Genomic DNA, 72,089 nt, shown 5'->3' on the forward strand with positions numbered 1-72,089 from the left:
AACATAATATCTGGTTTCAGAGTAGCAGCCGTGTTAGTCTGTATTCGCAAAAAGAAAAGGAGTACTTGTGGCACCTTAGAGACTAACAAATTTATTAGAGCATAAGCTTTCCGATGAAGTGAGCTGTAGCTCACGAAAGCTTATGCTCTAATAAATTTGTTAGTCTCTAAGGTGCCACAAGTACTCCTTTTCTTTTTGCAAACATAATATCTGTCTTTGAAAATGCGAACCAAGAGGATCCAAAAAAAGAAAAGGAGTACTTGTGGCACCTAAGAGACTAACAAATTTATTTGAACATAAGCTTTTGTGAGCTACAGCTCACTTCATCGGATGCATGCAGTGGAAAATACGGTAGGGAGATTTTATATACACAGAGAACATGAAACAATGGGTGTTACCATACACACTGTAATGAGAGTGATCAGGTACGGTGAGCTATTTCAGCAGGAGAGGAAAAAAACCTTTTGTAGTGATAATCAAGGTAAGCCATTTCCAGCAGTTGACAAGAACGTGTGAGGAACAGGAGGGGGGGGAGGGGAAATAAACATGGGGAAATAGTTTTACTTTGTGTAATGACACATCCACTCCCTGCCTTTATTCAAGCCTAATTTAATGGTGTCTAGTTTGCAAACTAAATCCAATTCAGCAGTCTCTCGTTGGAGTCTCTAAAAAAGAAAAGGAGTACCCGTGGCACCTTAGAGACTAACAAATTTATTAGAGCATAAGCTTTCGTGAGCTACAGCTCACTTCATCGGATGCATTTGGTGGAAAAAACAGAGGAGAGATTTATATACACACACAAACACACACACACACAGAGAACATGAAACAATGGGTTTATCATACACACTGTAAGGAGAGTGATCACTTAAGATAAGCCATCACCAGCAGCAGGGGGGGGAAAGGAGGAAAAGCTTTCATGGTGACAAGCAAGGTAGGCTAATTCCAGCAGTTAACAAGAATATCAGAGGAATAGTGGGGGGTGGGGTGGGAGGGAGAAATATCATGGGGAAATAGTTTTACTTTGTGTAATGACTCATCCATTCCCAGTCTCTATTCAAGCCTAAGTTAATTGTATCCAGTTTGCAAATTAATTCCAATTCAGCAGTCTCTCGTTGGAGTCTGTTTTTGAAGCTTTTTTGTTGAAGTATAGCCACTCTTAGGTCTGTGATCGAGTGACCAGAGAGATTGAAGTGTTCTCCAACTGGTTTTTGAATGTTATAATTCTTGACGTCTGATTTGTGCCCATTCATTCTTTTACGTAGAGACTGTCCAGTTTGGCCAATGTACATGGCAGAGGGGCATTGCTGGCACATGATGGCATATATCACATTGGTAGATGCGCAGGTGAACGAGCCTCTGATAGTGTGGCTGATGTGATTAGGCCCTATGATGGTATCCCCTGAATAGATATGTGGACAGAGTTGGCAACGGGCTTTGTTGCAAGGATAGGTTCCTGGGTTAGTGGTTCTGTTGTGTGGTGTGTGGTTGCTGGTGAGTATTTGCTTCAGATTGGGGGGCTGTCTGTAAGCAAGGACTGGTCTGTCTCCCAAGATCTGTGAGAGTGATGGGTCGTCCTTCAGGATAGGTTGTAGATCCTTGATGATGCGTTGGAGAGGTTTTAGTTGGGGGCTGAAGGTGATGGCTAGTGGCGTTCTGTTGTTTTCTTTCTTGGGCCTGTCCTGTAGTAGGTGACTTCTGGGTACTCTTCTGGCTCTGTCAATCTGTTTCTTCACTTCAGCAGGTGGGTATTGTAGTTGTAGGAATGCATGATAGAGATCTTGTAGGTGTTTGTCTCTGTCTGAGGGGTTGGAGCAAATGCGGTTATGTCGTAGCGCTTGGCTGTAGACAATGGATCGAGTGGTATGATCTGGATGAAAGCTAGAGGCATGTAGGTAGGAATAGCGGTCAGTAGGTTTCCGATATAGGGTGGTGGTTATGTGACCATCGCTTATTAGCACCGTAGTGTCCAGGAAGTGGATCTCTTGTGTGGACTGGTCCAGGCTGAGGTTGATGGTGGGATGGAAATTGTTGAAATCATGGTGGAATTCCTCAAGAGCTTCTTTTCCATGGGTCCAGATGATGAAGATGTCATCAATGTAGCGCAAGTAGAGTAGGGGCATTAGGGGACGAGAGCTGAGGAAGCGTTGTTCTAAGTCAGCCATAAAAATGTTGGCATACTGTGGGCCATGCGGGTACCCATCGCAGTGCCGCTGATTTGAAGGTATACATTGTCACCAAATGTGAAATAGTTATGGGTCAGGACAAAGTCACAAAGTTCAGCCACCAGGTTAGCCGTGACAGTATCGGGGATACTGTTCCTGACGGCTTGTAGCCCATCTTTGTGTGGAATGTTGGTGTAGAGGGCTTCTACATCCATAGTGGCTAGGATGGTGTTTTTAGGAAGATCACCAATGGACTGTAGTTTCCTCAGGAAGTCAGTGGTGTCTCGAAGATAGCTGGGAGTGCTGGTAACGAAGGGCCTGAGGAGGGAGTCTACATAGCCAGACAATCCTGCTCTCAGGGTGCCAATGCCTGAGATGATGGGGCGTCCAGGATTTCCAGGTTTATGGATCTTGGGTAGCAGATAGAATACCCCAGGTCGGGGCTCCAGGGTTGTGTCTGTGCGGATTTGTTCTTGTGCTTTTTCAGGGAGTTTCTTGAGCAAATGCTGTAGTTTCTTTTGGTAACTCTCAGTGGGATCAGAGGTAATGGCTTGTAGAAAGTGGTGTTGGAGAGCTGCCTAGTAGCCTCTTGTTCATACTCCGACCTATTCATGATGACGACAGCACCTCCTTTGTCAGCCTTTTTGATTATGATGTCAGAGTTGTTTCTGAGGCTGTGGATGGCACTGTGTTCTGCATGGCTGAGGTTATGGGGTAAGCGATGCTGCTTTTCCACAATTTCAGCTCGTGCATGTCGGCGGAAGCACTCTATGTAGAAATCCAGGCTGCTGTTTCGACCTTCAGGAGGAGTCCACCCAGAATCCTTCTTTTTGTAGTGTTGGCAGGAAGGTCTCTGTGGGTTAATATGTTGGTCAGAGGTGTGTTGGAAATATTCCTTGAGTCTGAGACGTCGAAAATAGGATTCTAGGTCACCACAGAACTGTATCATGTTCGTGGGGGTGGAGGGGCAAAAGGAGAGGCCCCGAGATAGGACAGATTCTTCTGCTGGGCTAAGAGTATAGTTGGATAGATTAACAATATTGCTGGGTGGGTTACGGGAACCATTGTTGTGGCCCCTTGTGGCATATAGCATCATCAAGGATCTACAACCTATCCTGAAGGACGACCCATCACTTTTCCAGATCTTGGGAGACAGACCAGTCCTTGCTTACAGACAGCCCCCCAATCTGAAGCAAATACTCACCAGCAACCACACACCACACAACAGAACCACTAACCCAGGAACCTATCCTTGCAACAAAGCCCGTTGCCAACTCTGTCCACATATCTATTCAGGGGATACCATCATAGGGCCTAATCACATCAGCCACACTATCAGAGGCTCGTTCACCTGCGCATCTACCAATGTGATATATGCCATCATGTGCCAGCAATGCCCCTCTGCCATGTACATTGGCCAAACTGGACAGTCTCTACGTAAAAGAATGAATGGGCACAAATCAGACGTCAAGAATTATAACATTCAAAAACCAGTTGGAGAACACTTCAATCTCTCTGGTCACTCGATCACAGACCTAAGAGTGGCTATACTTCAACAAAAAAGCTTCAAAAACAGACTCCAACGAGAGACTGCTGAATTGGAATTAATTTGCAAACTGGATACAATTAATTTAGGCTTGAATAGAGACTGGGAATGGATGAGTCATTACACAAAGTAAAACTATTTCCCCATGGTATTTCTCCCTCCCACCCCACCCCCCACTATTCCTCTGATATTCTTGTTAACTGCTGGAATTAGCCTACCTTGCTTGTCACCATGAAAGGTTTTCTCCTTTCCCCCCCCCTGCTGCTGGTGTTGGCTTATCTTAAGTGATCACTCTCCTTACAGTGTGTATGATAAACCCATTGTTTCATGTTCTCTGTGTGTGTGTGTGTGTGTATAAATCTCTCCTCTGTTTTTTTCCACCAAATGCATCCGATGAAGTGAGCTGTAGCTCACGAAAGCTTATGCTCTAATAAATTTGTTAGTCTCTAAGGTGCCACAAGTACTCCTTTTCTTTTTGCAAATACAGACTAACACGGCTCCTACTCTGAAACCTGTCGTTGGAGTCTGTTTTTGAAGTTTTTTTGTTGTAATATTGCAACTTTTAGATCTGTAATCAAGTGGCCAGAGAGACTGAAGTGTTCTCTTGATGTCTGATTTGTGTCTATTTATTCTTTTCCGTAGAGACTGTCCAGTTTGGCCAATGTACATGGCAGAGGGGCATTGCCGGCACATGATGGCAATTATCACATTGATAGATGTGCAGGTGAATGAGCCTCTGATAGTGTGGCTGATGTGATTAGGCCCTATGATGGTCTCCCCTGAATAGATATGTGAACTAAGTTGGCAATGGGCTTTGTTGCAAAGACAGGTTCCTGGGTTAGTATTTTTGTTGTGTGATTGCTGGTGAGTATTTGCTTCAGGTTGGGGGGCTGTCTGTAAGCAAGGACTGGCCTGTCTCCCAAGATTCCCAAGGAATTCTCCATCAGGCATCTTAACTTTAGTATCAGGTAAGATACTGGGCCAAATTGTTAAACATTCAGTTTGTAAAATTGAGGATAATAGGGTAATAAGTAACATCCAACTAATTTTCTTCTTTAAAAGGGATACTGGCCTAATAGATCAGAGGAAGCAGTAGTCGTGAAACACCTTGATTTTCGGTAAGATATCTGACACAGTCCCATATGACATTTTCATAAGCAAACTAAGGATATGTGGTCTCGATGAAATTACTAAAAGGTGGGCGAATAACTAGCTGAAAGTCTATATTCCAAAGTGTATTTATCAATATTTCATTGTTAATTCATGAGGACGTATCTGAGAAAGGGTTAGTCCTGGGGCTGGCACTAGTCAATATTTGGTTAATGACTTGTATAATGGAGTGGAGAGTATGCTTATAAAATTTGCTGATGATGCTAAACTGGGAGAGGTTGCAAGCACTTTGGGGGACAGGGTTAGAATTCAAAATGATGTTCACAAATTGGAGAATTGATCTGAAATCAATAAGATGAAATTCAATAAAGACAAGTGCAAAATACTCTACTTAAGAAAGAAAAGGTCAAATGAAAACAACAAAATGGGGAATAATTGGTTGCAGAAAAGGATCAGGAAGTTTATAGTGGATCAAAAGTTGATTCTGAGCCAACAATCAAATGCGGTTGCAAAAAAAGGCTTATAGAATTCTGGAGTGTATTAATAATAGTGTCATGTCCTGCTCTACTTGGCACTGGTGACACCTTTGCTGGAGGATTGCATCTAGTCTGTGAGAGATGTGGACATATTGAAGAGAGTCCGGAGGACAGCAATAATAAAAAAGTTTAGAAAACCTGACCTATGCAGAAAGGTTTAAAAAAAATCCGGTTATGTATAATCTTGAGAAAAGAAGACTGAGGGGGGAACTTGATACCAATCTTCAAATGTGCTAAGGGCTGTTATAAGGAAGGTTGCAATCAATTGCTCTCCATGTCCACTGAAGGTAGGACAAGAAGTAATGGCTTAATCTGCAGCAACAGAGATTTAGGCTAGATATTAGGAAAAAATGTCTATCTGTAAGTAGGGGTGCTGGAACCTGGGGTGCTGAGGGTGTCCCCCCCCGCTGGGAGTGGTTTCCATCATATACAGCGTTTATAGTTTTGTTCAATAGCTTTCAGCACCACCACTGACTTTAAGGGTAGATAAGCTCTGGAACAGGCTTCCAAGAGAGGTGGTGGAGTATCCATCACTGCTGGTTTTTAAGAATGGGTTAGACCCAAACCTGTCTGAGATGGTCTAGACATATTCAGTCTTGCCTCAATGCAGGGGCGTGGATTAGGTGATTTATCAAGGCTCCTTCCAGACCTACATGTCTATGATTCGATGATAATACAGGTTTCTATGTTACACTCATGTTTGATGAAGGGCAGCGTCCTTTGTTACTTTCTAGTGTTTGAACATTCTTTTTGCTCAAGTTATAAAAATTTCTTACTTGCCATGAATATAGATATTTTGGTAACAACATTCTAAAACTTTCCACTCAAATGCTGAAATTCATTATTTTATGAAGCAGTTTTCTCTTAAATAAACTGAAACTATTGTATTTAGTATGACAATATAAACACTTCCAAAAATACTGGTTAATATGATTACATTTGCTTTTTCAATAATTTGTATTTATGTGCGGACAAAAGTCTTCCAGAATGTCCAGAATTATTTTGCTATTGGATGATAAATCATTTGAGTTTATAGTTTTAGGTTTATACTCTGCCATTGCCAGACTTTGACTTCAATTACGTATGACCAGATAAGCTAACTACTCAGTAGTAATATGTTTTTGAAGCATTAAGAAAAATCTAATTTAGCTTTGAAAACATTTGCATGTGATAACTTTAATTACAAAGTAAAATAATCATCTTTCAACTTCTTGGAAGTAACAAAGTATAAAATACCATTATGAAATTGTATAGACCTTGAAGAAAATATGTAATGTGACCTTCTTAATAATTTATTTTCATTGCTTTTCCATAAAAGTATTGCAAAAAACTGAATTACAGAAAGATTACATCGGCTTAGCCTTTTTCAGTTCTGAGGGTTTTTTTTTAAACTGATACCTCTTTACAGAGGGTTTTTATGCACTTGGAAAACAGAACACTTGAAACTGAATGTGGTTCGTAATTGACTAAATTCTAATGATTTTTCCATTCTACAGATAATGCCACAGCTGCAGTCAATTTCTTGGTCTCAGCAGCATAGAAACTGGAACACTTTCCTTAGGAGTTAGATCCCCAATGTTGTGACATATTAAACCCGCTCTTGTTCACATCAAATTTAATAGCAAAGTATGTTTTTCTTGCTTACTTTTATTATTTCATTACAATAGTGAATCAACCTAAGATCAAGGCCCCCTCATACTAGATGGAGAGCTGAGGTCCAGACTATCATTTGCCAAAGGCCAAACAAGAAGTCTGTGGCAGAACCAGGAGTTAAACCTGCATCTCCTGAGTCCTAGTCCCACATCCTAACCACAAGTCCATCCCTTTTCTAATATCTTCCAATGGGGGATTACTCTCATATGTTCTACCCAGGCTACATCAGAGATAATTAATGCAAAATATGGTGGCACTTAGCAATACTTCTATTGGGAGTATATTATACCTCTGGTCCCCAGTCTTCACTGGATTCCAGTTGATTCCGGGCAGAATTCACTGTGCTGGTTTTGACATATTAAGTCCTATGTTGCCCATGTTCACTAGAGCTGGTTGAAACATGGAAAAAATTGCAAACTTTTTTTCACATATTTGTATATAAATATATAAAAAATACTAGCACTGAAGCTGGAGGGGGGTGGGAAGTGAAGAGGAAATTTCACAACAAATATCAAATTTCATTTTTTCTTAAGCAGCTCTCGTATCTTGAAGAACACAAGTCAGATTCTCCCATGCAGCCAAGCTTTGCTCAGCAACAAGAGACAGTAGAGCATGTCAAGGAGCCAGTTACAACTTCCTGTTTGTGAGGGCCAGTGTGAGTGCCAGCCCCAGTTCCAACAACAGTTAAGTAGCTAAGGGGCTTCTCTAAGTTATGTCACTGGTGTAGGATGTCTAATACATCATATCTCCAATATACTCTATCCCTCCCCTCAACATGTGCCTTTTGTCAGAGAGGATTATGGGGAATGACTGGACCAGGATTTGGCTGTGACAGCATTACATCAACAGGGATTTGCTATACAGCCGGGGAATTCTCTGCTGGCCATTTTCAGACACATTCTGGTCCTTTTGTGCTGTCTGACATCTCAAAGAGGATAAATTTCAGTTGAGAAACTGCCCCCACCTCTCAATGGGATACTACAAGAGAAGAGACCAATTAACCTCCCAGAAGGGCCTGGTGGCATGAAATTTTTAGCAAAGGGGACATGTCTGTGATAAATTGTCATCCTAATGGAGCCAGTTGTGGAGGAGAGTTTTAGACCCAGATTTTCATCAAAACGTCACACTCAAGAGCTTCCCTTAAGGACAGCAGAGTTGCTGGGGGATGAGCCTTCTTGAAAATCTGGCCTGACTTGTGGGTACTGAGCACTTCTGAAAATAATTCGCCTTCCTATTTACTATATTCATCTGATTTTTGTTCAGTTAATAACTGTTCATGTGCCTTAAGACATGGATGGGGCAAAAGAAGGCTGTACCCCATCCAACTATAGCTGGTACTCTCCTAGTACTTCTGGGAGCTCTTCTAGTTACAGGAAATCCTCTCTCTAGAAGCAATCTAGAACACAGCTCCATACAATACCTTTTGTGAGGGAGGTGGCTAGAGAGGGGAAGACTGGAGTTCTGGAAAGTGTGAGGAAGTTATGATTCAGGTATCCAGCACATAAAGGGCACTACCACTGTTGCTGTGTTCTTCTGTCTTCGGCAGTCAGGGCTAGCACAGTAAACTTTCTGATCGTAAGAAAGTAAAGGTGTGTATTTTATAGATATTAAAGAGTTGCATCTATTTTTAGTACCGTTACTGCATCACATTAAGATCCCCTTATCCTGTGGTTACTAATGCAGTAATACACAAGATGAAAATTCCTTGCAATGCCTTTCTTCCAGTTGATTCCTTGTAATTCTTTGTTGGTTTCCTACCATCCCCCCCACATTAAAATTGAAAGTTTAACCTATGATCAACCTTGTAATGAAATATCATAGAAATATATATACCCCATTTGGCACTCTGCTGCTGGTCTTTCTATGAAGCCACCCCACAACATCTGTAGGAAACAGAAGGATTTAAATGCATTTGTGGCCACAATATTATTTAGGTGGAAGAGAGATGTTTGTGACTCTGTGTGAGAGGGAGATCAATACCGTAATCTGTAAGTTTCTAAGATTGTTTTACTGCTTATTGTCTGGAATGTTTTATAAAGGGCTGGGGGATAGAGTGAGCTACAAGTTAGTGATTACCTATCACTCTGTCTCCTGTGATATGTTAAAGCTTTGAGAACGCAGTTGAGGGACAGCAGGTTTTAAAACACAACACTGGGATTTTTTTCCTGTAGGTGGCTGAGCCACTCAAAAGCAATAATCCCGTGTCTTAAGTTTTGATGCATGGCCCCTTCAACCTCTGTTTTAATGGTAAATTAATCTTGCATAACACTATGAAAATCTTACATGTACATTACAATCAGTACACTAAATACAACTAGAAATTTGCTTTTGTTACCACCAGTATACATTCCCTTCATACTCTGCAGGCTACCAGCACAGTGGGAAAATGCAGGCAATCAGATCTATCTTGAAGTTCACCGAAAGTTTAAAATGTACTTTGTTCAGAGATCAGTCATTGGAACAACTGTGTTAATGAAAATCTATAGATTTTTATTATTTGCTTAATTTGAGCAATTCAGTTGTAATCGAATAGGGTTCGGTAGCACACACAGCCAGTTGTAGCATTGTGATTGTAACATTATAATTAACATAAATCATCCCATTGTGTTCACAATTAGGAAACTAGAGAATTTAATATAACTCAGCGTTTAGGCTTAGAAACCTGGAAATTCAAGCACCTGTAAGGTGTTTTTTGTTTGTTTAATGGAAATTTGGACCTGTCATGCAAAACAGTCCTAATATGTAGTAAAGCTTACATGGAATTTGTCAGATCTAATAATTTAAGGAAAGGGGAATATTGAATCCTTTGTAAGTAATTTACAGATCACTCAGCTCTTGCTTCTAAAATGCACTGTTCCATTAAGAATCAGTGCTTCTAGTATTATCCTCTGAGAAGCTGCTGTAGTACTTAAGTTCAATAATAACATTCTGCCTGAGAAAATGTGAACTGTGTGATACACAGAGCAGTTTGCCTTATGAAGAAAATGCTGGACATACAATTTATCAATTATCCAGATAGATCTTAACATTCAGGAATTCAGCCATCAAGCTATAGCTGTTTCCAGTAAACAAGTCCAGATAAGTCCTCAAAAATGCACCTACTTTGGGACAGATAACATAGACCTGCATATCCCACAGGCAAGAAAATGGAATAGAGAAAAAACTGGAGCTCTCTCTAGACAGATGAACTCCAAAACTTGAAGTAAATTCACTCTATGATTCAGAAAAAATGTACAACATATGTAGGGAAAACCTTAGAAGAATTATTTTCACCTCTCTGGAAACAGCAAAGGCACCAGTAGACTAAAGAAAATATCTAATGTAGCACTTTTAATAGTTAAGAGAGGTTCTAGAAGCACCTGGAAAAATTGTAGCTCATTTAGGGATGGTCAACATACATTTACAAATACTTGTTTTAGACATTTTTTATTTTTAAGTTGAAATGGGGCAATAAAGCACAATGAGAATAGAAGAGATTGTACACTGTTATAATAAAACTTACAAAATCAAAAGATAAGACATCAAAATAATATATGCAAGGCATGCAATCCTCTTATAATTCAGTCACATCCCTTCTATTCTATGAACAAATAGTACGATTTTGTAAGGCATGGCAAAGAAAAATAAGTATTTTAAACAAGCACAGGAGGGACCATGCTTTCCATATTGATGTGAGTAACCAGCCTATCAAATATTCATATGTTCCCACTATTTTCCCCTACTATTACCATCCTTTTGAGAAACACACAGTTCAACTCTCTTCTCTCCTCATCCATGTTGCTGTCATCTACTCACTTCTGACTCCTGTCCCTACCTTTCCTCTCTAATTTTAATATGCGGCTCCCTCTTTCAGTCCCTTCTTCTCATTTTCAGTGAATTCAACTACAACTCTGTTGATCTATTTGATCATTAATCTCACCCTCCTCGAGCTTGTATGAAATTCAATCCTGGATCAGTTTGTCAAAATGGTCACTCAGCTGACCTATTCACTAAGTACCTTACTGTTCCATCTTCTGCCTCTTCCATCTGTTCCCTCTTTGACTATCACTTAATCTCCCTCACCATGTTTGGACCGGTTATGCAAATAACAAATGACTACTGTCAAATGACTGTGTAAATCATGTAAGCTTTTTCCATATCCCAAGAGAGGTGACTGAAGAAATAGGTCCAACCATAAACAATATACAAAAGGCAACCTAGAGAAGATGAAGTCTGGGTCCTACTCTGGTCATTAACCAAAACTGAATAAGTGAAGAAGCCTGCCAGAGATTAAAGAATGAACCAGTTTCACCACATGCCATTCAGTATAAATAAATATGAGTGATTTAGTGGTTGATGTTGCTGTGTTTTTTCTTGCATTGAGTGCACCGCCTGCCAAAATTCTGTGTCCCTTTGTGTAGCAGCACCTTCCCCACAATTCTGCTGTCTAGAGAATTTCTGTGACTGTGTAAACTGGATAAGAACTGGACAAATCCTGGCATTCTTCCTTCAGGTAAAGCTCTCGTTAAAGTCTGCTTTTCCAGTGGCTGAATAATAACTGAGTAAGGATTTCTTAGTTTAGCTCAGGTCAGCACACTTGATAGAGATTCAAAGATTTCTAAAGCTAGAATAAACCATTGCTGTCAGCTAATCTGACCTCCTGCATACACTGGCCACACAATTTTACCTAGTACTTCCTGCATCAAGCCCAAATAACTACATGGGGGTGATTTGCTTTAGAATAGAAATAATTTATAAGAAAGAGAAATAAGCAGAAGTGTATTCCAAGGTAGAAAACAGTGGAATAAACTGGATTCCAACAGTAAACTCAGACTGTGTAGCAGAACTTCTCCCCCGCACTTTTTGATGTACTATAAAATTACCAGATGCTGTTTCAAAGGCTATTTTTGCTGAGAACATCTTCTGTTGTTTAACTACAACACTTCAAAGATACTGTATCACATTTTAGCTGGGTTACTGGATAGATTCTCCATACTCTATTTTCAAACTCATGGCCCTCACCAATGGAAACACTTATTTCACATGGGATTATAAAAGAGGAAATTAAGAAGGGTACTTAAAACATAGACTTTAAGATGAGATAGTAGTTGATAAGATTATTTGAGCTAGTGGTGAAATGCAAGAAGAAGAAGAAGATACTACATAGGAGAAGGCACAAGATCTAGAGGAATTTTAAGTGTCATTTCTTCACACACGTTGAAATTCCCTCAGAGGTGGAACTCCTCTCCAAACTAAAGGTTTGCACAGACCATTGTGCCACATAAATCTCATGTACACCCTCAAAATAGGGTTTAAGCAGGATAAACGTGGTGCACAGAATTTGTTTGTGCTCTCTCCACAGGGCTGAATTTCACTCAGAATGTAACACTGTAGCGGAAGAAAATTGTCATAGATATAATTGGAGAACATGAAAAGTATTTAAACATTTTTCAAAAGCCAATACAGTAGATACTCATTAGTAGCAACATATTGGTGCCTTTTTGCTATGTTGCTCCTATGGGGAGTGTTGACAATTCACAGTAGGGAAAGTGTTCCCAGGGGAAATGTTGCTCGTAAGCGGTGGTTGCTCTTACAAAGTGTTACTGCAAACATTATTACTGCAAACAAGCATCTACTGTATAAATGAAGTTTTAAAGTTTTTACATGTCAAATTGCTATCTCAGCTTCAGAGATAAAGACCTGAATGGAATTCTATGAACTTACATAATCAGTCTTTCATAAACCTCCCATGTTGCTCCCCCGAAGTATGTAAGACTGATTTTCTTTTCCTTTGGTATGACTATTTCTAATGTTGTGTTCTCGCTTTTTACACAAGATAGGAACTTTAACTTAAGGACAGATTTTAAATTTTGGAGTCATGTTAGTTTGCTTCTCCTCATTGCCAAGATTGATTACTACCAAGGTCTGTTGTTATAACTTTAAAAAAAATAAGTAACAAGTCACATATATGTGACTTTTAAGTAGAGGACAAGGAAAGTAATCAATACAAATATTACAGTCAAAGGAATGACATTCACCACATGTGACTTGATAAGGAATTAATAACCAAACAAAAATATATTGTGCTGGATCCCAAGATCTGTGGAATTAACTCATAATACTCCAATAAATTAGAAATACTGTATATAGTACTTGTTTTATTTCTAAATTCTTTTGTTTTGTGCTAACACCTGGATTAGCAACAGAGGGGTGCAATGCTCATGTAGAAGAATTCTTGCTTACACAAAAGTCCCAGAGGACCCAGTGGGTCTACTTGCATGAGTAACTGCTCAGGATGGTGAGTATAGTCTCCACTGTCTTGCCTATAGTGACTTAGGGAGGCAGTTTTAGCACACAAAACAAAAAAGATACGTTTAATACCTGATCTTCACTTCACTTATTGCAAATAAATCAGTCTTTAATCAATAACTTATTAAAATTATGCACAAGTGGCCATTTTGTTTTTGAAGGGAAAAAAAGCAAACTCTAACTCCTCCTCCCCCCACAAGTAATTATTTATGCATAACAGATGTTTATAGGGTGAGATATGCTTTGGATTTCATTGGAAGATCTGTTTTGCTTTAACATGTTATGCACAGTGACATAAAATATGCAGCTTTTGTCCCAGAATATCCAAACTTAATATTTCCCAAGTTCTTTATTAGAGGAGAAATTAATCCATAGAGAGGGCCAGGAAAATGCCTATGTTTTGCATTAGAGAGACAAGGTGAGTGAGATAATATCTTTTATTAGATCAATTTCTGGTTCTTAGGCCTTAGTACATTATGCTATCCCTTGCTTTGAGAGATCAGAACTGCCTGGGACAGACCTCACTTTTCCCTCTTGACATTATTACACATTTGTTGGCTTGATGACTCATTTTCGGATATACTGATTTTGTTTAAATAACCAAACCATATTATCAACAAGGGCATGTTTCCAGAACCCATTACCTTCCTTTGCTTTTAAAGTATTATTAGCAGGATTCTTAATCCTAAAAGCTTGACTACACAATGAAATAGAGATCTCTAGCCACTTATGCCTTTTTTTCTGGTAGCCTAATTAGCATTCAGTTATAATTCCATAGGAGTATGTTCTCTGATTGCTTTTATGGCTCTTTTTACAGCCTGTAGGAACAAGTTGAAATTCACATTGTCTTCATATTATACTTTAAGATTACTGATCATAACCCAGCCAAAAATCTGTACTTTATGCCCCAAACCCTGTAGCAGCATCCACATTGCTATCTTATCATAAATGGAAACATGAAAGAGTTTGAAAATTCGACTGTGTCGTTTTTAGTAGCAAGTATTCATTGCTGAAGGCAGCAAAACATCAGTTCTACTTTCAGGTCAACAGGTTCCCCTTCTATTTACTATAGAAAAATAATGACAAGTAGCTCATTACATCCATTCTTTGGAAGAAATCTGAAACTGTAGAAAGCTGATCTGTAGTTGATTTAAGTAGTATAGGAATGAGACTGTCCATTTCATTTGTTTTTTCTTAAAGGTGACAGTAATTATTTTAGTCCAGACATAGGTCTTGACAGCTATAAACTATTTAATTTTATTTAGAATGGTTAAGCATTTACAGCAGCCTCTGACTCCAGAGTTTAATTGTAATACGTTGGGGCTGCTTGCCTCTTTGTCTGAAGCTAGGGCACAAGAAAGAGATTTTGCAGAGGCAGTGTTTGTTTTAGTTTTTGCTTCATAGATGGGATTATTTTAAAACTTTGTAGATTGTGGCCTTACACTTACAAAGCAATGTCTGGAGCATCACTTCACTCTTTATGTAGCGGCTGACAATATTCTCTTTTGACATCTTCCTGTTCAAGTGGCATTTTGCCATCTGTTACTTAGATGGCATTACAATGTGAAGTGAACATTTTAGTATATTCATCTGTTGTGATAAAAAGAATGTCTTTCTGGCTTTGCCATTCTAATTCTGTACAATGCCTGTTGATGAATTCCTATTTATCTTGTCTGAGTAGCTATTTTATTTTTCTATTATGTTCTCTTATTCAGCTTGTGCAGTCCTCATTAATTTAAACACTTGTCTTCCCTTCATTAACAGCAATACCTCATCTGTTATTCAATCCTCAAATTTTTCCTACTATATTTTAATTTTATAATCTGGTGTAGACTTCTAAAACAAGAGAAGAACTCCCTGAAAACTCCCTGAAGAAACTCCCTGAAAAAGCACAAGAACAAATCCGCACAGACACACCCCTGGAGCCCCGACCTGGGGTATTCTATCTGCTACCCAAGATCCATAAACCTGGAAATCCTGGACGCCCCATCATCTCAGGCATTGGCACCCTGAGAGCAGGATTGTCTGGCTATGTAGACTCCCTCCTCAGGCCCTTCGTTACCAGCACTCCCAGCTATCTTCGAGACACCACTGACTTCCTGAGGAAACTACAGTCCATTGGTGATCTTCCTAAAAACACCATCCTAGCCACTATGGATGTAGAAGCCCTCTACACCAACATTCCACACAAAGATGGACTACAAGCCATCAGGAACAGTATCCCCGATACTGTCACGGCTAACCTGGTGGCTGAAATTTGTGACTTTGTCCTGACCCATAACTATTTCACATTTGGTGACAATGTATACCTTCAAATCAGCGGCACTGCGATGGGTACCCGCATGGCCCCACAGTATGCCAACATTTTTATGGCTGACTTAGAACAATGCTTCCTCAGCTCTCGTCCCCTAATGCCCCTACTCTACTTGCGCTACATTGATGACATCTTCATCATCTGGACCCATGGAAAAGAAGCTCTTGAGGAATTCCACCATGATTTCAACAATTTCCATCCCACCATCAACCTCAGCCTGGACCAGTCCACACAAGAGATCCACCTCCTGGACACTACGGTGCTAATAAGCGATGGTCACATAACCACCACCCTATATCGGAAACCTACTGACCGCTATTCCTACCTACATGCCTCTAGCTTTCATCCAGATCATACCACTCGATCCATTGTCTACAGCCAAGCGCTACGATATAACCGCATTTGCTCCAACCCCTCAGACAGAGACAAACACCTACAAGATCTCTATCATGCATTCCTACAACTACAATACCCACCTGCTGAAGTGAAGAAACAGATTGACAGAGCCAGAAGAGTACCCAGAAGTCACCTACTACAGGACAGACCCAAGAAAGAAAACAACAGAACGCCACTAGCCATCACCTTCAGCCCCCAACTAAAACCTCTCCAACGCATCATCAAGGATCTACAACCTATCCTGAAGGACGACCCATCACTCTCACAGATCTTGGGAGACAGACCAGTCCTTGCTTACAGACAGCCCCCCAATCTGAAGCAAATACTCACCAGCAACCACACACCACACAACAGAACCACTAACCCAGGAACCTATCCTTGCAACAAAGCCCGTTGCCAACTCTGTCCACATATCTATTCAGGGGATACCATCATAGGGCCTAATCACATCAGCCACACTATCAGAGGCTCATTCACCTGCGCATCTACCAATGTGATATATGCCATCATGTGCCAGCAATGCCCCTCTGCCATGTACATTGGCCAAACTGGACAGTCTCTACGTAAAAGAATGAATGGGCACAAATCAGACGTCAAGAATTATAACATTCAAAAACCAGTTGGAGAACACTTCAATCTCTCTGGTCACTCGATCACAGACCTAAGAGTGGCTATACTTCAACAAAAAAGCTTCAAAACCAGACTCCAACGAGAGAATGCTGAATTGGAATTAATTTGCAAACTGGATACAATTAACTTAGGCTTGAATAGAGACTGGGAATGGATGAGTCATTACACAAAGTAAAACTATTTCCCCCTGGTATTTCTCCCTCCCACCCCACCCCCCCACTGTTCCTCTGATATTCTTGTTAACTGCTGGAATTAGCCTACCTTGCTTGTCACCATGAAAGGTTTTCCTCCTTTCCCCCCCCCTGCTGCTGGTGATGGCTTATCTTAAGTGATCACTCTCCTTACAGTGTGTATGATAAACCCATTGTTTCATGTTCTCTGTGTGTGTGTATATAAATCTCTCCTCTGTTTTTTCCACCAAATGCATCCGATGAAGTGAGCTGTAGCTCACGAAAGCTTATGCTCTAATAAATTCGTTAGTCTCTAAGGTGCCACAAGTACTCCTTTTCTTTTTGCGAATACAGACTAACACGGCTGCTACTCTGAAAAAAGAGAAGAACTGTTATATAACTCAGTTTGTATAATTTTCACTAGGTTTGATGGCATACAATGACAGTAGAGAACATCTGCAAACTGTCTTCTATAAATCAGTTGTTTTTAGTGAGTCAAGATTCTTTTCTCAGGTTTCAGAGTAGCAGCCGTGTTAGTCTGTATTCGCAAAAAGAAAAGGAGTACCCGTGGCACCTTAGAGACTAACAAATTTATTAGAGCATAAGCTTTCGTGAGCTACAGCTCACTTCATCGAAATGCATCCGATGAAGTGAGCTGTAGCTCACGAAAGCTTATGCTCTAATAAATTTGTTAGTCTCTAAGGTGCCACGGGTACTCCTAAGATTCTTTTCTGGTGCACCAAAATAGCTATGCTGATATGCATTAGACACCAATCTTGACTTGAAACTTGACTGACATTTTGGCAAATAATGTTGAATTTGAGCTTGTCATTTATAATTTGAGCAAGTCGTGTTTTATTAAAGCACAACCTGATATTTACACAAAAGTTTTGCAGTTCTGACAAATAGCAAAGGATACAGTGAACGCTTATATTATATATGTATGGAATTTACAGCTAATCTTGGTGTGGAGTATTGTTTTGTGCAAAAACAAAACAAACGAAAAAAAACCCCATGGTTTGCTCTTGATTCACAAAAAGTGCACCCACCACAACATAAATATATTTGGGATGATTTTAAAAATATACATGGTATGTACTAATAAATATTTTACAGATATAGATTATATGTATTGTTTATTGCCATATCACACACATACTGAATGTTTATAATTTAATTAAATTTCTCTATAAAAGACTCCCCAAGAGATATGTTAGCTTCAATTCTGATTATATTCTTTTTAATCTGAAGTTCCATTTATCAAAATTTGCCAGAGCAGACAAGCATTTCCATAGTACAAGGATAACTATCATAGGGTGGTGAATGATACAGTACATGGAGTATCATGGCATTGAATTAATAGGCACTCAATTTCAGAGGAATCTCCTGACTTAAATTCCTTCTTATCAAACTTGAAGGGGACAAAGAGAGATGGGGAACATAGCCATTTGTGTACATTGTCATCACCATAAATGACATCTGATTTGGCATTTTGTGGTCTCCATACTATTAAATGCCTTGCTGTATTATTCATAGGATTCATTAGTACAAATTAGGTTCTGTTCGCATTACAGGCTGTAATCAATTATATTAGATACAAAATATCTTTTTCATAAATCTGAATTATAATTTCCTTGGAGCACAGACCAGGTCCTTAGTTGGTATAAATTGCTGAAGCTCCACTGAAGCAAATAGAACTTGCAGATTTATGTTACTTGATGATCTAGCCTCATGCTGTTTTCCGTGCCTTATGCAGTGCCGAGCACACTGTCAGCTTTCAAATTAGTTCAAATGGTACAGTGCTCATTTAGTCTGTGAGAGATAATAGGGTTGATGCCTGCCTTCTTTAACAACAGTAATTGTTTCAGAGGCAGTGTGGTCTAGTGGGTAGGGCATTGAACTGGGACCTGGGTTCTAATTCAGGCTCTGGCTAACCTATTTGACCTTTGGCAAGTCACTTCACCAGTCTCTGCTTATGTTCCCACCCTCTGTTTGTCTTGTCTATTTAGATTGCAAGCTCCCATAGGGCACTGTGTCACTGTATAGCCCAGAGTGCAATAGAGCCCTTAATCGTGGTTGGGATCTCTCAGTACTATTGCACAATGCTGACCAATAATAAAAAATAAATAAATAAAAATAAAATAACTGCCCTATATGTGAAAATATTAAGTATTTAAGATGAAAAATATGCCACCATTTTAGATTAATAATGGTAATTCTGAAGTAAGTCACTATGTCAGTATTTAGCCAGATGCAATTGAATGTAGATGTTTATTAGTGATGGCCGAGTCTGATAAGGCTTGTTGGTCCATTTTGTTCAGGTAGCTATTACTTGCCTAATCAAATATATCTCTCAATCTATTTAGCTGGGGAATAAGTCTGGAAGAATTTTGAGATCCTGTTTCCTTCTGTAATTTCCAGTATTTCCTCAGTAGGGCTGGGCCAGAAATAATGATGTATGCTACTGAAAAGAAGGTTACAATGGGATGGCTCTTTAGTGACCTCTGCAAATGACCGGGATAGTCCCAGTTCACAATCATACAAATCATCATCAAAATTTTCATGAATTAGCAATTTTGTTGAGAACTTGAGCATGGTCACCAAAAACTGAATTGTCATGGAGAATGAATTCCCTCTCATTCCTAAAGCTGGAGGATGAGAAAAAGCTTAAATTGTTACTCTCTGTGTCAAATGTCTTCTGAAGACAAAAAATGTTCAATGAAAGTTTTTACACTTTAAGAAAGGGGTGAAGTTTATTGTGAGGATTTGGTTCATTAATTTATTTTTCCTTCATCCTGTCATAACCCTCTGTTCCAGATATGGACTGGCTATTGAGCTTGCTTATACACACCAGATGTTTTCATCATAAGAGCTGTTAATACTCTGCCAAAGTGCCAGACATAGCTAAGATTAGATTTAAATAAGGTATTTTACACAAAGCCACTTAGTGGCTGAACAGTATAATAGTTTAGCATTCCATTATATCTCCTCCTTTAGGCTCTACATTTGTATCATTTACAAAATATACTCTATTACGCTATCTTTGAAGTCCAGTACAGCTCAGTCTGTTAAATGTCTCTTAATTGTATTGTTTCTATTTACATGACCCAAATGTGTAACAGCTTAGTCATCTGACTGTCCATTAGTTGCACTGACTGGCTGTTGTAGGTCTGGAATTCTTGAGTTCTTGTCTTGTGCTGCATCTGCCATCTGTAGAGTTTGCTCTGTTGATTGCTGTCTCTGAGGAACAAACTGTATATGTCAACGGTTTCTGTTGAACTCTCCACTGTCAGTTTCAATCACATATGATCTGGGTGTTGATTTCTTTTTCTTAATGACAGCTGGATTGTGTCTCTCTCTTCCATCCAACTTGTCATGAACATGGTCAACAGGTTCTAGACCCGGCAGTTGTCCAACTGAATGACTTCTGTTGTAAAAATGTTCATAAGCCCTTTTTAGATGTCTTATCCAATTTGGCTGCTCTCTTCGTGTCTGGCCACTTTGGAGATGGATTTTTTCCAAAGTTGGAACAGTAGTTCTGAGTTATCTTCCCATCAGGACATGTGCTGGACCATATCCAGTAGCTCTAAAGAAAGCAGAATGAATCTTTGTGCTGGAGGATTTTCTTGGCTGTGTGTACAGCTCTCTCAGCCTCTCCATTAGCTTGTGCATAATGTGGGCTTAGTAATATGATCAAAATTCGGTTTCATTCAGAATGACTTAAAATTCTGCTGCAGTGAATTGTGGTCTGTTGTCCATCACTAATTGTTCTGGAATACCAAAATGAGCAAAAGCATACTTCACTTTCTTGATAACACTGTGGCATGTTATGTCTTTCAAGTATGCTATTTCTATATAACTGGAAAAATAGTCCAGGACGACCAGGTAATGATGTCCTCAGAATTTGCATATATCTGCAACTGATCTCTTCCAAGGTCCCTCTGGCAGAGGCATTGTTATTAAAAATTCTTGGTGTTGTGTTAGTCTGTTAGTTCTGCAATGTTCACATGCAGATTCTTTATGTCCTTCCTGATGCCTGGTGAGCACTCTGATTTTTCCTTTCATTTTGTTTGGAATTATGATGCAATTGCCTTTAATTATGGGTCCACTTGATTTGCTTATTTGTGCATGTACCACAAAGTAGTCTCTTGTCACTTCCTTGGTGTCCTTTAGATTCTTGGGCAAGCTGTTCATAAAGCAACTTAGAACTTCCTGTTGTTGAATATCTGTCAGGGTTGGTTTTTGCAGCTGGAGGAGTCTCTTTTCTGACATAAAAGAAATGTCCGAACGTATCCATAGCATACATGTACACCTTTATGTCATCTTTGAGCTCATAAATAGAATAGTTGAGTATGATACAAGGCTCTGTGATGGAGTGTTTGCTACTGTTAGATTTTTCGCAGGAATATATTCAGCAATTGGGTTAAATCATATTAATTTTAGGAGCAGATACTTGCATCCCAGTGGTTCTTGATCCATGTCTTTTCCATTGATGAGCGTTACAAGCAGTTTATGGTCTATCAGTGTAAATGAATCCAGTCCACACAGCTATCTATAAAATTTCTCTCATGTCCATAAACTTGCCAGACACACCTTTTCAATTGATGCATATGATTTTTCTGCTTCTGTGAGTGTGTGAGAGAAAAATGTATCTGTCTTCCACTCAGAGCCATGTTGTTGCAACAGTGCACCACCTAGATCATACCTGCTTGTACCACACTGACCACTGTGGTTTTGTTCACTTTGTAATATTTGAGAACTGTTGAGATAATTTATTTTATCTTTTTTTGAAGGCAATTTCTTGATTTGGCCCCCATAGCCAAGATATGTTGGACTTTAACAGTACTGTGTAAATGCTTTGTAGGTATCAACCAAGGTACTTAGCATCCCCAGTATACATCTCTGTTCTGGTACAAATAACCTTAAGAGACCATGCTGAACCATATATTGTGCTTATACTTTGCAGGATTCCTATCCCTGTACTTCATAAGGTGGAAACTGAGTTCAAGAGAATGGAGCAGGTTGGCATAAATTTTTTTAAAAAATCACCGTGCCCCAATGAGAGAAAAATAAATCCCCCTCAACTCTGGATGACTTGTTCCCCAAAATCAAAGGAGCTAAGATATTCCCCAAGCTGGCTGCCTTATGCAAATTCTGGAAAATTCCCTTAGCCAAAGAAAGTTCTAAACTGACTACATATCATCACACCCTTTGGGAGATTTTGCTTTAGAAGATTACCTGCAACCTACTAGTTATGCTTCTCAGATTGTCATGAGAAACCTCAGAGACTTTAGATATGAGAATTTTGAAGGCTGACTCAAAAAAACTCTCAAGTTTGCTATTAGCTGCCTCAGTTGCTAACTGCTGGACATCAAAGTCCTGTGTTAGTGGGGTGGCTTTTTTGAGAAAGTACAGTACTGAGATCAAATTATCCTGGCCTTTGTCTCCCCAAAGCAGCACTGCAAATAATTACCCTGCATTCAGTTCTTTATTCTGGATGCAATGCAAGCACTAAGAATGTAATATAGAATGCACAGAAGCTCTAAAAGAATTTATAACAGTAGCATAATTCATACAGTACCATGATACTCAATGCTGAGTCGAATTTTTCATTAGAAATCAATTTTTGGAGACTTCTTATTTTAAGAGATGGGTGTGTGATGGAATGCTAAACTGTATTACATTGTTCAGCCACTAGGTGATGTTGAGTGTAAAATACCTAATTTAAATTATTCTGCAGAATATTAAAGGATCTTATGATGAACACATCTGCGTGTATAAGCAAGCTCTATAGCCAGGCCATATGTGGTATAGAGGAGCATGACATGGTGTCAGGAATAAACTAAGAACAGAAAAGAAGTAAAACAGCAACAAAGTTTGCATACAGAAGAAACAAAGTGACAAAGATTGCAGGATGTCATCAACATGCCATGTTCTTCAATGCCCCAGAAAGCTTCAGCTTTGACAAACCTTCACAGTGGACACAAAGGAAGCAGTATTTTACAAGATTTCAAATTGCAAAAAAACTCCACAAAGAAACTGAAGATATACAGGTATGTTAATCAATTTATACAATAGGTAAGCAGGCAAAGCATCTTTAAATCCTTTGGCTTGAAGATGATTATGATGGGGTTTGATTATGAAGGGGTTCTGGCTATGTTTGACGCATACTTTGTACCCATATAAAGTGGTTTATGAAAGAGGGAAGGAGAGAAGACTCCAAGGCTAAAAGGAACAAATTCCAGCCTCCTACACATGGTATGGAAAAAGTCATAACCCAAGAGATGATGCATGTCTTAGGGAGACAGTATAATAAATGCATTAAATATGGACATTTTTCAGCTCTTTATCACTTGTGATGACATAGAGTCTGGCTGGAGAGTGAAATATTCACAGCAAGACTATTCACTTTAAAATTGACTCAGGAGGTGACATCACAGTTATCTCAGATGGGACTTACAATCACCTTCAACCCCTCCCAGAGCTTGAAAGCTGTTGACACAGCTCTGAGTAACCGTGGACGTATTCTGAACTGCATGAACCTTTTCACCACAGAAACCATTTACAAAGACAACTGTATGTGATCAAAGAACCAACAGCCTTCCCAGCCACAGCATGGCAGCCATGATGGGTGAGAAAGGTAGAAGAACTTGATGGAATATTATGCTGCTGCTATAAATTCTTTTAGAACTTCTGTGCATTCTGTACTAAATTCTTTGTGCTTGCATTGCATCCGGAATAAAGAACTGAATGCAGGGTAATTATTTGCAGTGCTGCTTTGGGGAGACAAAGGCCAGGATAATTTGATCTCAGTACTGTACTTTCTCAAAAAAGCCACCCCACTAACACAGGACTTTGATGTCCAGCAGTTAGCAACTGAGGCAGCTAATAGCAAACTTGAGGGTTTTTTTGACTCGGCCTTCAAAATTCACATATCTACAGTCTCTGAGGTTTCTCATGACAATCTGAGAAGCATAACTAGTAGGTTGCAGCATTTTAAGTCTTTTTTCTTCTTTGGGATTGATGACTGCAATTCCCTGTTTCCTTGTTTGCCCACGACTGTTAGAAATTGACTTCAGATGGTGCAGAGATCTGCTTACCTGACTGAATATAGTCAGCACATTTCTCCTGTATTTGCTACTCCACAATGGCTTCAAGTTAAATGTTATATTGATTTTAAGGTATTGTTTCTCAGATACAAAGTTTCGAACAGCAAAGCACCTGAATGGATTGGCAACACTAGGAAAATGAGGATCATGGTGATTGCATCCCTGTCCTCAGTATGTTCTAAAGTATGGCTACTCATTTGTTGTAGGATTTGAGGGCAACCACTGCACCATTAAGCCAACTGTTATTAAGAAGGCGGAGTATGTACTCTTATGATACTTGTTCATATCTCATTCTTGAATTCACTTATACGTAGGACCCAAGGGGAAGAGCCTGTAATTATCAACAGTACCTATTGAGCTACAAAGGATTGTAAAATCTTGTCAAAAATTAAATTTATGTGCAAGGTATATTTATTTATTTTGGGGGAGAGAGGGCTGTCTACCTGATTTTCTGTTTCTTGCAATTATTCTCACAATCGTATTTTATCCAGAATCCCTTTAATGAAATTACAAAAGTGGAAAAAAGAATACATTTTCTGCCAGATTTCAGATAATAGCTCTAGGAAGAAGGATTCTTGACTTCCATAACAATAACCTTGTGTTATCATACTGAATCCTCTGAAGATGATTTCATGGGATCCACCCCAGCATCATGTACTTTCCCATAAGCATCAATTATTTTTGTCACAGATAGAAATGTACAAATATAATCAGTGCATGAATAATTAACTACTCTGTAAAAAGCCATGTGCCACAAATTTTGTGATACACTCATATTAGCATTTTGGCAGAACAATCATCCATTAGAGAACTTGGTGACCAGATCAGATATTTATAAAGAAACAGACATTTGAAATTCCATCTCCTTTTTTTTTTTTGCTCCAAAAATATTTTTATTGTTGTTACATGTCTTTCATTTTGGTTTCCTCAATCTGGACTTCATTGTCTAATGTTGTGGAGCCAAAGAAACTATCAGTGAGAACAGGCAAATGTGTTTGTTGGAACAATTATAGCTGGAAATCATTGCTAATGAGATATTGAGCATTTTATTTCTGGGTCACTGGTTTGAATCCAGCCTAGGTTGGGAGCAATCAAAGGTCCTTATCAAATAATAGAAGGAGTAATGAGCAGATGATGAGCAGATTAAATTAGATTAGTAAAAAATTTTTTTTCTGTATTTATAATCAATAAAATAGATACCAGTTCTACTGTAGTATGGGAACCAGTATGAATACTTCATCTCTTGCATTTAACATAAATATTTTTTAAAAAATGAACTCTATTCTACTAACCTTATTTCCAGTTGATTGAAATAAGGTAATTTGCACAGCTATTTTTGTAATGCACCTTCTTTTCTCCCATATTAAAGGAAAGTGACCTATAAATCACTAATACCTTGGATTGCTTTTTGGGATGGTATGTCTTTTTAACCTTGCTCTCTTAAACTATTTATTGATTTTAGAAACAAAAATAGTGTTCTATAGTAATATTTAACTACAGCCTGATTTTGCATCCTTGCATTTTATAGTACCACAGTTATTTGCAAGTAGTCTCATTGAAATTAAAGAGAAGACTTGTTTAGAGAGGAAGGGTGACCCAGTACTTAGGCCACCAACCTAGGACATGGGAAAGCCTGTATTAAGATCTCTGCTTTGTTACAGAATTTGTGTGTGACCACTCAGTGCCATCTGTAGACTGCGGTAAGAGTATTTCCCTTCTCTCACAGGGCTGGTTTATAGTTTCCCAAGCAGGGGACAGTTTAGCATTTTATCCATTCTTATACTGTGCATGTTTTGTCTGTCTTATTAGAACTGTTCTTTCAGTAAAGATGGCAACTTATATCTCTGTGTGTGTGTTTGAACAGAATATCTTGTGATATACTTTGTGGCTTTCGATAAGACACTCAAAACTCAGAAACAAAAGATGTATGAAAATCATATGTGGTAGATATTTTACCCCCATTTTAAAGTTGGGGAAACTGTGTTTAACACAGGCATCACTGCTGCTGACAGGGAAGTTCAGAGTTCAAAGCATGTGTAGTGATGATTGTATACTGAACATTGCTGAACAATGCGCCTTTAGCTGTTTGCAGGTAATACACATCTGGGGCCTGGTTTCAAACAGGTTTGACAACTAATAGGCTAAAATTCATTTTTGTTTTGAGATATTATCTGTTCTTGAAGAGATTGGGGTGGAAAAAAAGAAGAGAATATTATTTATATTAAGTATTTCCAGAGCAACATCATAGAGAAAGAATTGAAATAAAGAATTGGAGAACTTCTGGAAGCTCTATATACACTAGAGACTCCTATGACTTAATCATATCAAAATAAAGCTGTGTACTACATGACAAGTGTCATAAGCTGTGTTCTACCTTTCCATTATAATTTTGGATTGATTCCAAGACACTTTCAGGGTATTAGTTGTAAACATACAAAACATATCTTTTGCTCTCGCCATATGAAGACTTAGGGGAAAACTTTCAAAGGCTCAAGTGGAAGTTAGATGCTCAACTGCCATCGAGAGTCAATGAGTTAGGTGCTTATTTTGCCTGTGTTCCTTTGAAAATCTCCCCTCAGCCACATGGATACAGCAAAGGGATAGTACCACACTTTAGAAATGGCCTGAACCTTGCCTCTCAAATTTACACTTACAAGATTTGTACATAGAAATGTTATTTTTTATACTACCAACTGAGTAGTTAAATGGTTAGCAGATAATTCCAGAGGCACAGATACAGAGTTTCTACCTGTAAACAGTTGTGCACCCAAAACTTGTGGATGCTAAATTGGAAGGCTGCTCTTGAGAATCCATCCCATTGTGTTTCAGTATGTACAATACAGTACTTCCTTCTTAACATACATTTGGCTGGCAGTCTGGAAAATGACAATAATCTAAGAAGATTAATTTTTTCTTCCACTACTACTTTATTTGATGATTGTCATGCCTTAGAATCTCCAAGTGCTTTGTGCTGATTGTCACAGATTCATGATGAATGCTATGAAGCTGCTAGGTAAATACTGACAATTCTATATACCTTAATTATTGTACAGTCCCACCCAGGACTTTCTTAGAAAAAGCTCCCTTTAGCTGCTGTCAGAGTTTTCCTGAATAAGGACCAAAAATTAAAGCATCAGGCCCATAAAGTATATTGAGATATTTTTATACCTTTTAATTGTTAAGACTTTCACAAGGCAGTTTTGAGTATATCTGAGAGTATATTTAATGTTGAATTATGCCTGCTCTGCAGTGGCCTGCTAGGAGAATTAAGCACAGGAGATGTCGCTCCTCTCCCCCACAGATAAGCAAGGCATAAATTGGTTCCCAGTGCTAGAGGTGTGGAAAAAGCTAGCACTACTGGCAATGCTAAGTGCTCTAGAAAGGGCATTTTGTGGGTGGGGCGAGGGATGATCTATAACCTTAGAACTCCCACACATCATGTACTGGGATAGCTGAGTGTTGGCAGAACTCTGGTTACACCTCAAACAGTTGTTGCAAGGGGCATCTCTTCCCATCCTACCTCTCTTTAAAAGTCCAAGACCACTTGGGCAGTGCAAACCCACACCATCCCTGGAGCTACTAAGATTCTATGAGCCATAATTGATCTCTTGGTTTCTTCTCACAAGATGATACTTCTAAAGCCTTTGAAATACTTCTGAATCTAGTTAGTTAAGTAGGAATAGGACAAATATAATTGATGTTCAAATATATTGTCACCTTGAAGCACTCAACAGATGCAAATTGTGTAAAGAGCAATTTTGAATTCTTAGTAGTGTCACGAATCTTTAGCTGCTGTAATAAATTTTGTTGTCATGTTATATAGGTTAAATGACTAATGATGGAAGTGTGTTCTTATTCATGAAAGCAGCTGCTGAGAAGTGTGTTGTCCTAAGATATACCTTCCTGTCTGTTGAGCTGACAACCATGAAATGATGAAATCAAGTTCCTGTCCTTCAGTGTTGCTTACAGTTAAAACTGTCACACACTTTTTAAAAAAGGCTGTCAAAGAAAGAGCCATAGTTCTGACATAATTTGGAGAACAAGCACTTTGAAATCTTAAACTATAGACAGTGTTAAATGCTGCAGTTCGGAGCATTTTTCACTTCCTGTTTTATTTTTCATCCTTCTTGGCGCTTTTTTTTTAAGCCTTTCTTGGAAATTTCCTACCAACTTAATAAAAATAAAAATAATTAAGCCAAGGCATTATAGCAATGAATTTAATGTAACTTGCCTTCCTAAAATAAGCCTCAGGGATTGAAAGAAGCACCACTTTTAACTACTCAGTTTTTAAAACAAAAATTAAAAGTAGATTGGACTAATATTGGTTTGGGACATCTTTGGTCCTCGTTAGAGTTCTTTGGAGGTTGAAAGATAAGGTGCTTTGCTGACACTGGCAAACACCAAAGCTAAACTTGTTAATTTCATGTTGTTCTAATGCTGTCGTGCTACAGTGCAAGTACATGAACCTTTTCGTCACTAAAGCCCTGCTCCTGCAATCTTATCAATACATGTGAGCCTCTGTGTTCATGCAGAGCCTATCAACTTCAGTGATGCTCCAGGCAGATGTAAAGGTCCATCATTGTATATCGGATTGAAAGCTCAGGCTTCAATAAGCATATGAAAGATTAAAACATGTAGTACTGTAAAATCAAAGTCTGCACTAGAGTTTCATCTGTCATGGTATTACTTTGTCCATGTGCCACTACAATTTTCTATATACAGTAGTTATTTAAGAATAGATGCTGCAAACAGATCACCGTGGGCTCATCCATGCACTTGCAGAGTGCCCCATTACAATTAGTGAGGCTCTATATGGTGCAGGAGTGTGCTTGTGCCACACAGAACCACTTACAAAACCTAGCCCTTAATGGTCATTAACAGAGCAATAAGAACCACACAAACATATCAGAAGTGATGGTCCCTGCCCCAGTGAACTTACAGGTTAGAGCAGACCTGAACAAAACAAGGGGTGATGTAATAGGAGCAGCTACTTTAGCATTTTTATTTGATGAACTGGAGAGAGATCCATTTTTAAAAGAGGGATATGAAAGTGTGGTCACCTGAAACCACAGTGGATATAACCGGTTGTATGTTAAATGCAAAAACATGGGGAAAGTTATGCTGTGGTTATATTACAAACGCAAAAGTTTGGGGGAGAGGAAAGTTTTTTAGTTTGGAAATAAAGGAAAAAGCTGTAGCATGCAACGTCGCCAGGATTATGATTATTTCACATGTAAAATGGTAAAAACAGATGTCATGATTATAAAGTCTGTTAAAAACATGGGTCAGTAAGTCTTGTTAGCATAAAGCTTGTGTAACATTGTTAAATTGTCATCTCTAAACAGATCCTTATAGTCAGAGAAGAGATGACAATGGACTAGATTCTTTGCTATGTCTCAACATGAAACAGCACAGTTTGGAGTGGTAGGAGTTTCAAAGGTGGTTGCATTCCTCAATCCTCACCCCAGTTTATGCCAGACTGGTTCCCTAGTGCAATTTACAGCAGCTTGGTCACAAGTGATTGCAGGAGTGGGTTCTTAACAATTTATAATCTCTCCATAATACAATATAGCTCTATGGCCTGACCCTGAGAACCACCGATCACCTGGTATTCCATTGATTTCAGCAACTCTCAGGCTCTGTCTCCAAAACCTATGTTTTGAAACGTCATTTTCAATTCAAAATCTGTTTTTCATTCACCCTCTCTTTGTCTTTGAATATTTTCATTGGATGTGATGGGTATCTTTGCTTCTGTATATTCTCATTTTAAAAGCAATTCCTTCAGTGCTGTAGAAGTGTAGACATGCCTATTGAACAGTCACGTGAAAGGTGCGCTGATGAATCTGCACATCCTAGACACCCAAAGTAAATAAAAAGAAACCCTTTGGTTTCAATGACTTGGATATGTTCAGTGGTATCAGTGAGGTTACGTGTATATTTTTTTAATTTGTACAATATCTTAAAAAACAACAAGATGTAAGATCTGGTTGGTACACAGTTGACCTTATGTACATCACTAATAATAATGCAATGACTTTATTATGTAATTGATTGTTAGTTTATATTAAATGTTTATCTGGATATTTATAAAGCTTGAAAAGTATGTTTATAAAGCTATATTTGTATAGCTTCAGAGATATTGGAGATTAGAGTACTCAGTTAATTGGATTACTTAACAAATATTGATTAGCATTTTTAGCAATCAACATTAAAGACATTTAATATATCATTATCTTTTACATTTTAATTAACTGTTTAAATATTGCTTTGAAGTTTAAAGTTGCCAAGACTATAATTACACTATTGCCTGTGCAGTTCTGAACTAACTATGCAACATTCCTATAGACTTAATAAACCGCAAAATGTATACTCTTAACAATCAATTGCTATTAAATTACTTTCAATTAGTTTTTGTTAAAACCAAATTAGTTTCATTTGAGATACCATAAGCGAGGTACACAAATCTTTCCATACAACAGTGATTCTGTTCCTGCAGCACGTAGTGATTTCCAGTTGTCTATTTGGGCAGACCGTAGAAAAGACTTTAAAACTAACATAATGATGAGCCCAAAAAACCCCAAATCACTTGAGTTGCTGGCCTGCAGACATTGAGGTCTGATCTGAATTCCATTTGAAATTAATGTAAAAAGACTTATTGACTTGAATGGACTAGATCATCAGCTGGAGTAAAGTGTCATAGCTTCATTGATTTCAACTGCACTATAGGGGTTGCCAGCACTTTGGAGGACAGGATTAGAATTCAAAATGATCTTGAAAAATTGGAGAATTGGTCTGAAATCAACAAGAAGAAATTCAATAAAGACAAATACAAAATACTACACTTAGGAAGCAAAAATCAAATGCACAGCTACAAACTGGGAACTAACTGGCCTAGGCAATATTATTGCAGAAAAGGATCTGGATGAACAGTGGATCACAAATTGAACACGAGTCAACAATATAATGCAGTTGTGAAAAAGGTAATATTAACATTATATATAATATTATATAGAAGTCAAAGGAGGTAATTGTACCTCTAGACACAAGTGAGGCCTCAGTTGGAGAATTGTCCAGTTTTGAGCACCATTCTTTCAAGAAAGATGTAGACAGAGGAGAGAACAATAAAAATTACAGGTTTTTTTTTTTTTTTAACAAAATCTGATTTATAAGAAAAGTTTGGAAAATAATCGCTGTGTATACAGAGTCTTCAGAAATAGGGGCAGGGGGACCTGACACCATTTTCAAATATACTAAAGGCTGTTATGAAGCGGATGATCATCAATTGTTCTCCATGTCCACTGAAAGTAGGAAAAGAAATAATCAGCTTAATCTGATGGGAGATTTAGTTAGTTATTAGGAAACCCTTTCTAACTATAAGGATAATTAAGTACTGGAATAGGTTACTTAGGGAGGTTATGCAATTCCTGTCATTGGTGGTTTTTAAGAACAGGTTAAACAAACACCTGTCTGGGATGAGCTAGACTTTCCCTCAGTTTGTAGGGGGATGGACTATATGTGCTTTCTAAGTCCCTTTTACATTTCTATGATTTTATTTTACTCTGAATTTCATATACGTTGTTCTTCTGAAGCCTTTTATTTTCCTTTAAGTAAAAATGAATTATGTAATATGATTTAATCCATAGGAAACAAATGATCAGATTTCTAAATCAGAATCACCTTAAATTGTGGATACAGTATTTCTACAAAGCGTATAGGAAAAAGAATAGATTTTTTTCTTTACTGTCATAATAAGATGATTGATGATAATGTACACTTGCACTTGATGAAAGTTAAAACTAACCTTGCAGGCTCAGTGCTTTACAGAAGATTTCCTTTGGCTAGAGATTCCCAGATTACTTTAGGGTTAAATCATTAAAAACTCTAATATTTTATAATAAAATACATTTAATCTGGCATTGGAAAAAATATAATGCACTTCATCTTTATAGTGTTGTTACATAATTTATAAAGATTCCTAAATGAATGTGTGTTTGTTTATTTATTATTTTTTAATTACTGGCTTACAAAAGTTGATCTGTTGACTTCATTTGAGTTGCTATGAGTCAGATTTTCAAAAACATTTAAGCACCTCAGGTAGAGATTGGTGCCTAGTAGGATTTACAAAAGTTCCTACGCAAGTTAGGCACCTATTTGCATCTGAAACCAATGATGAAACCTAGGTATCTAACTCACGTGGGCACTTTTGAAAATGCCACTAGGCATTGATCTCCATCTTTAGGTGTCTACATACTTTTGAAAATCTGGCTACTTATCTGCATTCAGAGATCTGTCTTTAGATTCTTACTTTGAAGTATCTTGGCCTTGATATTTCATGGTGAAAGCCATTTTTCCTAAATCCCTAGAAATCATCTGCCAAAATTATTCACATGAATGCTTTGGTGCATTTTTCAGATGTACAGAATATAACACTGGCATTCTAGCTGAGAAGTACAAATTGTCAAATGCAAGATAGATAAGATTGGGGATTCCAACCTCCACGCATTGTCTTGAGAAGCTGTGTTTCTAGCAGCAAAAGCAGGAGAGTGGAAGCCAAGTTCTCTTTATTTTATTTTATTTTATTTAGTTAATTGCAGTAATGCCCAGTCAGGACCTCAGGACCTCATTTTACTAGGCGCTGTACAAACACAGAACAAAAAGATAGCTTTTTGAGGTAGGGACTAACAGTCTAAGTATTCTTTATTATTTTCCTTGCTCTGCGTCTGTTATACTGTTTAGCCTTGGGCAAGTCACTTAACCTCTCTCTCTCAGTTTTGTGATAATTATCTATTTTACAGGAGTATGTGAAGTTTAATTAATTACTTTTTATAGGTTCTTGGATGAAATGCATGATATGTGAAACATTGTTGTAGCACTACAAACAGGTTCAGTAGATCTGTGCCTGGTTAACTGTATTCAAATCTCTAGACACTTATTAGGCTACAAGAGCACTGTGTGCAGTATTAACAATGAAAATATTATAGTGTAAGAGAGAGTAAACTAAAAATGGTCCCCATAGATACATTTCACTTCAATCAGTAAGAAGAAAATGACTACATTCCTTACTTGGAATAATGAGTTATACTGACTGTCATTATAGTATGATACAGGAAAATGATAAGAGACAGCTTGAGAATACAATACTAATGCAATGTTTTCTTAATCAAATATTTTGTAATTGATTGCCTGTGGCAAAAGAAGCAAAATCTTTAATAAGATATGATGCATTTTATACCTGTCTCCGAGGACAGATGTTAGTTATGCCAGCTTCATAACCTTCCCTTTGGACAAAAAAATATGACAAATAGTCTATCATAGTCATTAGCAATTTTATTCTAAATAGACACCAACACATGCTGAGTTTATTAATATGCAGACTATGGTATTACCCATAAAATAACATTTCAGTTATTGTATTCTTACATTCTAGAATGTATGACTAGAGTATTCATAGTCAGTCACAATGTTGTAGCCCACACCAAATGAAAAATCATTTACAGTGGTCACTGTTAAGAAGTCAGCATTTACCTGGGGTCACACACTGGGGTATACCACATTATTTTCATCTACTTAGCCTATATATATTTATTTCTTTAGTCTATCTAAAAACACATAAATGGAGGAAAGTAATTTTGATATATACATATAAACTAGGCCCTTCCTCTCAGCTCCAGGTCTGAGGCTGTTGAATGGTTTATTACCATACATAGTATTTCTCCTGCGCTCAGTAGCAAGCTGCAAGGTTTTACCTGAGTGCAATGCTGGCTGCTAAGATACCTGTCATTAAAGATTTTTACTTGGGATGAGATATAGGGAAGAATTAGCTTGTCTCTTTCATCAGCAGGCGCACAAAACTGAGAGGAAAGGGAAATAAAACTAATTTCAATATGTACAGAGGGAGCATTTCTTATTTCTGCTGATGGCTGCCACATCTTTTCAGTGGGAACAGCTGGTATCTAAATGGCTTCTTCAGCTAAAACAATGTCTATCTCGCTTTAAAATTTCAGGAGGAAGCTGCTGTTTCATCATTTAGTCATGTCACATATTTATAGTGTTGTGTTTGTCGTAGTGTTTGAGAAACAAAAATGAAAGAAAATTGATGCACTGTATGCCCTGATGCCAGTGAATATACAGTTATGGTTAGTCATAAACTTGGAATCCATTGTAAATGATAGAAACAAAATCCCGAACATCATTTTAAAACTCTTGAAATTAGAACAATTAGAAAGCCTACAGCAAATGTGTCCCAGTGCAGCAGAGCATTTATACACATGCCTATCTTTAAGCTCATTAACAGTCCCATTGAAATCATTGGAACTGCTCATGTGCTTAAACTTATTCAGGAACTTGCTCAAAAACTTTGCTGGGTCAGGGTCTATATGGCTGCATGTATTTTTTAGTAACTTTAGATCTAGATGCTGGAATATTTCTGTTTGAAAATTTCAAATTAAAAATGAAATGTGAAAAACAGAAGCAATATCTTGTTCAGAGCCAGCAGGGAACTGAGTGATGAAAATTAAACACAGGACAAAGGTTAAATTAAAACAAGGGCATAATATTATCCCCTTCACTTAATGACCATGTGAGTACAACAGGATTTCTTAACCTAAGTGCCTGGTTTTTCTTGCCATAGTTTTTATACTTGGAAGTCAACATTAATATTTAATAAAGGCCAATGCTGTGCTTTTGAAATGGAAAATACCAAAATAAGTTTATTAATATAAGCTGAATAAAAGCTACACTCTAAGAAAAGGTGAAACATTCCTTCTCACTTGGAGTTCAGATTCCACTTCTGATGGGGATTTTAATTTATCAGAAAAAAGAAAAGGAGGACTTGTGACACTTTCGAGACTAACAAATTTATTTGAGCATAAGCTTTCGTGAACTACAGCTCACTTCTTCGGATGCATTCAGTGGAAAATTCAGTGGGGAGATTTATATACACAGAGAACATGAAACAATGGGTATTACCATATACACTGTAACCAGAGTGATCACTTAAAGTGAGCTATTAGGAGCAGGAGAGCGGGATGGGGAAACTTTTGTAGTGATAATCAAGGTGGGCCATTTCCAGCAGTTGAGAAGAACATCTGAGGAACTGTGGGGGGGGGGGGGGAATAAACATGGGGAAATAGTTTTACTTTGTTTAAGACCTATCCACTCTCAGTCTCTATTCAAGCCTAAGTTAATTGTATCCAGTTTGCAAATTAATTCCAATTCAGCAGTCTCTCTTTGGAGTCTGTTTTTGAAGCTTTTTTGAAGAAGTATTGCCACTTTTAGGTCTGTAATCGAGTGACCAGAGAGACTGAAGTGTTCTCCGACTGGTTTTTGAATGTTATAATTCTTGATGTCTGATTTGTGTCCATTTATTCTTTTTTGTAGAGACTGTCCAGTTTGACCAATGTACATGGCAGAGGGGCATTGCTGGCACATGATGGCATATATCACATTGGTAGATGTGCGGGTGAACAAGCCTCTGATTGTGTGGCTGATGTGATTATGCCCTATGATGGTGTCCCCTGAATAGTGTGGACACAGTTGGCAACGGGCTTTGTTGCAAGGATAGGTTCCTGGATTAGTGGTTCTGTTGTGTGGTGTGTGGTTGCTTGTGAGTATTTGCTTCAGGTTGGGGGGCTGTCTGTAAGCAAGGACTGGCCTGTCTCCCAAGATCTGTGAGAGTGATGGGTCGTCCTTCAAGATAGGTTGTAGATCCTTGATGATGCGTTGGAGAGGTTTTAGTTGGGGGCTGAAGGTGATCGCTACAGACGTTCTGTTATTTTCTTTATTGGGCCTGTCCTGTAGTAGGTGACTTCTGGGTACTCTTCTGGCTCTGTCAATCTGTATCCGATGAAGTGAGCTGTAGCTCACAAAAGCTTATGCTCAAATAAATTTGTTAGTCACTAAGGTGCCACATGTCCTCCTTTTTTTGTGTGTGAATACAGACTAACACGGCTTCTACTCTGAAACCTAATTTATCAGACTATGTTTGAACGTACCCGAGCCTTGCATTAGTCATGCAAGTGTCATGTGTTTGCTATAAACATTGTTTTCAAGGAGTCTCCTAAAGTAGACTGAGAGAGAGAGAATGAGGAGCACAGCTCTTAGCAGATCATATGGACAAAATGTAGCTTCCACAACTTCAGTTCTCTAAAGGGTGGTGTCACTCCCTTATTTTCTTTGACCCACATTGTAGAAAAGCCAGTGTCTGAGATGTTTATACCCCAGTGTGGATTTACTTAAAAATAATAACTAGGGCTGGGTGAAGAAATCTAGGGACCCCCGAAAAAGAGCGTCTTGTAACAAGAGTAAGTCCTGTTCCATGCTCATGACATCTCAGAGGAAATTTATGTCATCTTTATCCAATAGCAGGGATTTAGTAGAAAGGATTAGCTGAGTTGTTGAATAGGGCTGTAGATATTTTCAGTGAACCTGGGGTTGGGAAGAGTCAGGGTCAAGTAAGTCCATACTCCAAAAATCAATAGTAATGACAGTATATTAACTGGCCCTCCAGGTATTTGTGACTAGCAACTCCTCCCTTCTAAGAGACAACCAACTGGTGGAAGTGGTGGGTTGGTGGCTGGAAACAAATCACAACTTCCAAAGAGCCACAGCTACATATTTTTGAAGGCTGGAGATATACAATTGCCAGTGGAAGCTGGTCAATTATACTCTGATCTTCTCCCTTCCCTCCCAGTGCTTCCAGTGCTGCTGCTGGACTCTTCTCTCCCACTCTGTCCCTATCCAGAGTAAAGAGGGACTCCGGTCTATCTTGCTCTCGCTCTTCTCACCATGCCTTCTTGGACCTCCATGGGCTGGTGCTTATTGGTTTATGTACTGTATTATATGGCTGTCCAACATCTAGACAGATGAAAGTACATGCTACAAAGTCAGTCGGTCAGTGGTGCTTAGCAATGGGATGGGGAAAGAGCCTGACGCGTGAGCGGCAAACCTTCCCACAGTGGCTACAGGCCCACTCACCAGATGGAAGTTGAAGCATACTCTGCTTCTTGGCTCACCTGTGGGCCTCACCCTGGGATCTCTTGTGGCTTTCCATGGGGAATACACCAGTCTTATCTCAGCTTCTCCCAACTGAACAATTGTGGGCAGGATTTTTCCAGTTTTCGGGGAATATTGTCTTTCTTGACCTTGTCAGTGTATCGGAGCTTTGGCCTTCCTCTGAATCGCAGGCAGTTGTTAAGTTGGCTGTAGAGCATAGGCTTCAGAAGATGATCTTGAGGCATGCGAAGCCTGCAAATGTCCAGGATAGTCCGCATAGACTGTAGGCCTGTTCTCTCAAGGATCTCATTATTAGTGATCCATTGCTACCAAGAAACTTCAAGAATTTCTCTAAGACTGCAGAGGTGGAAACTGTTCAATCTCCCCCCCTGCTCAGAGTACGTAACCCAGGTTTCCCAACCATAAAGGAGAGTATTGTGTTCGTGTTTGTGTTCATGATTAGCAACTTTTTGTTCTGAACATGTGAGGTAAGTTTGCCAAAGGTAACAGAAGCTTTGCTAATTCTAGCATCAAGTTCCCTAACAAGGTTAATGAGCTGTTAAGAATAGATCTGTAATAGCAGAAGTGATCCATGGTGTATAGAACTTAATTACTGACATAGATTTTGGGTAGAAAGTTGATACCTTGTGACATGACAACTGTTTTCTTGATACTGATTACCATGCCAAACTTGGGGCATGCATCAGAAAACTTATTCATCATGACCTGCAGTTAATCAGCTGAATTAGAGACAAATGCAGAGTCATCTGTGAAAAGCAGATCCCAAATAGTAAGGCTTCTGCTCTGGAATCATCTGATCTTAAACAAGCTGCCATCCATCCTTAATTCAGTTAGTACGCCAGATTGATCATTTCCAAAGATGTACTTAGGAAGAATAGAGAAGAAGACGCTAAAGACAGTGGGTTCTAAGATGCAGCCTTGCTTCATACCAGTATCAATATTAAACTCGGATGATGTTTCATTTTCATGCTGGATGGTTGTCTTCATTTGCTCATGGAATTCCTCGAATAGGGAGAGAACCTTTTGTGGACAGCCAGTTTTCAACAGGCTCTTATAGATGCCATTCCTGCTAACTGTGTGAAAGGCCTTTTGTAGGTCAATGAATGCTACATAGAGAGGTGCCTGTTGTTCATGGCTGTTTTGTTGGAACAAGCACACTGCAAAGAACATGTCAGCTGTGGAGTGTCCAGCTCTGAACCCACACTGGCTCTCAGGGTAGACTTTCTCAGCAAGGACTTTGAGAATTTTCAACAGGACCCTTGCAAGCACCTTGCTGACCACTCTGAGCAAATATATCTCTCAATAGTTGTTGCAGTCTGCTCTGTCTCCTTTGTTTTTATATTGTCTAGAGTAATGATCTTTGCATCTTTCAGATCCTGGGGTATAAGTCTTTCTTCCCAACAGGTGCAGAGAAGTGCATAGATGTCAATTGCAAGCTTTCTCTCCCCTCCCCCCACCCACCTTTAGGAGCTCCAGAGGTCATTGCCTGCTGCTTTCCCAGGAGCAATCTCTTTGATAGCCTTCTCTACATTGTCAAGAGTTGGTATTTGGTCCAGCTCATGCATTGTTGGAAGCTGGGGAATGGCAGCTGAGGCAGTATCACAGATAATGGCATCCTTTGAATAGAGTACTTTGTAATGCTCAGTCCATCGGTCAAGTTCGTTTTGCCCATCAGTCAATATGGTAACATCTTTCACTTTCAGGTTTGTGGTCTTTTTACAAGGTGGACCAAGTGCCTCTATAATTCCATTATAGTACCACAAAGGTCCCATCTTTCAAAGCCAGAACTGAATCTTTCTGCATTTCTGGGCACATTCTCTAATGGCTTTCTCAAATGCAGCCATAGCCTCTTTAAACTTGAGAGTTTTGAGCTTGGATGGCTGTTGAAGTAGACTTAGGCAAGTTTGCTTTTTGTTTTCTATAAGTGGGAGCAGCAGATGTTCAGACCAGTCAGGATGTTTTTTCATTGTTGTTCCAAAGACATCCTTGGCAGTAGCCAGTGTCTTATTCTTAAAATTTTCCCACAAGGTGTTGGAATCAGGTTGATCATTTTCAAAAATAAGCTCACGTTGAAACTTTGCAGAAGTGTCAGAATCCTTCATGTTGGTGATGTTGAGGAGAGATTTAACTTTTGGCATCTAATAACAGGTCTTTTAAAGATGTAACTGGAGCTTGGCCCTAACAGGAGCATAATTAGTGTTGCAATGGATAATGGAATGGAGATTGTGTTTATAAAATTTGTGGATGACACCAAGGTGGGAGGGGTTGCAAGGACTCCGGAGGACAGGATTAGAATTCAAAAGGACCTTGACAAACTGGGGAATTAATCTGAAATCAGCAAGATGAAATTCAATAAAGACAAGTGCAAAGTACCACACTTACGGAGAAAAAAAATCAAATTCACAACTGCAAAATTGGTAATAACTGGCTAGATGGTAGTATTACTGAAGAGGATCTGGGGGTGTTATAGTGGGTCACAAATTGAATATTAGTCAACAACATGTTGCAGTTGTGAAAAGGGCTAATATTCTGGCATGTATTCACAGGAGTATCATATGTAAGCCATGGAAGGTAATTGTCCTAGTCTGCTCGACACTGATGAGGCCTAAGTTGGAGCACTGTATCCAGTTCTGGTCACCACATTTTAGGAAAGATGTGGACAAATTGGAGAGAACTCACAGGAGAGCAACAAAAATGGTATATTTAGAAAACCTGACCTATGAGGAAAGGTTAAAAATACAGGGCATATTTAGTCTTTAGAAAAGAGACTGAGGCGGGACTTGATACCAATCTTGACATATGTTAAGAGCTGTTGTAATCAATTGTTGAGTAATCAATTGAGTAATCAATTGTTCTCCATGTCCACAGAAGGTAGGACAAGAAGTAATGGGCTTAATCTGCAGCATGGGAGATTTAGATTACATATGAGGAAAAATTTCTAACTCTAAGGGTTTTAAACTTTGGAATATGCTTCCAAGGGAGGTTGTGGAATTTGAAAAGCATCATTTGGAGGTTTTTAAGAAGTTAGACCCCAGGAGAGTCTGTTTACTTGGTCCTGCCTCAGAGCAGGGGGTATGGACTAGATGATTTCTATCCCTACATTTCCAAGGTGCTGTGATTAGGTAGCAGTACACAAGATTATTCAGTTCACAATAATCTGAGCTCAGTGTTTGGTAGGTAACTCAACTGTTGTAGTTCATAAGGAAGTGGTGGATTGAGATACTTTTAACTATATTGTTTAATCGAAATAGCATGCCATGGAATTCTTTCGAGTGTTCTTTGCAGCTGTGTTAGTCCAATTCTAAATCATTGTCATATGTGTTCTGAATATGTGAGGCATGATTAGTAGGGTTGGTCAGTGTCTGGAGTTGGGGCCTACAGCAGGGCCAATCTCTGGGTAACCTAATGAGCGCAACTAGCTTGTAGCAGGATGCCTGATTGGCTACATGGCCTCATTGGTGTGAAGAATCAGCAGACCAGGTTTTAAGCCAGCAGCAGTTTAGTGGCTGCTCAAAGCATTTGCCCAGGGCTGCAATAGCTCCTGCCTCTGCCTTGTTCCCAGCCCTGCTCCTGCCCTGGACTCAGCCTACCCCTGCTTTGCCTTACTCCAGGGAACCTTGTTCTGATCCTCCACTCTGATTCTTAACTTCTGATTTCAGCTCTGACCTGGCTCTGGCATCTGGCCTCTAACTCCAGTTCTGACCCTCAACTCCAATCCTTGACTTCTGACTTAAACTGTGGCCCTTGGCTCTGGTGCCTGGCCTCTCATACCTGGGATCTGATTCCTGGCTCCTGACTCCTGCTCTAACCACTGGGCATGACTGCCCACATCCCAGTCTCTGACAGTCAGCAATTTTCCAATGAAATGTTTTTCCATTGGAAGATACCATTTTATAAAAAATGACATATTTCCTGGAAATGTAAATTTTGATCACTTTTCATTTAAAAATTTTTGAAAAAACATTTTCGTAAGGTCTAAAGGGTTTTGGTTTTCCATTGTGAAATGCTGTTTCATTTCCATTTTTATTTGATATCAAATAAAAGTAGAATTTGAAAAACAATTTTTACCAGAATTTTATTTTTCGGGAAATGTAGAAATGTTTTATTTTCATTCAGATTCGGAATGGAAACACATTTTGTAATGTCGTAATTTCACAAGGAACAAAAATTATGAGTTTTGACTAGCTCTAATAATCATTCATCATCTAACTTTCCAAACAACCTCATTTCTGAATTGGCATGTTGGACTCTGGCAAGCAGAAAAGTATGAAGTTTGTTTCATTATTCACATGTCATTACTATAAATACATGATTTTTGCCCCAGTCAAACAGTTACAAACATTTTAATTTTGAGCATGTGAGCAGTCACAGTTACTTCACTGGGACTACTGATTCTTAAGGCTAGATGTGTATATGTGCTTTTGTGTATTGGGATCATAATGAACCATGCCTTGAAACGTGGGGTTAAGAACATAAAAACGATCATACTGGGTCAGACCAATGTCCATCTAGCCCAGTATCCTATCTTCTGACAGTGGCTGATGCCAGATGCTCCAGAAGGAATTAACAGAACAGGCAATTACTGAGTGATCCATCCCCTCTTGTCCAGTCCCAGCTTCTGGCAGTCAAAGGTTTAGGGACACCCAGAACATGGGGTTGCATCACTGACCATTTTGGCTAGTAGCCATGGCCTATCCTCCATGAATTTATGTAATTCTTTTTTTTAACCCTGTTATACTTTTGGCTTTCACAACATTCATTGGCAATGAGTTCCACAGCTTGACTTTGGGTTGTGTGAAGAAATACTTCCTTTTGTTTGCTTTAAATCTGCTTCCTATTAATTTCACTGGGTGACCTCTGGTTCTTGTGTTATAAGAAGGGATAAATAACACTTCCTTGTTCACTTTCTCCACACCATTCATGATTTTATAGACCTCTCTAATATATCCCCTTAGTTGAAGGACATATTGAAGGACATGAGCTGATTGCATGAGCAGAGGTGACATGCTGATACCATCCATGTAATAAAATGGCACAATCTCTGATAACACAGGAGCTGTCACATCGAAATATCATTGTTTTCGATGGAAGCAATAGAATCCCATTAGCAAGGATAAGCGCAACACTGTGCAAAAAAATTACACTCCACACGGTGCTAGATGTGAGGTTAGTTTCTTCTGCCATGGTAATAACCCAGAAATCAGTTTCGGATCCTTTCCAGAGAGAGAGTCTGTACTGCTGTTAGTACTGTAGCACTCAACTCAGGTAGCAACGTGATCAGCAGAAAGAACGTGCCAAGCAGAACTAGGTTATTAAAGTAAATTGCCGCCAAAGGAATGCTTTCCTGGTGGATATTATTTTTTGAGAGCAACTCAGAGTAGATGACAGACCAAAAGACATCCATGTAAAATAAACAAAATCTTTGGATCGTAATGAAAGCTGTAAGGTTCTGAGAAGCTGGAGCTCAGGGAATCACAAGACATCTATATTTCAGATCCAAATTATTGGATAGTACAGAGCCATATATACCCACTATTAACTCAGTAGTAGGCTGGGGATAACAGCTTTATTTGAAATCAAAGCGGTACCCAACATTGTCTTCCTAACACCTTTGGTGGTTCAGGGAGGGTAGTAATTGCAACGTTTGAAATCCATGGTGATACATAAATGGACTCCATTCTTTTATTAACTAAGAAGTGTACCACTTTGGTATTGACTATCTCATCAAGAAGCTGAATTTACAGCAGGTGCAATGGGTCAGTCCTAGAACCAAGACAATTTCTAACATCCCAAGAAGGCCAAGAAACTTCTTGGAAGGAAAACAAACAACAAAACAAAGAAGAAAAAAACATTCTGCACTATAACGTTAATATATGTTTCATTTCAACCTAGGAAAGAAGGTGACCCCATGACATTCATCCATCTATGTGTTGTAAGGCATGAGGGAGAACCATCCAATATTAGACAGCAATATCGTTATTCATGATGGATCCAGATGTGAACTTCCCCATAGTTCAAGGGGATTTCAGATCCCATGTGCAGGTCTAAACATATTTTTAGGTACCCCTCAAAGATTGAAGGAGTTTGGATGTGATGTTACAGTTGAGACCACCTCTGAAATGGATATACTGTATGGTACAATTAATGTTGGCATGGTAATCTATAGGAACTGCAAATGACTACTGCTGGAAAAGGTCTGCAGCTATTCTGGGCAAAGGGTGACAATGGAGTCCCTGGATTTTGTAATTGATATCTGTGCTGTGCAAAATATGTCATAGGTATATACCTATCTAGATTGCTATCAGGTTATGACTGATTTTTTACTAAAATTATTGTGCACAATAAGTTGCTGGAAATGGGACTTAAGCTGACCTGTACTCCGTTGTTCAAAGATTAGGAGAGGTGTTTTAATTCCTGTAATTTTTATTTATGGGCAAACTGCATCATTCTGTGCTGGCACTCCATGGAAGTACTATCTTCTGTGTGGTGTAACAGGGATAAAAGATCATGAATTTACTGCATCGTTTCAAGAAGTTCAAGAAATAATGGTACAGACCTGTGTATGTGGTAACATTTGTACTTCTCAGGCATTTATTTACTTACTTACATAGTGGATGCATGCTGGCAAATAGTTGTCAGGCAATAGGGTAATGTTCTTTTTCCTGTCTGTAATAACCCTGTTGTCTGATACTATCTGATTAATCATATGGCCAGATTTTCAAAATGGCTGAAACCGAAAGTAGGTGTAAGGTATCTACTCAGTCACATGGCTGTTGGCATGTGTAGTTAATGCAATTTCATGTTCAAATTAGGGAAACAAGGTGGGTAAGGTAATATCTTTTAGCTAATTTAGTCTAATATCTTGGACTTTGGACCAAGTTCTACTGGTGAGAGAGACAAGCTTTCAAGCTACACAATGTTCTTCCTCGGGTCTGGGAAAGGTACTCAAAGTGTCACAGATAAATATACAAGGTCAAACAGATAGTTTAGCATAAGTAGTTAGCACATATTCTAAAAAAAAACAGGCACCTTAGAGACTAACAAATTTTATTTGAACATAAGTTTTTGTGGGCAACAGCCCACTTCATCAGATGCTGTAGCCCACGAAAGCTTATGTTCAAATAAATTTGTTAGTCCTGTTCTCTTTGCGGATACATAGTAACATGGTTGCTACTCTGAAACCACATATTCTAAGGGACAGTTGAAGGTGAAGTGGCCTGTTAACACCCCAGTAATCACAGGACAAAAAGGAGATTAGTGGGTTACAGATTTCTTGTAAGAAGCCATAAATCAGTGTCTTTATTAAGATCATGATTTTTAGTTTCTAGCAAAGTTATGAATTTCAGCCCCCCCCCCCCCCCCCCCCCGCCGGCTCATCTTTTGAAAGTGGTGTGCAAGTTTCCCTTTTTTATGCATTCCCAAATTAGGGAATGCATATACTAGCCTACTTAGGCACTTTACATGCCATTGTGTTGTGGTAAAATGGGTGTGATAGATGAGGAGGCTCTTTCAGGTAGGAAGCTATTGCTGTAGCTGTGAGGAAGATGGAGAAAATGACCATTTTGCAGAGGAACACGAGGTTATGTGGTATTTAAATGAGAATAATTTAAGAGAGGTTCAGAAACACTAAAGGATGATTGCAGGTAGGTGATGAGTTAGACTATTCTACTACAGAGAGCAGATAAATTTAAAGCACCCGAGGGAAGAGTCAGCTGGCAAATAAAAATTTTTAGGCAGCTTTAATTTTTATATGGTAAAAAACATTGACAGGCTTTCACTGTTTCTACTTAAGTTAATGACTACAGAGGGGAGGGTGAATTAATAAAAAAGAATGTCCTAACTAGGAAATACCATCAAATTCACATATGCAATGACTTCTTTCCTACCGTACACCAGAATTTTCTCTGTTTTAATTTTGTTGCAAGTTGATTGATTAGAATACTGATGGAAGAGAGATTATCTTGAGTCTCGAAAATCACATACGAGATTATTTGACCTTGATTTTTATCCCGACATTCCAGCTGGCCTGCAATATTTAGGGAGTGTTTTTTACCTCTGTGATTAAATGAAAGCAATTAGTTGCATCATAATTGCTTCTGCATAAATTGCACCTGCAATCAGACAGTTACTTCTAACCTTAATTTAATTGTGGGAGCAAAACCGCATCCAAAATATGTGACAGTTTTTCAGAGTCTATGAGTTGCATGTCCGAGGGTATGTCTACACTGGCAGAGTTAAGGCGCCGCTCCGAGAGCACTGCAGGGAAATCGCAGTTGTGCGTTCACACAGTCAGCTGCCTGCGCAATAGCGTGTTCACACTTGCAGCACTTGCAGCGGTGTTTGCACCGGTGAATTCTGGGCAGCTACCCCACAGAGCATCTTTTCCTCTTCTGCTGCTAAAAGTTCTGAGAAGTCAGAGGGAGTCATGGGGCACCCTGGTTCCTGTCCCAATGCTCTGTGTTGCATTGCTTCACACCCCTCCTGTGCTTCCATCATCTTTCAATGGTTTGTGTACTGTGTGCTCTGTTCTGCCTCTTCAATCTGTGGGAATGGATCCCGAACTGTTGATCAACATGCTGCTCGCTATCGCTAACACGTCACGAGTGGCAGTGGAGTTATTCCTTAAACTACAAAGGCAAGAGGAATGCGATATTGATCTCACCACACATAGTAGCTATGATATGAGATTGCTTGTGGCATTCACAGAGATGCTGATCACAGTGGAACGCTGCTTTTGGGCCCGGGAAACAAGCACTGAGTGGTGGGATCACATCGTGATGCACATCTGGAATGACGAGCAGTGGCTGCAGAACTTGCAGATGAGGAAAGCCACATTCATGGGACTGTGTGAAGAGCTTGCCCCAGCCTGCGGCACAAATACATGAGAATGAGAGCTGCCCTAGCATCGGAGAAGGAGATTGCACTGTGGAAGCTACTCCAGACTGCTACCAATCGGTTGCTAACCAATTCAGAGTGGAAAAGTCGACCGTTGGACTCGTGTTAATGGAATTGTGCAGGGCCATTAATCACTTTCTGCTTCGAAAGACCATGATTCTGGGCAACGTGCATGACATTGGGGATGGCTTTGCACAAATGGGCTTCCCTAACTGCGGAGGTGCGATAGATGACACGCACATTCCAATTCTGGTACCAGACCACCTAGCCGCCGAGTACATTAATTGCAAGGGGTATTTCTCAATGGTACTCCAGGTGCTTGTGGATCACTGTGGGTGTTTTACAGACATTAACGCAGGCTGATCCAGAAAGGTGCATGATGCATGCATCTTTCAGAACACTGGCCTGTTCAGGAATCATAGAGTCACTGTGGCCTCTGAGTCATCCTCTGCCTGTGGGTCCCCCTCCAGATCCTCATTCAAGATTTCCTCCTCCTGGCTCAGTCCACTCTTGAATGGCACTTGAGCCACCAAATATCCACAGAGGCCTTCACAGTGGAGGTGGGGTCGCCACCGAGTATCATGTCCAGCTCTTTGTAGAGCCAGCAGCTTGTGGGCGCAGCACCGGAGTGGCGGTTTGTTTCCCACGCCTTGTGGTAGGCGTTCTGAAGCTTCTTCCCTTTGACCCTTCACTGCAGTATGTCCTGGTCATGGTTCCTTTCTGTCATGCATCATGATCTCTGTCCATAGGTATCATAATTCCTATGACTGGAGTGCAGCTGGGACTGGACTGCCTCCTCTCCCCAAATGCTGATGAGGTCCAGCAGCTTGGCATTGCTCCAAGTGGGGAATCACCTGGTGCGTGGAGCAGGCATGGTCACCTGGAAAGATGCATTGAGATCACTGCATGCATCACCGAGCAGCAGAAAGCTCTACGCCTCTCGTCAGGATGGTTTTTTTACAGCACTGCAACTGTGCAGTTTCTGCACACAAGTGACTTGTCAGTGTGTACACCTCGGGAGTTACAATGTAGAAAGCTGATTTACTGCGCAGAAACTTGCCAGTGTAGACAAGGCCTCAGTGCTATATAGGAGGAGAAGTGCTGTAATGTGTTCATTTGAAGCCAGTCAAAAAGCAGAATGAGCATGTGAATTATTTGCCCTGGGGTGTGGTTATACTATCTTCTTTCTAGACTGACATTTATGAAAGGTTAACAGGTATAAGACCTGATAAAAAGCTAGCAGCATCGGGGCCCTACCTGATAGAATCACTTCACTACTATTAATTTTCCAGTGAGATATCTTCAAACATGAAACATCAGATGCTGCAGTACCTGTCAGGTTTAGGTCAAAAGTTTGGAAACTTTCAACTTTCTTGACTTCTGAGAACAGACGGAGAGAGTTTTTTTCACTTGGTAACTTTCAATATTGCAAATGCTATTTCCTACCATGCTGCTATTCTCTAATATGAAGTGCAAGTTCTGTGATGACCCTTTTATGGATTCTTTCTCCACTTTTACACCTCAGTACTGAAAAAGTTCACATTCAAAGGTGAATAACCCCCCCCCACACACACACACACAAAGCTACCAGAGTTAAATACAGTAATTCAGAATCAATATTTCAACATTGTCTTCAAATAACAGAAGCTCCTCATACCTATGTATCTGTATGATAAGGTTAGTGCAGTTTACACTGAACAAGTTTTATCAAACTTTTAGAGTCATATAAATAGAAAGAGAAACCATTTTAAAGACAGACTAGAATGGACAACTAAAACTCTATGGATTCAGAAGATACAACTATATCATTCTTACAATCTGCCTGACAATAATTAATTGTTCCATATTCACTAGCAATGTATGGATGTCACTGATGCTAAATGTCTTATGACAAGTATATTAATTTCAGGTACATAACATACTGAAATGTTGCCAGAGTGGTTTAATAAAAATGACCTATAGTGTGTATCCTAAATCATTCTTTCTTCAAGGCTGAAAAAATAGTCTGGTAAATATTTTATTTTTATTCAGTGAGCGCCTGGTCCAAAGAGCCCATTGAAGTCAATGGGAGTCTTTTCTAGCTGGCTGTGAATTGTGGTATTGATTGTCACCTCTGTCACTGGAAATATGAAGCATTTACTTTGTGACACTAGCTATCTTTATGACCCCTTTCTTCAGTATCCTTTCCAGACACAACACATATACAGTAGATATTACCTAAGCTGCATGCGACTGATGGCACCTGACAACACAAACAATTTTGGAGTACTCAGGGAAAATGGTCCATTTCAAAGTGCATTTCCTAGGAAACCCAAATTTCAAGTACGTGCGCCTACGTGTGCACCCAGCCAGTGTATGAGTGGGTGGCAGCTAGAATCCAGATTTAGAAATTCCCTAATTGCTAAGTTATTCAGTGGCCAACGCACCTTGCAGCACTTCTTCACTCAGTGATGGTCTAGGGGCATGGCCATGTCCTCCTGCTTTCCAGCAGCCGTCATTGCATGCTGCTAGAGCTAGGTAACTCACATTACACCTTCTGAAAGGAACAATAGGCAGTGGCAGGGATCATACAGTCCCCAAGATGCTGTCTCTACATCTACCCTGCATGGGCAGAATAGCTCAATCGCCAGCACTCAGGCACAACGGATATGTTCCCTCCCCCCTGACCTGTGTGCTTCTGCCTGAAATTTTTTTTCCCTACAGTGTATTAAACATTGCTGATGCATTCAGTGGAATAAAGTGTTGATTGATTACACTGGGCTCTGTTGCTTTATGTCAGGTCATGTGATTTCTCTTGGCATTAATTGTGATGAATGAGAGGCTACACTGTAAATGAACATGGCCCAGCTAATGCAATTAGCAAACAACCTGGCAGAATTCTTGAAAGAGGTGGAAGGTGGTGTGATGAGTGCAATAAAGGAACTTAGACAGACATGTAGAATTTGAAATGAATATAAAACATCTTTGCCAGGCATCTTCAAATCAAGTAGTTGCACACTGAGCTCTGAGTCCAAGAACAGGCTTGTAGGCAGTTGTCCCAAAATTTAAGAAAATTGCAAAATGACTACAGTTCCGGGTGCTTTAAAAGTAATTAGAAAACATTACAGTTCTATGAATTCAGCTTCCATATGCTGACTACAGTCTAGAAATAATGTCACATTATGTGGCATTTCATATAAATTAACTCTTTGGCATTCTTAACATGCAGACTTGTTTATATACATTGCTATCGTAATGTCCTTCAAGAGCCTCAGGCCTCTTCACGAATGTTCAGCATGTATCAAACCACTGATAAATATGTCTATTGCTGCTAGATTCACTGTAACATTAATACATTCATGCAAGTGGTTTAAAGAAATCCCTTCATTCTGGCACAGAGTAAGAACATTTGTGTGGGGGGGATATTTTTTTTCAAAAGTCTTCATACCGACAGAACAGGAAGTAATAAGCAAAAATAATAATCAAAAGCCGCCTGTGTTAAATACAGAAGAACTTTGAGATTGTTCAGTCTTTATATCTATACTTATTAACATTAATCAGCATATGTGTTTCTAAAATAGTTTTCCATGGCCAGTTTCACAATATCTGGATGTTAAAAGTATGAGATTTTATTTCCTGGCGAACATGTTGAACTGCAGTATATGGCACACCGAATACAAAGGACCAATGTTTCAAAGTCAGAAAACATATCAAAGCAGTGTACAGATCTACCTTGAAATCCCTCAACATTCATAAGGAAACTAAGTTTCATTTACCTTTCAAAAGGTGAGAGATGTTTTGGTGTACATTGAGAGTTGTTTTGTTTTACCATGTCTTAGTATAAAACAATACATGAATGGGGGAGGAAGCTTTGAGGAAGAATTTGTTGTTCCAGAATAACCTTATTTAATGCAAAGACAAAGCTTTTCATTAAGGGTAAAATTCACTATTTTGCAGAGGGTCAGCACATATCTGGGTGACAGGTCCCAAATAACCCTGAATTGTGTGTACTCCTCTTACTGGCTCTCTGTGAAGGGGTGTCACAGAAACACATTAGGCACATCTCCAGGGACAGTCAAACTATGCAGAGGATGTCGAGTCTTATGAGTAGAGCTGTTACATGTAGAGATGACTGCACTGGCCCCAGGCCCCAACCATGGATCAGCCTGGTTTGGGTGCAGCTGCCATTACAGCCCATGTGCTATTCCAGCCCATGCTATAAAATGGTAAGCATTATCCTTTTGGAGATGCATTCAGAAGACTGAACTGTGTTGCTGCAGATGTTTCTCTAGTTCCCAGCAACTTTGGCTGGGGGTGGAAAGTTCTAACTCTCAGAGACTCCCCCACTCTACAAACCCCACTAACTTAGACTTTGTGAAGGATGTAAAGACTTAGTATGAAATCCTGGCGTAACTAAAGTCAATGGGAATTTTGCCATTGACTTTCAGGGGACTTGGATTTCACCATTGGTCCTTACTGAGTATACAATAGTTCTAATTTATCTTCTCCAACTGTCCAATAAAAAGTATTTGTGTAGCTACCTTCTCTTACCAGAAGCAGAGCTAATAGGGGGCCTTTAGGTGTATATGTGGTGCCTTTCCAAACTTGTTATGCATTGAAGTCACTCTAGACATAGGCGAACTTGGCAGCTGCCTAGTGTGGCATAGCTGAATTGGATGGCAGATTTATGGCAAACTGGGCTGTGATCTACCCTGCACTAGTTTGCTGTGCTACAAAGTAACTGTCCGTGTGCAACCTGATGTGCACTAACGGTTCTTTAATGTGCTTTGATCTAGTCCTCTTTGAAATGGGATTAGACCAAAGTGCACTAATGTAAATAAAGTTAGTGGGTACCCCTTCTGGGATTCCACCTGATGTACTGGGGTTTCAGTGCTCCACCAGCCTGGATTCCCTATCCCTGTTTTGCTGAATTAGGCTCTCTGGCTTCTTGCAGCATGCACACACACACATAGGTAGAGCCACACCCAGCTGCAGAAACAGACTGAAGTCAGATCTGTATGAGAGGATTTATCCAGCACTCACGTGCACACCTCCTTTGGGAAATAAACCCAAAATAATATTGTCTTGCACTATATAGAAAGATCTGCACAGCGCAAGCTCATAAACATTCACTCTCTCCCTCAATGTGATGGGAGATGTGCACAACTTCTTGCCTCCCCAGTTAGAAATTTCACAACTTGGGTTTAATAATAGAAAAACAAATGTATTAACTCTAAAAGGCAGATTTTAAGTGATTATAAAGGATAGCAAACAGAACAAAGCTGATTACATATCAAATAAAACATGCAAACTAAGCTTAATTCACTAAAGAAACAGGTTACAACATGTAATTTCTCACCCTAAATGTTGAATTAGGCAGGATGCAGAGTTTCTGTAGCTCAGAGATCCAGTTATTTCTTTTTACAGACTGAATCCCTGTCTCAGTCTGGACTCACCCATGCCTTTCACTTCAGGTTAGAGCCTTTGTCCCTTCAGATTCGTTCAGCATTCCTTCTTGGGTAGGCAATCAAGGAGAGTCCAGATTAACCCCCTACCCAGCACTTAAAAAGGATTTACCTAAGGCGGGAACCCTTTGTTTGATCCCCATCCCCCTACAGAGGAAAAGTGTGATCAGTGTCCAAGGTGGTATTTTATATCAGGTCACTTTATCACCTGACCTGGAAGTGTCAAAGCTATGTCCCAGGATGCCTCTCAGGAAGAAGAGAGAGTATCTTCACAGGTTTCAGAGTAGCAGCCATGTTAGTCTGTATTCACAAAAAGAAAAGGAGTACTTGTGGCACCTTAGAGACTAACAAATTTATTTGAGCATAAGCTTTCATGAGCTACAGATCACTTCTTATTGTTTCTTCTTAATGGGTCATTCAGGAGAATTGCCTAGTGTTTGGTGGGCGTTCCCCCCACGTACACACACAGTTGTAATTGTTACATAGTCAATATTCCTAAATTTAGATACAGAAATGATACATGCATACAAATTGGATAATCACATTCAGTGAATCATAACCTTTCCAATGATATCTTACATGAGCCATCTTGCATAAAGTACATCTTAGTTATCCCACATTCATATCATAACCATATTTCTATGAAGAATATGGGGTGCAACGTCACAAGCAGGATGCACACATTGTGCACTCTGTGCACATTAATACACATGCTGAGGCTTCAGCACAGACCAAGCTGCTGAAGGACCCAGCCCAGTGGGGTAGACCGAGGGCAACCCGCAGCTTCCTGCTCCTGACAATCTCTCTCTGGATAAACCCAAGAACAAGGGGTTCCTTGGAGTTGGTGGCAACCAGATAAGTGGCACCCTCTGCCCTCCATCTGTTCCCTGCTGCTTCTCTCTGCCCTGCCTCTTGTCTATTTCCACCTACCCCAGCTATTCCTGTCCCTTCAAGGTCAGGACCCATGTCTTAACTGCTGTTATCCCTTCTGGTTGCATAAGCTGACTGAGTCACTGCTTTTGTCATGTAATAACTTTGTTTGTGACATTCTTCCTCTCTGTCTAGTTTAAATGTCTTCCAAATTTGCCTAGAAGATTTTTGCAAAAGAAGAATACTTATTTCTCATAATTTGAATGAATTAAGAGCTGCACTGTAGGGCTCTCGTGTTTAAATTACAGAAAAAGCTGACAGAGGGTAGCAAAGCACAAATTACGAAACAAAATGGTAATGTGAATGGTTAAAATTCTAGAATTTTCATAGAAGGTTTGCAAACCCATTGAAAATCTTGATCTTAAATTCAGATGTTCTGGAAAACTGTTTTTAGGTAGAAACATTGCCTGTGCAATATTAGAAAAGAAGATGTTTAAATGTAACTGTTTCGGAAATATGTTAAATGCATGGGGTTCAAATCTCTTCTATGGCCCCACACTCACTTCTAGCTGTTGGGAGAGGACAAAATACATCCATGAAAAATAGTCTAGAGTTTTTTTTCTATAAAAATCGGAGATAAATGGAGATAGAATTACAAGAAGGTCTTTAATCCATATGATCCTCTACTATGTTTACCACTTCTATTGACTTTTTATGAAGAACACCATTGATTATACCTTCATGGCTTTAATCTGAATGAGATGTAGGAATATGACTTGAGATATACTTGGTTCAATGTGCAACCTCTTGCTTTGTTCAGCAAGAGGTTTGTCCCTGTCTTGAAATTCCTTTAAATAGAAAAGGTTCTCTTTGCCCAAAAAGCAGGATCAGCCTGTCATCTATAGATTGAGCTGATGTGTGTATCAAATATACAATGATTAGTGTACAGTTGTAATTATCTCTCCATCACCGCATTTGGTTAGGTATAACGGAAGGTGTGTATTTTAAGCGTTTGAGGGCTTTGTGGGATAAAGTCATGTTAACCCAACTGTTTAAAAAAATAAATATACATCAATATTTAGGAGTCTCTTCTCTAGAAAATAATGAACATGAAACAGCCTACATGATTTTAAGTGCATTTAATGTCACATGGAGCTAGTATATATTTTCTAGTACTATAAAGATGAGATAAAGTATACATAGGTTCCTTTTATTGCTGAATATTAAAGTTACAGAACAAGTTTCAAATCCTAATGTAGTATGAAGCTGATAATTTATCTATGAAAGAAATATTGTCCATAATAGTAACTGGGTTGTAAAGTTTGAATTTATGAATCAAGTAACATAATGGCTAATGGGAACATGAAGTCTGGATTCAAAGGAATCTCCCTTTGAAGGAAATTCATTGAAATAAATGCTGCCTCATCTGTTTTTCACACTCAAATGCAAATTAATTCCTGCTCAGATTTTATAATTATTGGTCTGATTAATAGACCAAGACAATACTCAAGTTGCTAAATAAGGTATGTCTCCCCTGAACTGTTGTTTCATTAAATCGTTTTAGAAAGAGCAAAGGAAAGGACACACACAAAAACATCCTTTCCCATTCATTAAAAATGTATTTGGTTTATGAAATGTTTTGTTCAGGCTAAAGTGAATGATTCAAAAGGAAAATTTAATGCAGTACATCATAATCTACAAAACTGCCTTTGCACTTGTGTGAAATCAAAGTTAATTGCACCAGTACCCAAATGAATGCCTCTACATGAGGAGCTTGCTCTGGTGCAGCTATGCTGCAGTAGTACTGTGAATGATGATCCTGAGCTTCCCAGAAACAAATCCTTCCCCAGATCTACCTAACTAGTTTGTTTTACTTAAAAGGGTAAGTAAGTTCTTCAGGGGAAAAAACAGTTTACAGTTTTGCAAACATACTTTTGAGGTACCCTGAATAACTCTGGGAACAATTCAAAACACTGTATGCATCTAATTATGAGATTGTGTCCACACATCAGCTAGTGAGATGTGTGAATGGTATGATTGTAGCTCATCGTAGAGGGGCAACAGCATCCTTTGCACCTGCAGTTTTCTGCCACAGTAAAATTGTGGGTTCAGTTACTTGGGAGCTCAGAACTGCCCCTGCAGAGTTAATGAGTGGAAGTTGATAAAAAACAGACCCTTTGAATTTAATGCAAGCTCTTTGTGCATTAACAGCTGCATGAGTAAGTAGTTGTATGTGACATGCCTGTTTGTGTCTATGGGTAAGTATCATGGCCTCCTATAATGCTGCTGCATTTGGCAAAGAGTTTTGGTTTCTGTTTCTCACCCCTAGGTTCAGAAGAAATAGTTACCTCTTCTTAGACATGCAGCCCTCAGCTTCTAATCAACATTAATTCGCAGTGATGGCTGAGATGATCCAGTTCATCAGACTGAAAATATTTAATATTAACAGTAAAATAGAATACATGAACATACATATCCTGAAAGTTTAGCCCCATATATAACCCACAACATGACTCTCCTGAACCTACAATCTTCAGCCTTCCAGTCAGCCCTCTGGAATTAGTCGGAGCCTCTCCCTTTGGCTCCAGTCAGAACCCCTCAAAGTCTGTTCAGCCTCATGCCCCAAAATGGCTGCTCTGCTGGCCCCTCCCCTGTCCTTGGGTTGGACATAGTCCACAGAATTCAAAGCCAGACTCACTGAGGGATTATTGTGAAAGGAACTATCTAATTTACTGAGCTAAACTGTACCCTGAGTTACAGCTGTTCTTCTTCTTTCATATGGCTGGTGTACAGCAGCAACTACAATTTCACCTGAAGTTGATTGAGCCAAATGTCTACATCAGGAGTAGCAGAATTTATTGCAGTAATGCCTCCTTCATATTTATAAATTGGGCAGTAGGTAGTGATCTGTTTGATGGTCTGTAGTAGGGAACAACACTCACACATCGGGGAGTCCTTGATTTTCCATTTGTGCATTAGATATCTGCATCTACCATGGTTGGTTCGAATTCGGTTCAGAGTGGACCAAGATAACCATGGAAGGTCAAACCCAGGAACCTTCTGCATGGGATCTGGCACAAGGTGCTTATTTTTTAAGTCTTGTTTAGCCCAATCTGCTTTCCAAGCCTCCTCCTGTTCATAGCCTGATTGCATGAATCTAAACAAATGTTCCCATGGGGGTGTTGTCAATGTCTTGATGAATAGGAAGACATCTGTTTTCCTCAATTTGCTGAGCTTTGTGCAGCAGTTTGGCATATCAGCTGGGGAGCGATGTTAGACAGGACAGGTAGCCATGGTTCTGGAGTCTACTTAAGGGTTCCCATGATGCACACTATATTCAGCTGGGTATCCACAAGTTGTGTGTGGCTGCATCTACTCCATACTGGTGCACAATATTCAGCTACTGAATATACAAGTGCTATTGCAGATGTTTGCAGCACTGATGCTGGTGTACCCCAGGTTGTACCTCTTAGTTTCTGGATTATGTTCGCTCTTGTTTTTATCTTTACAGCTACCGTCTCGAGATAATCATGGAAGGAGAGGGTGCAGACGAGTTTCACTCCAAGATATGTTGGAGTATAATCGTGTTTCACATTTTTACCACAGGCATCTGTTACTCAGCATGGTCCACAGCAGGCAAAGTGTTTGGTAGCAAGGTATAATTTTAGCAAGTTTCAGCAGCAAGCCCTTAACCCATACAGTGTCATACGCAGACGACAGGTGAACAAATACTGTGCCAGTATTTAGGTTTTTTTGATAGCCAGCCTGAGTGTGAGGTTTGAGTGCCAGAACTTGGTGACAACAACTACATTTTGGCCGGAAGCCCGCCTGTTTGACAGGAATAATTGTTTCAGTAAAAAGGAGTATTCTTTTGAGGATGATACATTCAAGAAGTTTATATGTCATACATAGTATAGAAATTGGCCTATAGTTTCCCGCTTCATCAGGGGGCTTTCCAGGCTTTGGAATGGCAAAAACCATTGCCTCACATCATATTTCAGGGATACATATTGTCCTTAAGATAGAGGAGTACAATGTTGCTAGCCATTGGAGTCCTTTGGGGCCAAGATGGTGGAATACCGTCGGGGCCTGCAGCCTTCCCTTTTTTCATTGCAGCAGGTCCTCCTTTTACTTCCTCAATGCTGACAGTGGAAGGTTCTCCTTGGGGGATTAATGCAAGTGTTTGGTAGAGTTGCTGATACACTTCTTTTCTTGTGTGTTTATCGAGTGGTCCTTTTGTGTTCTCCACCAGTTTGGAGGCTATTGAGTTTGATCGGATTTTTAGTGGCTGTGTAGCTATGCTAAAGTGAACATGAGTTTCAGTTCAGAGTGAGAGTAGAATTACACTCCTTGCCTGAGCTCTGAATCTCTTAACATTTTCATTTTCACTGAGCACCTGTACACACTATCTGTAGTTCTCTACAAATAGATAGTTGGCTGCATTAGGGACATAGGGGAAAAAACAAACAAAATATTTCGGCGGGAAAAATGCAATCATTTAGCAAAGCAAACCTTTCGGTAGTTTGTATATCTTTACTTCCCCATTCCTTGTTATTTCTTCACTCATGATGATGATATCCCTGGCAAATGCAAGGGTGAAAATAATCTTACAGGACATAATAGTGTGTAAATAGTTTTAGGTTTGGGAGTATCCAATTTGATTAAAGGGGTATTAGTCTGTACATTTCTTAAGGATAAATCTGAAAGGGTATATAATAAATATATATATAATATATAAATAATAAATTTATATTTATATGTAAATGTGGACTTGCATCTCAAGAACACCAAAGGCTTTTACAAAGAATCACTGGGAACAGGGACCCTTTTAAATTGAAATCCCTTCCTACGTTATTTTTATCTAATCTTTGAGGATCATCTTGATCATTAATTAATTAATATAATATAAAAGCATCCTTTTGCAAAAGGGAACAAAGAGACAAAATCTGTAGAACAGCTTTGATTGTCAAGACTACACAATGTGCTGCTAATGACGGAGCATGTTCATGCACCTCACATTGAGATATAAACATATTAGTTTGGGGACTGCTGCTTTCAAAGCAAATATTATCCTGTCACAAGTAATGTACCCTCAAGTCAAGGTATATATTAATGACTTTATTATTAAAATTTGGTTACCATTTTAGATCTATAAATCCATCAGTTGTGATAATTTTCAAAAAATCAGAAACACAAATATTAATAAAAGTTTTCAGTTCAGCAAAGCAACATGCAAAGTAAACAAATATCATCCCAGGCCTGGTTTGAAACATAGAATGGTTTTTGAGTTGTAATAAAATTATTTTTAATACAACATTTTAGTTTCATATTTTAAGCTCCTGTCCTTTCATAGCCCAAGGCTGATGTGCCTGCTTTATCCTGTAAGAGTTTGAATAAATGGAGCTTGCTTCACCACATGGGAGAGTCAGGTTTAGGAGGAGCTTCAAGACTCCCCATTCTTTTTTCAAAAAAAGGTGAAAAGGATCTTGGAGATCATGTATGTGGGCATGGATCATGGCATCCCTAATAACCTATTCAAAGAGCAACACAGAGGCAGCAATGAAAGGAAAGCTGTTAGAGTGCCATCCCGTCATGAGAACAAGTACTAAATCTCACAATTCAGTTGGCCCCTCGACATTCTTTGTTTGAGGAGGACGACAATGGAAAGGCTGCTTTGCATTTTAAGAAGCTATTAAAACATCCCCAAAAAAGTGTGACAATTTTCACAATAAATCAATAAAATAATTTGCAAACCATTGCCCCTGTGTGGGCTTTTCAGGGAAACCCAGTAAAACTAAGCAAAGTTTTAGGGTCACATTCTGATTCTCTCATTCTCATCACATGCTACCTTATTCCTCAAGCAGTCCCATTAAATTAATGAGTGGAGTCAGGTGGTGTTACACGTAAAGGTACCAGAATTAGGTCCTTTATTACTAGTTTCATGTTCTCAAGGAAACTCACAAGTGACTATATTTTTTGAAGTCCTCAGCCTAGGACCAAAAATTAAAATGACATAGTTTCAGCTTCAGAAGAACTAGATAAATAAAATATAATTAATATCCCTGGCTAAAGAAATGCTTTTGTTTTTCATGTGTGGCTTTGCTTATATTAGGGATTTTTGTATAGGTGTAGATTCACCAGTACATCTGCTAGTGCAGATGCCTTTCACTGAACAATATAGAACAACATCTGCGCTCTTGTGAAATCAAAGTTAATTGCACCTGTGCCCAAATGAATGCCTCTACATGAGGAGCTTGCTCTGGTGCAGCTATGCTGCAGTAGCGATGTGAATGATGATCCTGGGCTTCCCAGAAACAAACCCTTCCCCAAATCTACCTAACTAGTTTCTTTTACTTAAAAGCTAGGAGAAATAATTCTGAAAAACAAATATACCTTAGACCAATCATAAGTATCTGAAAGTATATATTATTGAGGCAAAGAAAACTGAATTTTGTTAACAGGATTAACTTCCCTATATGAACTAGCAACACCCATTAGAAATTTCTGTGACTGAATTAGTAATAAGGCCCTGAGAAATTGTTTAATTAAAAGCTTTTTTTACTTTTATCAGCATATCATTTTTGCATTAGGATGACTTTGAGCATTAAGGTCTGTCATCATGAATAGTTTAGTTATAGTATGTTTGTGATATAAAATCTGGTAAAGGAATCTATTTGAATCTTTGCATACCTGGAACTGGGGATGAGATTTATTTGTAAAGAAAACGTTTATAAAGGATAGATAGAAGAAGAGGAAATTAATACTATAAACCTGTCATGAGGCATTTTAGTCAAAATGGAACCAAGGCAAAAATGAATGCTTTGTTATGGCAAAATGGAATTTTATTGAGAGTTTTAGCCATGAAGCCTGCACACAGCCTTCAAATGCCAAATAATAAACAACAATTCAAGGCTTTCTTACAAATTCTCGTTAAGAAATTAATTAATTTTAAATGGATTTTTCAGGCTATAAACCCTGGAGGCCAAGGAGAGCTAATTTTCTTGAGATTCTCCTTTCATAGTTATATGTATGAATTTCTGTGTGCATGCATGTTATGATGTCATGTAAAAGAACGTCTTTAATAGGCTTCCAACACTGATCAACTGATTCCTCTCTATTCTTCACCCAACAATCTACTAACTGGGTAAACAGTCAGTCTTCATGGTTTGTGCAGCCTAATTCACAGTGTCAGTTGCAAAATTGTATTTTGTAGTTGGGTTAAGCCATTTAAATATATACTTTAATTCACTCCTTTAACATTTAAAGTCAATGTATTTCTTCCTTCTTTAAGTGGAACATTCTTTAAAATGCAATTAATAATAGATTGTGAGCCTGATACGCAGTGCCCACATGAGTAGCTCCAGGGATGGGGCTTCTCATGAGAGAATATAACAGTACAGAGGTACTGCTGCTGAATTAAACCACTGAACAAACAATCTAGTCCCATATCTTCTCTCTCTGAGAGTGGTGGTTACCAGATGCTTTAAAAGAAGTGCAAGAAATCCTGTAGTGGACAAATATGGAATGAACTACCAATAGGGGAAAACTTCTAACCTGGTAAGTTAGTGGTTGGCTATGCCCTGAATTGTGGGAGGTGTGTGTGTGAGAGACAGAGAGAATGGGTGGCTGTATATATGAATTTTAAATACTATAAATCTAAGTAATTATGATTAAGAGCTAACAGGCTTGGTTTTATGCTCTGATGCATTTAAAGTGTCAGTCATATGAATTTCCAATGCAGTACTAATACATATTTCACAAAGGAAAGCTAACAGAGTTCCCTGATTGTTCCGTGGACTGCTAATACTAAGGCTGATGTATATCTGGGTTTATGCACCTCTAACGCACGACCAATACTATGACCAAGCCTATGACCACATTTAAAGTCATTTTTTCTTAAGTTCTGTGTCCCAGCATCATAAAGTCCTGTCAGCAGGGAAACCAAACATTTTTTACTGAATGAGCTAGTTATCCATTACACATTTCTAATTGCACTATTAGAGTTAAATCCTCTCAGATCTAGTAGATCCAATACAACTTTTTCTTCTAGAAAATATGAATTAGCAGTTTTTGGAAGCACTTTCTTTTTCGCTACCCTAGAATGAAACATTGACACTCTTTTTAAAAGATATTGTCTCATTTGATTATCTTTACTGCCTACCATCTTGAGTGTCTGCATTATCTTATATTTCTTAATGTTAAAACAGTGAATGGAGAGTGAGTTAATTGCTTTATTTCAGATCTGCTCTGTTCATTAGGATAATGCTTCCCATTCAAAGTTGTGTCATCTACTCAACAGCATTGCAACATATGCTTGATGTCACATAATAGAAAGTATTTAAATGTTGCCCATCCTATAGATTATCTTTTGGCCATCTATTTTAAAGGTTTTCATTTTCATCAGTATTGTTTTATTGACATATTCAGTATTTGAAAATCTTTTGTCAACTACATCATTGCATAGAAGGATCTACATCTAAAAATATTTCTACATGGGTGCTCTCTCTTTGCCTTTCTTCCCCAGGAGATTTAATCGCTATTTGGGACTTATGTCTTAATTTCATTGATGTTCATAGGAAAATTTGTGCATTACAAATGGGAGAACTGAAAGCTTTGGCTCAATGCTGCTTTTGGTTACATTGACACAACTGTCCATAGAATTTGGCCCAACGTCTTCTTTATCTTCATCCAGAATATTGATTCACCCTTTGATTTATCTAGCTTTCTTCATGCCATTAAATTCCTTCAGTTTACTTTGACTCTAGTCTTACAAAATTAGTCCATTTAGGGCTATCGACAGCATTATATATATATATATCTATACCTACCAGCATGACACAATCACCTTAATTGGTCCCAAGTAATATGATTCATTATATATTCCCATGGCAGCTTTTCTGATATTACAACCATGTTTGCATGTCCTCATGGGCCATGCTGCTTAACAATTTTTGTATCAGTAGTAGGCATCCTTCAGTCTTGAGAGATTATGGGTATGCACCCCTGAGAGGTAAAGAATTTACTCAGTTGGTTTTATGGCTGCTGTGAGTTGAAGAGACCCACTCGAAAGAAACAATCTCTGCCGCATCTGTAACATTTAAAGGCGATGTTTTGACCCTTTGGGCTCTGCCTTCTATGAGCTCTTTTCTCCTCTGCTAAGCTGGACGCTTCCTCTCATAACTCTGAAGACCTTTGTTAAGCTCTTGTTTCCAAAGGCTGTGGTCTTGAGTGTGATGTTCCCTTTTCCCCACATCCAAGGACTGAATCATGCTTAAGAACTTGGGGGAACATCCAATCTTTTCTAGAAGTGCAAATAGTACGCTTCTACTGACAAAGTCAAAAGCCTTTGTGAGCTCAATGAAGGCTACATAGAGGGGCTTTGTTTTGTTCTCTGTGTTTCTCTTATAGTTGTCTAGGCGAGACGATCATGTCGATAGAAGACCTTTCAGCTCTGAAGCTGCTCTGTGATTCAGGATAGATTCTGTCTGCCAGAGTCAGGACAACTTGAGACAATGCAGGGAAATCCTGGGGAGCTATTCCATAATGCAACAAGTTCAGCACACATTTTGGTATGCTACATCACACAAAGGACTGGGAGGTAGGAGTGGCCCAATCAATTACAAAAGTATGATTAAGGGATCTTGTGCACACATAAATAAAAACAAATTCAGGGAGGAGAGGGGCATATACCAAACTAGGCTGCTTGCAGAAGCAAAGCAATGTTGGACACAACAATTACTGTGTGTTTTAACCATGCAATACATAGATTACCCACATAAAGGGACATACATAGCAGTTTGGTATGAATTACATGATTTATAGAAGGGAAAATAATAGAAGTAAAAAAAAACGTCTGGAAGGCCTCATTGGAGGGTAACTATTTACATCTGGACAATGTGTGCTGTGGGCTCTTGGCTGTATCTTTTTTTAAATTGCTATTTTGTGTTGTGCTGTCTAGAGGCTTGAGGCAGGCTCTCTTGATCCCCCCCCCCCCCGTTAAATAAATTGGGAGTAGTAGGAGAGATATAGGTAAATTGTTTTATAGTTATAGATAAGATTCATCATAAGTATGTGGAAATATGAAATTATGTGACAAATGTTAATAAGGAGACACATCCGTATAACTTAAATGATTAAATTTTCTCAGTTCATGTAGGTTAATAATGATAAAAAAAATGCCTGTAACTGGTTATAAACTTGGTTAGAACTAGCAGCGTAAATAGGGATGTGGTAAGTTTTGAAATGTGTTTCACCTTAAACCACAGAAGGGGTGCAAATGTTTCTACATTCGCATAACATTGAAAAATCAACTATATTCAGAAATTGAAAGCCAGGAAGCAAAATCTCAGCTAAGTATGTACAATTTTCGAGAACAGAGCATTAAATATTTCACCTTATATGATACTTTTTGTTCACAGGGAGTTTGGGCAATTAGTGATTTTCATTGCCTTGAACTTTTTTACATTTCTTAACTGCTCCATGTTTGTTCTCATTTAAAATAATAGCAACACTGTATTTTCCTTTGTTCAGCTCTTTCCTGCATTTTAAGTCTACATGTTCAGTTTTGAGGACTCTTTACTTATGAGCCACTCAGCGTGAGTGTGGTGGTGGATATGCTATTATTGTTATTTCTTAGTGGTATGGGGGCACAGACCTTGGGTCATGAGTTGAACTGAGACTAAGATGAGTTGCAAGTAGAAGTTGTCATCATGACCCATTCTTTTGTCCTGCTTCACTGAATGACCTGAAATCCATGCCCTATAACCTACCAAAAGCAACTCACAATAGTATATTCATAATCCTGTCATCAGGAATTAAAACAGTCTGTAGTGGACATATACTAATAATCCTGAAAGGCTCATTTGCTTGCTGCGCTGTTGATTCAGCATGGTGACAGATGGGTAGATGGAATCAAAGGGGGAAATCCATATCAAAGTGCCTGTCAGTCGGCAATCTGAATCTTTTTTTTTTAAATAATTCTTTGTTTCCAAAACTAAGAATGCAACTGAAGTTCTATCTGCCTCTTTTCCTGTGCAGTGCAGCTGGTGTCCCCACAGGGGCTTCATTACATTCAAATGTACTGAAATGTAGCATTCCTGACTCCATTCTCTACTTCAGTTATGTATTGAGCCTGCTCCTATTGAAATCAATGGGACTCTTTCAGCTGAGGTTAATGGGGACAAAATTAAAGCCCTTATTATCCTGTATATGTTTGATTCAGATGCCTAAATAGGGTGGGTGAGAAGGCCTTTCACACAAGTGTATTTCTCAGGAAGATAAGGGTACCTCTACTCCAGTTCCCTATTTTAAATCTCCCCCACCCCGCCCACCTCCATAGTGCACTGCACGAATCAATAAAAACTTTCAATACCCAGAATGATGGGTGGGAGAGGGGGGAAATAAGCAAGATCAAATTAGAGGTTAATGCTTAAAAGAGTCAAATAATTGGCACCAAAATTTCATATGAGGTAAGAATTATCATATTTTTTTTATTTCCATTCTTGGCCTAGGGCCATACTGTCTTAGGCTGTGATCTTGTCACTTCTCAAGCTATCAGTCTCTGGCCTGCCCAGTAATGGAGGCGGGAGGAGCTTTATGCACTGAAATTATCATGAATTGAAGTCATGAATTGTAGCACAGAATAACTATAGTAGCACATTGCTGTTGCACTTTTTCTCCCTCTTCCACTTAGCTCTGGCTTTGCAAAAAAAGGAGAAGAAATCCCCTTGGAATGCAGCATGTCACACTTAGCTGCTAAATGACAAATGCTTCGATCCAGAGCTGTTGGCAAAGTGAAATTTCCCTCTGAAGCCTGATCTACACGAGGGACATTTTTCAAACATTTCCCAGTGTTGCCAGCCTTCTCTACTGTTCAGCTCCCCTGCTTTTAGCAATGTTGGGGTCCCTAGAGGAGACTGCCCACAACCAGGATAAGCACCACATTGATTAGACATCTTCTGAGAAATGTTAGGTGAGTCAGCACTTAAAAGTGTCCAGGCACTGCCCCAGAGGAGCACAAAGGTTTATAACCACCCTTATACACGCACACATCTGCACACCAGTGTTTTATGCACTTGGTCGCTGCTGAGGATCAGGTCCGTAGTCTATAGAGCACTTTGACATTCTGTAGGACAAAGGATGTGATGAAGAATGCCAGTCCCTATTATATTTATTAAACAAAGCTCCATTTCATAGGGTTTTTTGTACAAGGCTTCCTGCCTTTTTTTATATAGTAAGTTTGAACATAATGGTGTTTCTTGCAGTTGTAATATCATTCAGTGACACTAAAAAAAGTGAATAAAGGTACATGATTTTAAACATTTTTAGTATAAACCAGAAATAGCATCGAACTCCTGAGTTAAGGGTACCATAGAAGCTTCTTCTTGACCCTTCTGCATGCAGATATTGTAGCAAAAACCAAGTGACCACTGAACAGTGGGCAGTGTTACAAACTGAATATGATTCAGTTCCAGGCAAAAGGACTCATTTTTGTAACCTTTAATCAAAATGTTCTTACATTTGTTACTTTCAGTGCCAGCTTTAATTTCACTTTTTTGTTTGTTTTTGTTTTGTTTTTCATTTCAAGATTAGTTAATACTATTCTGAAGTGTAAATGGATCTAGTTTTTTCCATTGGGCTTGGTTCAGTTGCCTTGAACTAAAAGCAAGTTAAAAAGTCCCAGATTGGTTTCTAAGGAATGTAGTGGGGGAGGACTGTGAATAAAAGTTATAAAACAGACTGTTGGGAACCAATAATTAAAGGGAATGTTCTTACATTACATTACACTACATTGGTCAAACTGGACAGTCTCTACATAAAAGAATAAATGGACACAAATCAGATGTCAAGAATTATAACATTCAAAAACCAATCGGAGAAGACTTCAATCTCTCCAGTCACACGATTACAGACCTGAGAGTGGCTGTCCTTCAACAAAAAACCTTCAAAAACAGACTCCAACAAGAGACTGCTGAATTGGAATTAATTTGCAAACTGGATACAATTAACTTAGCTTGAATAGAGACTGGGAGTGGATGAGTCATTACATAAAGTAAAACTATTTCCCCATGTTATTTCTCCCCCCATCCCACCCCCCACTCAGACGTTCTTGTTAACTGCTGGAAATGGCCCACCTTGATGATCACTACAAAAGGTTTTCCTCCTTCCCCCCCTCCATCCTGCTGGTAATAGCTCATCTTAAGTGATCACTCTCCTTTAAGTGTGTATGATAAAACCCATTGTTTCATGTTCTCTGTGTGTGTATATAAATCTCCCCACTGTATTTTCCACCAAATGCATCCAAAGAAGTGAGCTGTAGCTCACGAAATCTTATGCTCAGATAAATTTGTTAGTCTCTAAGGTGCCACAAGTACTCCTTTTCTTTTTTGCAAATACAGACTAACATGGCTGCTACTCTGTAACCTGTTCTTAATGACATTCCCACTTCTACAGTGCTGTTCACATCAAATATTCATGATGTTATTTCACACTGAGTTAGGTCCCGTGGGACCCTCCAGTAATGCCACCTGACAGCAGTCCTCATTAAAGGCCCATTATGGCCTTGTCCTCTGCATCAGACTTTTACCTGTTGTTAGTAATGGCTGGAGCTGCATTTGTGCTAGCAGTTGGTGCAGTCTAGACTAGCTTACAGGGCTTTTCTCACTATGTCATCAAATCCTTTGTTGACTGGGAGTATATAACATGAGGTTGAAAATTCCTGAGTCCAGTTTGGACTATCGTTTACACTGATGCGAGCAATGTTGCAGCTGCACTCATATGTAATAACTAGTAAACTAATTTGCTATGGTATTTTGACTACAGCTATGCTAGCAAAACTTAGCAGAGCTGTACAGCGTTGAATTTTTCCTAGTGAAAGTGCAGTATTTCTAGTTGTGGCTTACAGAGAATATTACTGGATTTTAGGACAGCAAGGATGTTATACCCAGCAGAAATGCAAGAAACCTGCAGGCCTCAAACCTGTAAGCAGTTAGCATAAGGCAGTCAGGCCTACGAACCTGAGCATAAGTAAGTTGACAAGCAGTGGCCAAAGTCACAAGAGGGCATCAAATGTTATTTTGTGATATTTAGTTTTTGCTGAGATCTTGCATAAAATGCTGACAGGTAACTGCAAGAAGTCAGCTTATGCCAATGTTGGGTATTTTGAGAAGGGAACATGAACAGATGTACAATCGCAATATTGCCATAGTAAATGTTTGATGCATAGGCTAATATATTTGCGATAATTAATATACTATTCCATAGAATAAGAACAGCCCAACAGTATTAGGAAGAGGAAGTTAGTTGTAGGAAAAGGAGGCAGAACTCTCTTATGAATAGTCATGGCAGCCACCATACCATGTAATAGGCTCAGCCATGCTTTAGGCGGGAAATCTTGACCATTGGACTTACTTGGCGTTCTGGAAAGACAGGATAGGCTGCCTGGGAACCACCTGCCTTTCCCTCTGTAGATCTCCCTGAGAATTGTGTGAATATGCATATGGGAGGACATGGAACATCAAAGTCATACTGAACTCTAGCTACATTCTCGTTTGGATTGGAACATTTGTGTTTTTACTAGCAATGTTCATAAAAATCGTAAAAAATCACCTTTGCCCTCAGTGTGAGTGCACATCAGGGTGCCAACCAGACAATAATCGTAAGTCTCTTGTGCATGATTCTGGGGCTAGAACTGACCAAACCTCAGAAGTCTAATTACTTGACAACTGGGGATTCTAAATTATCAATATAACCAACGTAATCAATATATAATCAATAAATCAGGCAATAGCGCACAGGGCAAGATTATCCATTGGTGTAAATGAGTATAGCTCCATATAAGTCAATACAGCTAAACTGGTTTACACCAGCTGAGGATTAGACTGCTCTCCACTGCTAGCATTTCAAAGCAATTAAAGTTGTAATGAATCAGTGCCACAATGATAGCATCGTCCTCCCTCAAATCAGCAGCACAATGCTTCTTACCAAAGGGTCAAATTCTGATCCCCTTCCTCCTGTTGAGTAGTAAGTTTTTCAGAAAGTTGGTCTGTTATGATACTGTGACCAATCTAGCACTAACACAGGTCTGGGCATCCATTCAGCTACTTCCCATTACTTAAAAAAAAAATTGAGAGTAGATAAAACCTTTAATCAGAGCTGCTGTCAAGTTTGCAATATGATTTAATTTTAATGTACTGACAGAGAAAGGGTATCAGAATCTGGTCCATAACATGAAAGGGCCTGAAATTCAGAAGTGGACATTTTGCAGTGGAAATTATTATAAGAGGAGTAAATATTTCCAAATATGCTTTGAAAACAAACAACCAAAAAAAAGGCAAAGGAAAACTTAATTGACATGGTTTTTCACTCATTCCAAAGCGATGAGATACTGGGCCTTAAAATATGCACAATCACTGAATAGTTTGGCAGTGGGGAGAACAGAGAAAACTGACTCTGGACCCATCAATTGTCTTGTGAAAATGCAGAACATCTTTAATTCCCGATTATGCTGTTTCTATAAATGTTCTGGGACTTTAAGAAACATGTTGTGTAGTCCTTTAAGAAATACACAAAACATGTCAACTTAGCTCTTAAATATTTATGCAATCCAAATGAACCCCTCTCCCACAACACTAAAACACCTCTGGTGTGTTGTATCTTTTACATTTAATTTATAAAAATGATAAAACATAGAATTGTTCTGCAAGATTCTAAGGACAGGATTGTCCCCATCCATGACAATACCAGTGGCAAGGGCTATAGGGACCCAATGAAGTTCACATCTTGGAATTTCTGACAAACTGGCCTCTGTGGGTGGAGTGGGTTGGGGTGGTGGTGATGGAAGTCATTCCAAATCTACAGATCCTTCAGTCCTGCAGAAAATTGCAATGCACCTATGCCTATGTTCACCTTCGACAGCATAAATTCTGCAGGGGCCATACTGTCATTGGCTGATTTACTGTTACTTGCATACAGCACTGTCTTCTTGGGGGAACAGGCCCAGAGCCTAAGTTAATGCTGCTGCAAGCTCTGCAGATCCTGATTGCTGTGGAGCACCTAGAGGGAAAGGCTTCTATGGGAAAATGAAAGAGAATGGAAAGATGCAATGGAGGCAGCATGAAGATATGTGAAGCCTTGACTAATAATACTGCTGCTCTACTTTGTGTTTTAGAAATATTCATGTTAATACATCTGCAGAATACATGCCATTGGTTTATTCCAACCTTTAATTTACAGAATATCTTTGTGATAATTTTGTATGGGTGCTTCTGTGTGTCTAATTAAATAAATATCCCTGATCTCCTTATTAGATCATGCAAAGTCAATGTAATTCATAGAAGAACAGCTATTTTTTCTATGATCAAAGTATGCTGATTACCTGTAAAATTAAGCAATTCTGTATAACTAAAATATATTGTATACAGAGCTCAGTGCAAATCTTTGGTCAAAACTTTTTTTGTTCCTTTATTTGTGCTGGGAAAAAAAAAAACAAATCTGGGTAACCCTTTTGTTGAATTCATTGACTTGTTTTGGTCAAAACCAAACAAAATTTTAAAAAAACTTTTGATTTAAAAATTCACTTCAATTTTATTTATCTAGAACACCTCATATGAAATGAAATGTTTCATTTCAGTTTGAACAAACCATTTCATTTGACCCAACTTTACAGTTCCTGAACTTTTTTTTCAAAAAAATGGCTGCGGATCAACATAAGACAATTAAAAAAAATTTTTTTGATCAGCCTGAAAACTGAAAAATCAGTTATTTGCACAGCTCTAATTGTATATTGCTTTTCCTGTGTCTAATGGAATAGCCTGTATGACTCTCTATTTCTGTTTATTTTCCTTCCAGTGTGAATGTTCAAAATCTAAATTTTCAGTCTGCAGGAATCTTTACAGGGCAGTATTTGTCTTAAGTGTTTGAGGGACATACAGCATCACAGGGATTGATACAACAGAAAACTTATGTATGTGCTTAACATTATACATGCTCTTAAGTATGCTGCTGGATCTGGGCATAGATCATCAATTCAGGCAGAGAAAAAAAGGCTTTAGCACCTTGATCCTTTTTGCATTGAATTTAGTGATGCAGAAGTGTGGCCTAAACTGGCAGTTGTGTGTGTGTTCATGCTTGTGTATGTAGATATTGGAGATCATGCCTCACAACAAAGCAAATGGTCCTTTTGAGAACTTTGACTTTATTAAGACTTTTCATGCTCAAGCTCTGTTAATTTTAAGCTTAGCCCTAATGCTTTTCTGTTAGAAAAAGCCTATTCATATCTAGATCTGGTAGGAGAGGTATGTGGATTTTTGTTGTAACATTCCAAACTGTCTGTCAATATTTGTTAAAATCAGATATTGACTATACTGCTGGGTAGCTGTCCCTTTAAGAGGGATTCACATCAGCTCCACCTTGATTAGACAGCAATCTCCTAGATGAGGCCTGGTGATTGCTTCAAAAATAATCTAGTCCTCATAAAAGCCACCAAGTAGCTCAGTTAAGCTGGAGAGCTGAAGGGAGTAGAAAGGCTCCTGCAGGAGACCCTCAAAAAAAGGCCAGTTTATATGTGACATTTAGGTGTTAGGTATGTAACCCAACAGGGAGTAGATTGACCCAAAGTCCTCTGCAGGAACCAGGGACATGGTTGATATGTGGAACTTGTGGTACATAGGTTTATTCTGAAGAAATCAAACTGAGTGCCTCAAGAAAACGGAACTGCATTCTTGGGGCTGGAGAGTGATCTTTTTGTTTATGGGCTGGTGAGTGAACCCATAAGACAGTGACTTATGGATATATGAAAATCAAAGTAAAGTACACATTTTAAATCAGCAAATAACTGTCTGGGTATTTATGCTCCCTTTTATTTTCTGCGTGCACTGCATAGGAAGTTGAGTGTGTAAACACCCGTGATCATTTATTATGAGTTTGCATTCTAGTGTCATCTAAAACTTTTACTAACGGAATTGGAGAAGTGCCAGATCATCACAAGATATTGGGAGTAGCAGATGTGTGGATCCTAAGTAAGCATCATGCATTTTATTACAGCAGATAAGCCAATTGTATAATGAAATATCCTCCTCACTGATCAAAAATCACTGGGCACTACTATAGACTAACTCCTTTAACCTTTTATTTCAAAGCTTTTAAAGGTGGGAGTATGTTTACAGTACAAAGGAAGACTATTTGATAAAGCATTCTCTCTCTGTCTCATATACTCTCACAATCTCAGAGCCAGTTACTGCATGAACTGATTTTTACCTTAATGCCAGGACACTTATGGCTCTTTCTATTGCCAAGTGAAGGTATTTCTTATCTCAAGCCTGAAGATGAAATCAAGAACTCAAAAACCTTTAAGAGCGGAAGTCATAAGGTCTCCCTTCTGAAGGATGGTGTCACATAGAAACCTTTAAGAAGCACTTTTCATTTGGCTGAAGGACTGGATTTACAGTCCATGCTGTGTCAATCAGAATTATTGTTGTTTGTGGGTTTAGAATAAAATGTATAATATTAATACGGAGTTTGAATTAACACAATTGGCTAGGGCTGCATGTCATCCTTCAGTTCAGCCCAGCTGTCAATGTAGCCCCTTTTTTAATATTGTTACACTGAACTCACTAAACACAGTGATTCCCTATAATGCCCTACCCACTTGCGTGGTGTACGCTCCTTCCTACACCGGTCCATACATTCTGTAGCAGTTACATAAATGCTTTCGAATGACAGTCTCAAAGCACTGTGCATGAATGAACAGATTCCATACAAACAGCAAACTACACAACTCCGTGGAATAAACACAACCTATTTAGCGATACAAAAATGCATTTTCAGTTGCTCCTTCAGGGGGCCTTGGATCAGACCCTTAAGCTAATGAAAAGGTTCTCACTGATTTCAGTGAGCTTTGGATCAGACCTTAAATGCTTGTACATCAGAGCTGCAAGTAGGCTTAATAGGTTGCAAGCCATAGTCCATTCTTCTATATCAGGCACCATCCAAAATAAAATGTGTAGTCTGTAACATTCAAAGGAGCTAGGGTCAGAGACATGTGCATAGTTTTGCCCTTCTTTGCCTATACAGAGCTAGAAAACCTCTCACTTTCTACCCTTTCTGACATCCACCCCTTGTTGTCAACTGTTGAGAATAGCCCACTTCCACCTTACTTGAATTGGCTTGTTGGCACTGACTCCCTACTTGGTAAGGCAACTCCCATCTTCTCATATGTTATCTATTTATACCTCCCTACTGTATTTTGCACTCCATGCATCTGATGAAGTGGGTTTTAGCCCACGGAAGCTTATGCCCAAATAAATTTGTTAGTCTCTAAAGTGCCACAAGGACTCCTCGTTGTTTTTTCTGACTTTGGTAGTTGTTACTAGAAGCACCATAATTAGTAGATTCAAATGTACTGTAAAGCAAACTCCAGGCAAGCCAATCTTACTACAGGTATGTTGTCTATTAGGCTTTTACTGCAGGTATGTTGTCTTTTATTACCACTTATGTCAATATAAGTTATGTCACTCAGGGGTGTGAATAAGCCACCCCCTAAGCGACGTAAGTTACACCAACCTAAGTGCAGGTGTGGACAGTGCTAGGTCAGCAGGAGATTTTCTCCCACCAACATATCTACTGCTGCTTGCGGGAGCTGGAGTAATTAAATTGACAGGAGAGCTCTCTCCTGTTGGCTTAGAGAGGCTACAGCAGCTGCACTGCTATAAGCTCTCATTCCAGTTGTGCATTGGCAGTCACATTACTCAGTATGAACTGGAATCAGTGACACTGGTTTTGCCTAAATGAGGATGTATTGGGCTCAGTACAAGTATTTGACATAGTGCCATACCATGTATTATTCAAAATATTCATACCTCAGTCAACATATGCCTTGACATGCTGTGATTTAAAAAAAAACAAATCAAAACAATAAATCAAAGGAATAACAGTTAGATTCTGTCTGACTT

Source organism: Dermochelys coriacea, chromosome 12, assembly GCF_009764565.3.
Source record: "Dermochelys coriacea isolate rDerCor1 chromosome 12, rDerCor1.pri.v4, whole genome shotgun sequence".
NCBI classification, from domain to species: domain Eukaryota; kingdom Metazoa; phylum Chordata; order Testudines; family Dermochelyidae; genus Dermochelys; species Dermochelys coriacea.